The sequence below is a fragment of the Rattus rattus genome, chromosome 3 (genome assembly GCF_011064425.1).
Source record: "Rattus rattus isolate New Zealand chromosome 3, Rrattus_CSIRO_v1, whole genome shotgun sequence".
NCBI lineage: Eukaryota > Metazoa > Chordata > Mammalia > Rodentia > Muridae > Rattus > Rattus rattus.
The window spans coordinates 157,419,301-157,491,389 of record NC_046156.1 but is presented as its reverse complement, the minus strand read 5'-3'; the positions used below and the strand labels follow the sequence as shown (position 1 = coordinate 157,491,389).

Below are 72,089 nucleotides of genomic sequence, written 5' to 3'. Positions count from 1 at the left end.
ATGTTATTCCCTTTCCCGGTCTCCTGTCCATAAGCTCCCATCCCTCCTCCCCCCATCCATCCCCCTACTGCCCTCCCATATTCCCCTGCACTGGGGGTCCAACCTTGGCAGGACCAAGGGCTTTCCCTTCCACTGGTGCCCCAACAAGGCTATTCTCTGTTACGTATGCAGTTGGAGCCCTGGGTCAGTGCATGTATAGTCTTTCAGTAGTGGTTTAGTCCTTGGAAGCTCTGGTTGGTTGGCATTGTTCTTATGGGGTTGCAAGCTCCTTCAACTCTTTCAATCAGAAGGAGTCTTTCTATGGGTACTCAGCTTAGGGGGAGCAGATCGGTGTCCTTAGTATGTCTCCTGTCACATTTTTATCCTTCCTATCATAAATCCTGGACTCGATTTTCACCTTAAACAAACAAATCACAAATTATGGAATCAAGTAGTTTCTAGGTCCTTCCTATGAGACTTATTGTAAAATAGCTTATTTTCTAGAAAATAGTTAAAAAAAAACTGAGAATCCTTTAAACATGTATTTCTCAGAATAAAGTAATGCTCCTATATCTTCAGCTCTCAGGATAATGGCTTTAGAATCAAAATGGAATTATTGGGATGTGCAATTGGCATTATTTTGACTGTAAAGTACTTGCCACACAAGCATGAGGACTTGAATGCAGACCTTCAGCACCCATATGAGAATTGGATATAGCAATCTTTTTTTCAGTTAATATTCAACATTGAGGAGACAGAGACAGGAGGACCCTGGTCAGCCAGTCTAGTTAACTGATTAAGCCCCAGGTTCAATAAAGACCAGACTCAATAAAATACAGAAGAAAATGAGCAATACAGCTGGTATTGGCCTCTGACCTACAAATGCACCCCCCCCCACACACACCATGCATACACAAGCAATCTGCAGTAGCCAGATAGTCCCCAAGATGTTCTTGTCACCACCCCTGAGTACTGGTTTACAATCATGCCACCATGATTGTACTTTTCACGTGTGTCTTTGTACTTGTGTTGCAAGTGCTTTACGACTGATCTATCTTCCCAGCCTCTGTTTTAAAAGAGAGATAATCCTTACAAGCCTGTCTCTTATAATGGTGGCAGAAAAACATTGGCATTGCTAATGTTTGTGGAGAAAGTGGAAATAGTGTTCTGAAACATCATCTTGCTTATGAAAAGTCACTATTTATTTATTTATTTATTTATTTATTTATTTATTTATTTATTTCCTACTTATTTAATTTTGTAATTAAAGAACGCACAGATGAAGGCAATGTGGGACTATAAGCACTAAATCCAGAGGCCATCTTAACTCAAATAGATGTGTTAGTGTTTCGTTTGAGACAAAAGACTCAAGTCATTTAAGATTGTACTTGTGTGGCAAGTGCTTTACTGACTGATCTATCTTCCCAGCCTCTGTTTTAAAAGAGAGACAATCCTTACAAGCCTGTCACTTATAATGGAGGAACCTAATGGTTTTAATAAAATGCACAGTAGACAAGTAGAAGAGATAAAGTCAATTTATTGATCCATTTAAAATGAAGAGAGAAGAAATAGAAAAAAATCACTTAGTTGCAATTATGGAACATTCCTCAAAAAACCAGGTGGCTTTAAGCACAAACACATGCTTAAAGATTATAGTAAGCAAGCTTATGGACTATTTGCATTAAGCGTCAGGAATTAAAATGAATGCTTTTTAGTTCTATGGATTAATTTGCAGGTATACTGTCTTAGTACTGAAATAATTCTGTTTCTTAAAAGTGATTGCTTTACTGGGTGCTGCTGCAGGGAGGCCAGGTCCTAACTGAGGACTCACTCTTTGCTAGGACTCAAAATGAGGCTCTGACTGTTCTGCCCTTCAGGGGCTGGGGTGGACGGTGGTTGCTCAGAACTGGAACCGCAGGCTCTCCCTCGGCACTTGACAGGAGTCCACGGAGCTGTGCCAGCTGTGGGGGTAACACATTAAAAAGGTGAAAAGATGTTAAAGTCCCAGAAAACACTTTGTTTCCAAGTTAATGCATTGTTGCTTAGAAAACCATTGAGGACAGAGGGCAGGAGTCTGTACTCATTTTCCTGTCTTTGCATCAGATCTTTTGTCTAAATGAGGGATACTTGGCTCTGTCAGAACACCAGCTTTCTCTTTGTTAGCTGAGGAGCCTGTGCAAGTGGCCTGTCAGCTCAGTTTTCTTAATTCCACAGAGCATCTCCTTCTTGGGTGGTTGTAAATTCACTGTGTTAACCCATGCTGAAGGCCTGTAGTAGTGCTCAGTGCAAAGTGGCTCTGCTTAGCGCACAGCGGTTAACAGCAGGGCCCAGTGTTGTGAGAAACAGCAGGAAAGGAGCGGTTCCACCAACTAGAAACAGTAACCATGACGGTACTCTGTTAGATATTTAGAAACCTTAGCGGAGAAAACCAAAACAATTTTGTCACTGTGAAGTTGGACAACCCAAGAGATAAGGTGGAAATTCCAAGGAGCGTTCACCGTTTCCGATATTCTCTGCTACCTAACAAGTTTTGGCTTTTCTCATAAAGGACAGCAGGAACTCAAAATCTCATGTTTGTTTTATGCATACAGTAAAAACAGTTATTGCATATACATTATTATTATTATTATTATCATCATCAGTTATTATTATTATCTTTAATTCAGAGAGTCTTCTTAAGAAACAAATCTGATTCAATTGATACCTGCTCTGGGCTTAGACTGATGCTATCCTTGCAGATCACCCAGGTCACACTTTCATGAAGAGGAGGATGGGTCAGGGAGCCAAAGTAGGTCCAGTAATCCAGAGATGAAGGAAGGAGACTGGAAGGGTCAAAATTGGTGAATGGGGCTCGTTTTCCCTGGAAACAAAAGCAGTATGTATCATGGTACAGAATTTACATGCCCCTGGATATGTTATCTAGAGATGTTAGCTGCACTAAATTGATTTTTCTACTATACTTGTTTCATGGCTGGTATGTTTATAAATATTAACAATACAAATGACAGAAAAATACTATATGAATGTTTTGGATATCAATCTTCCTCTTTATTTGGTGAATGGAAAGTAAAAGCTAAAATGTTTCTGTAATTTGTGTTTATGAAAAAGACACCTAATTTTCAATAGGAAACATTTCAATTTGTTTAGAAATGATACTCTGTCCTGTTCTAGAAGCAAACACTTTCACTGAAAGGCTCTCGGTTATACTGGACTCTTACTTATTCCCATGGTTTTTCCTAATTGCTTTGTTACCTAGAAAATGAAGTTATATTTGTTCACTAATTTGTATATGACCAGTTCTACCCAGCTTTTGTATTTATTTCCTTTTTTTAGTTGATTCTTTTAAATTTCCCAAGTAAATGCACTTAATATATCATCTGCACATAATGATTGTCTTTGCTTTCCTAGTACTTAGCTTACTATTTTGTTCTTGTTGAATGCTTAAAATTCTAATTATAATATTAATTGTGACTGTGGAAGAAACCGTACTATTATTTTTCTTGATTACCATAGGACAGCCTCAGCTGGAGAAGCTGATGATATGAATTTTTCTCTTTAATCCGCTAACACAACACATCCACTGAAAGATGTTCTAACACTACACCGTCTGCATGTTTCTAGAGTAAACTCCACTTCAAAAATGTGAAAGTTATCAATATACTGTTGCAAATGGTTTGCTATAATTAGTTTTCATAGTTCTTTTAGCTGTGTTACTAGAAAAGGCTGTGTTGCAAATTTCTTTTCGCAATCTTCACTCGGTTTATGTACCAGGTTTCATTAACTGATGAGTTTTCTGTCTGTCCCCTCATCTGGACAAATTCTTAGTTGATACTGCATAATTGCTCCTTCCTCCTTTTGTTTTTTGTAATTTATTAGTATTTTGCATGTTTACCTGTGTGTGGTTTTGCTTGCCTGTGTGTATATGTACACATTCAGACATGAATGCAGGCATATGTGCAGGTATGTGAGTATGCATATAAAGACCTGAGGTTGGTGGCTGGATTCTTTGATTGTTGTTAATAGTGGTTTAGATGCAGGGTCTATTGCTTGAATCCAGAGCTGTCACCTAAGATTGATATATCTAGGAAGCTGGCTCTAGCAATTCTCTTTCTTCCAAGCTCTGGGATTATGGGTGAGACACCATGAACATCTGGCATGTTACTTGTACTTGCATGGAAAAAAGTCTTTATCTGTGTCCGCAGCCCCACTTGATGGTTTCTCTGAGACTGAATTTTAAACTTTCTTAGAAATTGGACTGGGCAGGGAGTTTTGTTTAATAGATATGTTTTTACTGTCTTTTCAGTTTATTCTTAGAGTTTTGAGCTATTTAGTTTTTCTTTTGGGTCACTTTATAATATTTTTTATGATTGTCACTCATTTTGTCTGACTTCTCAAATTTACTGTTGTACTTTTATAAGTAGTTTGAACTTCAAAAATTTTCTTCCACATCTATACAATATTTTCTAAGCATTGAATATAATTTTCCCTCTTATTAATTAATTAATTAACTAATTAATTAATTATATACCCATCTGGGCATATGTACGTGCATGTATATGTGGAGGTCAGAGGTCAAACTACAGGAGTTAGTTTTTCTTGCTCCTGTGTGAGTTCTAATGGCTCAAGCAATCACCATTACTTGCTGAACCATTTCTCCTACCCCTCTGTTAACATTTTGTATTTGTGCCAGTTTTTCTTTACCAAAGCTGCTTAAATAATTCTCTTTTGCTGATTATTCCATAGAATAAAATTTCAATTTATTGATAAAATAGTATTTTGTATTTATTTGTCATTTTATTTCTTGTGTTTATTTCTGCATTTATCCTCACTACTTCTTCTACTTTCATTTTTATAAATTTTTGATACTCTGGAATAGAGTTTAAAAATATTTTATATTTACAATATATATAAATATCTATAACCGAAAGTTTATAATTTTATGAACTCAGCACAAAACAGATATATTTCCTATAAAGATATAATAGCTTTCCACATTGTGAAAGAAAATGCCAAATGTCCTTAACCTTTGGTCTCGGATTCAACGTTAAAGCAGTGATGCTAAAGACGGGCATTTAAGAAAATCCATTCTGAATTCTGAGTTTAGTCAGAATCACAGTTCTCAACTAGGTCTCTTCCTGCCCATATGTTTGCATTACTAAAGACATCAACATGTTTTTCTTCACGGAACAGAAGGCTTACACTAGAATGTGCTCGGTCTTTAACAGATCTAAAAAGGACCGAGTAATGTCCTTTGCTGAAAGGAAAAGCACCATATAAACAAAGCAAAGCCAACTGCTGCCAGTGCAAGCAGCAGTTCCATGGTACCATGTGGTTGGTGGCGTCTACACTTGTCTTGATGCTTCCTGTTCCCAACAGGCAACTGAATGATTCCTGTGCTTCTGTGTATGTTGTTGTTATTCTCAGAGTTAAATTAGCTGTGTTAGCTTATTTACCTTACTTTTCTTTTTTTTGTTTTTTTTTTTTTTTTTTTTTTTTTTTTTTTTTTTTTTTGGAGCTGGGGACCGAACCCAGGACCTTGCACTTGCCTAGCAAGCGCTCTACCACTGAGCTAAATCCCCAACCCTTTACCTTAGTTTTAACTGAGCCTAGGGCATCCAGTACTTTCTGCAGGTTTGGGTTGGCTGGACCAACCTGGAGAATTAAAGGAAAAAGAAAGCATGAGATAGAGATTGTGATTTATAAACTACTCTTTAGTTAAAATTTAAATTTTCAATTAACATCAATAACTGAAGAGAGGAACATGGGATTTCGTTCTGTTCCTAAAGCAGACATTTTTTTTTTGAGGTACATACCTTTATGGGATCTTGTACTCTGTAATTTTCTCTTCAGGTATAACAAACATAGTAAACTGAAAGCGTGACTACATTTAATGGTGAAGGAGATGAGGAAAGCTATGTAAGACAAACTCTGAATGGATATCAAAACTGTGACTCGAAAGTACATCTTCACTTTTATCTGCTGTTAGTTATACCTAACTCATTTTGATCATAAGCTAAATAAATGTTTGACAAAAGTCACCTCCAAATACTGTAATCCAAAAAGTCATGACACCAGCCAGTCTTATCCAGTCCGATGATGACTTTTATCAGAGCATCTCTTCAATGATAACACAAATTCAAATGATAAATTTCAGGACATTTACCATTTTAAAAATCAAGAGACAGAGGGGTGTATGCACTCATTACTCACCTTCATCAAAACCCCAATGATTGCCAGCCCATCAGCCTTCGAGATGGCTTCAGCAGCACTGGAGTACTTGGCTGAATTCCAGTGAACTAAGTGAAGCTAGAAGAGGGACATGTAAGTAATTGGTTACAAATATTGATGCAAAGGAAAAGATGCACAGGGAGGTACACACAAATGTGTTATATTTGAGGATATGCCTTGGCACAGGTAGATAAAATTCACCTGGACCCTAAGGGTAACTAACTTTAGGATAAAAGGTGAAATCATTTTCTCTTACATGAGATAACTTTGTAAGAAGCTCTTTGCTTACAAACTTGGACATATCCATGTCCTTCCCAGGATCCTTTCAGTCAAATTCTGCTGAAACTCTTGGTGGAATTTTAGGCAGGTACAGTGTGTACCTGAGTGTGTTCCCGATACTGTCTTGATATCTCCAAGGGAGTGTCTGACAGATCCCTGAAGAGTCACATGGCCAGAGAAAGGCTCAGCTTCTCATGCTACATGTGTTATTTTCTCCTCTTAGAAAGGTAACACTACACACCTAAGTGCTTAATCAAAAAGTACCACAGGTATTACAAATCTCATAATTTATACATTTATCAGTCTCCATGCTCAGCAGAATATAACATCTCATTTGTTCATATCTGGGGTTTTTGTATTAGCTACTGACTTCCTGGAATTTCCTCCCTTTGCCTCTTCTGAACTCAAATTCCATGACTCAAATAAATTGATTAACCCATATAAAGTGACTCTCATAACTGAAATCTATTCTTTTCATGCTATTTATCTGATCTCTTATTTCTCTCTACCCCTTTTCTTCCCTTCTTCTTTTCTCCCCCTTCTTTCAAAACCATTTTATTCTTCTACAAAATGTAGATTCTGACTCAGTTACTTTAAAAATAAATATTTAGTATATTATAAAGACTCAATAAATAGTTGATGAATAAAAGACAACAATTAGAGCACTCCTTTTGATAGAGAGCACTCTCCAGCCCTAATTAAAGTGTTGTTTCATTGAAAACTACTCTTTTCACTCGGTGACAATTCTATGTGAGCACCCACACTGCATTGAATCCCATGCTTTCCCCGCTGCAGAAGTGATGATACTGAGCACTTACAATGTAGAAGTTGGCCTAAATGCCTTGTAAGTATTCTCTCAGTAAGTGTACAAGGAGATTAATGCTATAGTACCCAATTCTATAAGTGAGAAGAGTTATATAGCCAATAAGTGGTTTAGCATTGACTCGAGGGAGGAGCCTGCAACTGTCATTCATTACCTGCACTACCTCTTGTACCTTCTGTATCACCCATGTGGGCGTTTGAGCTGAATAGTAAATAACACATTGAACTTTGTGACTAAATATTTCTTGTCATTGGTTTAGATTATGTTTTCATCAACTTAATTGAGTGAATAAAGTCTCTGATTTGGATTCCATGAATACTCACAGGTATCCTTTCTAAAGTATAATATTTTAGGCTTCCATTCCACTTTAGTCCAACTTCAGTTTTGTAAAGGGGAAACTAGGACAGAGTTTTTATTTACTTCTGCAACACTGAAAGGAATTACCTAATCTTAAAAAAATACCACAAAGCAAGTTATATCTGTATTTATTCCCCCAGCGTCTAGTTTTATCACAATAAGCTGCAATATATTTTATAACCTGTTCTGTGAAAAATCTCTCTTGTGTAGTTACTTCCATTGGTACTTCAGATACAAGCATAAATTATTAGTTGAAACATTTTTGATAAAAGAAAAAACAACAAAACTCACAGTGGTATATAATAAGCAGATATTATAATTGTTCATCAGAAAGTCTAGTTAAACAAATTCTGATATTCAAGTTCAAACAAATTAAAATACTAAGCAGTTAATTTTAAAAGACATGGAATGAAATCTTCTGACTTGGAGAATGATGCTATATTGGTAAGTGGTAAAAAAGCAAGCTTCAAAATCATATATTCATTTTATTAAATTAATGCTAACAAAGCCATCTTATCTATATGTAATCATAGTTATGTACACATGTTATGCATTCATATAAATAAGTGAATAGTTTATCATTTTTATCTCCACCAAAGGTGAAACTTTTTAATTTTTCAAAAGATATATACTTATATTACTTACAACATATATATACATACTCTCCCTCTCTCTCCCTCTCTTTCCATATATATATATGTATATATATATGTATATATATTCCTCCATTGCAACCATTAAAGTCTAGCTCTGTGATTAAAATCCAGCACGTTCTGCTATCTGCTATGTTACTCCAGCGTTCTTGTCTGCATATATACATGCTACTGGTAAATTTGGGAAGTTAAGTAAATAGAGCTTGGTGGCATGTCCAGTCAAGTCAGAGTCCTAAAAATGATAGAACAATCTTTGAAGCTGGGAAGATGTCAAAGATTTTCATAAACTCTCCTTTACAAGTTAAGATATTTCTTTCTATAGAAAAATATTCCTCCATTACAATGTATGGTGTGCTGTGTTTGATTTAATGGATTTAGGCATCCATATAAAAACCAGTGTGGTCTCCCCTTTGAAGCATTCTGATAGTAGCTTCTGTAATACCAGAGATGTTCCACAGGCATTCTCATGAACTATATCTCATTATTATATCACACTACCTCTCCAGAATATTTGGTTCCATCCACGGTGTGTTCAGAGCCATGGTCGTTTGAGTTGCCCCAGTGAAAATGGAACTGGGTGAGCCGATAGCTATCAGCAAGAGGGCCACCTTTCAGCACTAGAAGGAAAGAGAGTTACTGTCAAACCTCTGGTTCATCTTTAATATAAACCAAAGCTGCATCGTACTGTGTGAGATGGACGCAAACACAAGTTGGTGCCAAAGTTATGTTTTCATTCTGTTTCCCCACTCCACATCCCTGCTGATGACACTCTTCTATATAGTGTCTTCCTGATTATGGCATAACAATACAGCTCATGGTATATACACAAATCCTAGGAAGGGAACCAAAAAGTTACCTATTTATGTAACCAAAATGACATGTTTCAAACGGAATAAGTTATATGATCAAAGGGCTTTTCTTGGATCTCTATTAATTTACAAGTTTATTCATTCATTAAATTGTACTGTGTGGATAGTAAGTATCAGAGTTTATAGCAATTTCTATTAATTAAATAAATAAACCTCATGGTTTATTATATAATGGTTTATTATACAATTAGTAAAGATATAACAACGTAGCCTGAAAAAAATTTGTTGAGAACCTCTTGGCCAGGGTTGAAGTGATACTGCCTATCATGCAAGGCTACTTTAAAAAATTTTGGTCTGAATGATAGTCCAGCCTGGGGAGCCTGTCCAATCATACGATTGCATATGATAGCAATCCCAGCACTAGATCTAACTTAGTGTTAACGCTCCTAAGGTACCTGACATTTAAAATTAGAAATTTGTAGGAAAGCACTGCAAGAATTGCATTTTATCACTGGAACCCTTAGAGAATAAATGTTTAACAGCTTATTCAATAAATACTGATGGCCATGTGGCAAGGAACATGCCAGGCTCTAGGATATGAGGGGAATCTGTGCATCACCTGTCTCACCATTGCACTCAACTACTCTCACTCTGCTTAGAATATTTGCCCTTTTGGTTTCATGATCATAATGATTTGCTCACTATACTCTTTTGAAGAAATGTTACTTATTCAGATATATGAGCACAAAGATTCTGGAATGGCTGGAATAGGTCAAATGGATTATTAATAAGGGTTAATAAGAATTAAGCTGGGAGCTCTGCAAGGAATCTTCCAAGAAGTCACAACTCCCCCCCCAGATATTACAATTATGAGATGCACAAGTGCATGTGCAAAATAATGGTATGCTGTGGAATTTCTGAAGCCCCTCCTGACTCTTATGCCTACTCTTGGGACTCTTTTCCTCCTATTTGGCTGCCTTGTCCAGCCTTGATATGAGGGCTTTTGCCATGTCTTATTGTATCCAGTTTCATTGTTGTTTCTTAGACACCTGCTCTTTTCTAAAGGGAAATGAAGGGGAAGTAGATCTAGGGGAGAAGGGAGGTGGAGAGGATCTGGGAGGAGTAGAGGGAAGGAAAACTGGTCAGGATGTATTGTATAAGAATATATTTTCACTACATGAGCTTCTTAAATGGATGGAACTAGAAAATATCATCCTGAGTGAGGTAACCCAACCACAAAAGAAGACACATAGTATACACTCACTGATAAGTAGATATTAGTCCAAAAACTTGGAATACCTAAGAATAGATTCATAGATTATATGAAGCTCAAGAAAAAGGATGACCAAAATGTGGATGCTTCATTCCTTCTTAGAAGGGAGAACAAAATACTCACGGGAGGAAAGGCAGGGACAAAGAGTAGATCAGGGACTGAAGAAAAGGTCATCCAGAGACTGTCCCACCTGAGGATCCATCCCATAAGCAGCCACCAAACCCAGTTACTATTGCTGATGCCAAGAAGTCCTTGCTGACAGGAGTCAGATATGGGTGTCTCCTGAGAGGCTCTGCCAGAGCCCTATTGACACAAATGAAGATGACTGCGCCTAACTATTGGATTGAACAAGGGGACCTTCAATGGAGGAGTTAGAGAAAAGACTAAAGGAGCTGAAGGGGTTTGCAGCATTATAGGAAGAACAACAATATTAACCAACCAGACCCCCTAGAGCTCCCAGGGACTAAACCACCAAACAATGAGTATACATGGAGGGATCCATGGTTCCAGCTACCTATGTAGCAGAGGATGACATTGTTAGCATTAACAGGAGGAAAAGCCCTTGGTCCTATAAAGGCTGGTTTCCCCAATGTAGGGTAATGCCAGGGCATTTAGGTTGGAGTGGGTGAGTGGGAGTGGGAACATCTTTATGGAAGCAGGGGGAGGTAGGAGGGGGTATGGGAGAGGGGGGAACGGGATAATATATGAAATGTAAATACATAAAATATCCAAGAAAAATAAAATTAAAGAAAGATTATATTTTCAATAAAAAATAAATTCACTTAGTAGATTCTAAGGAATCACGTATCATAATTGTCTTTGGGCTTACCTGACTGGTTGCTACTGTCATCAAAAACTACATGGAAAGAATGTCCCACGTTAACAATTTCTTTGGCAGTTGCAGGATTGTAGGAGATGCTGACTGGTTTCAGAGAGGAATCGTGTTTGGCTTCGCTGGTTTTAATATCAATAGGAGACTGGTTGTTTCCGTTGGCAATGGGATATAGTTTGCTCCATTGGTCAGGACCTATGAGAACAAACATGTCCATGCAACCACAATTTTACAGCATGCTTCATGTCAAGTATCAGGATTTCAACTAATTGCTGGCTTGTTATATTATGGTTTATTTAGGTTTCTTAAATGGCATTCAACACTTCTAAATGTATCTTTTGTTACTATGTTAATAGATGGTATATTTGGCAATATCAACAATATAGGCCTAATTATGCTCTCTATACAATCATAGTTAGAAATAGTACGTACATACCAAATACATTTTCATGCCCAAAGACCAACTACTAAAAACACATTCAAGAATATTAGAGTGATTAAAAAATGACTCTAGCCATTAACCTGTGACTATACAGTAATGTTAATTGATTAATACATTGTCTATTAGAGAAGAGAATAAACTATTTTGATGTATGTAAAAGAAGCACTCTTACCATTTTTGCTATCATATCCCCAGTCTGCACTTGCCATATTCTCCTATTTAGTTTTTGATTCCTGTAAAGAGAAATGATATTTGGAATAACCAACTGCACTTGTTTCTGCAGCAGAGATCTTAAGTGACACCATGGGTTTTTATAGGAGCTTGTGTTCCTGTAATAGTTCACTGTTTCATCATCTCTGCTTATCAGAAAGTATGCATATAAAATAAAATGGTATTATAAAAATGTCTATTGGGGTAGGTCAGTTCAAATTGTTTTATTTTATTGTAATATAAAAATGAAATATCGAAATCATAGATGATATACTGGTCTTTTTCTCCTATGCTTGCGGAAGACATGAGTGAATATTGACTGAAGCTTATCAAATTTCCTAGAACAAAAGTACTAAACAATGTCAGCAACAATAATTTAATAATGAGATGAATCAGCATGGTTAGGGATTGAACTGAAAGAGTATCATGATGTTAATTTAGACTCAAGAAATAGAACCAGCAATTAATTATCTGTAAGATAATGTTATTCATAATGATAAATTTATAGATGACTTCCAAATGACATGCCAGTGTGAAGTTTTCTTCCAATGTAAACTCTTAGGACAATAATAGCTAGTCAGGTTAGAAATAGTTCTTTTATTTTTGAGAAATAATGAAATTCATAATTGGGGAAGATTATATTAAAATCAAAGTTGAATATGGTGGAATATTTTCCACCTAGAATAAAAATATCCTTTTTGTTATTCTCTGTAATTTATGCAGCACTTCCATATCACTTAATTTTACTGTCACACTTAAAAATCCTTTAAATTAAGAATAATCATTTCATAGCCAAGGCAAGTTGAAGGAATTCATCACAACTAGCAAGACATCAACAGATTGTGATCAAGAGTAACCAGTACTCTTTGCCTCCATTGCCATACTGCAGCACGAATACATTGTGAACTATTTCTTATTAATGGGAAAAGTTTAGCACTCTTGAAAGTTCTTGCTAATGTCAATTAGGCCATTCTCGAGGAAGAATTATATAATTCTGCATTGCTTTTCTAAAGATTGCAGGTCAGGATCTCAGCCTCTAGCTCTATTGCCCGCCTCACTACACTGTCGCATGTCACTCTGGGTGAAGTATGGACGCATCTTCTCTAACGCTACCTCTGCATCCATAATGCCCAGCAGCTCAGTCCAGTGTTCACTAAGGTGAAAACTCGCCTTGCTCACTTACTCACACACACACCGTTGAGTCGTGAGAAGTTGCACAACACTTTCCAGGGAGGTAAAAGATGCTGACCAGGAAGTGTCAGAATTGGGACAAGTCTTTCTTTTCAAAAGTCTCTAAACAATATTCTCTGGAAATGACACCAGAACCATAAGTTTCTCACATAGCAAGTGTCGTCCTTCCTTTCACTGCAGAGCTGACCTACTACAACCCATGAAGAAATATGGGTTAAGAGACATGCTTAGCTAGGCCTGCCAGTTATGCTATTGTTCGTTAATGGTGATGACTGTGTCCAGCCTCATAAGCAAAGTAGCCAGCAGCTCATGAATATCTAGAACATGAAGTGGCCACAGTTCCCATCCTCTAACACCAGGAGGTACAGCTTGCAAGGGAACTTATTTTCCTTTAAATTTTATTTTTTTAATCTGATGGACAATGCCATGTATTTCACAGGCAGCATATTTTAGAGTACATGTGCTTTAGAAAACAGTTAAATTCAGTTAATGATCACATTACCTAGAGTTGTTTTGTAACTTAATGTTCACTTTTCATTTTAAGAACACAATCTATCACCATTAGCCACAATTACCTTGCTCTAAGATTCCTATCTAGGTGTAATGAATATATTTTCATCATCTCTTTAAACATTAAACTGAACTACTATATTAATCAATGATTTTGTAAAGTAACAGCAGTCATGCATTATTACATGCTGACTCAGTGTACGAATGACTTAACATTTATATGGCATGGTAATTCATTTAAAATTTTAGGGACAAAACTTTTGTGGCTCTACCTTCATGACCCTTTATTTTATTATGTACTCAGGGAATGATCAAGTATTTCTACAAGGAAAGAACCAAAGAAAGAGAGAGAAAGGGAATTGTAAAATTTAATGAGGGTTCAACCCTAACACTACTCCCACTTAACCTTTATCGTTATTTTCTTCTCATAAACTGACTCTCTCACTCTCATGTCCAAGCTAAAAGCAAGATATTTAACTTTTGATCCATTGGACTTTGATCCCTGGATCTCTTCCACCATGCTCACCAAGGGTTATACCATCTGCATTGCCTTTGCATTCTAAGAAAATATTCAACCTACATAGCCTTTGCTCTTCTAGACAGTTTATTTCCTGAAACCATCAATGGACATATAGAAGAAAGATTTTTGCTTTTCCTTGTAGACTGTTTTGAAGGAAACCAAATGCTTCTGAATCTTGATTATAAATGAACTGGATTGATGGAACAAACTTGGACTCATTAGAAAGGCAAAGCAGAATTACATGAATAATTTTCCTGGAGAATTGCCTAATTGATAAGTAAGAACTTTTGGGCTGGAGAGATGGCTCAGTGATTATACTGCTCTTCCAGAAGTCCTGAGTTCAATTCTCAGCAACCACATAGTGGCTGTGCTGGGATCTGATGCATTCTTCTGGTGTGCTTGAAGATAGCAACAGTGTACACACATATATAAAATAAATGAGTCTTTAAAAGATGGTAAGAACTTTCAAGAGCACTACAATTTTCCCATTAGTAAGAACTACTTGACTACATATGCTGCAGGGTAACAGTGCAGGCTAGAAGGAATACATTTTACTGAATGCTTTCAATGTTTTAGGGACTTGAAAATGATGATCTCATTCAATCTTTGCAGATGAGACCCTAGGCATTAGACAATTATCAACTCTTGGTTTTATTTACTCTTTAGCGTTGAGGATTGACCTCTGAATGAATTTGTGGTGAGCTCTTTTATCAAGTTGCAATCTTCTGCTTTCTTTTCCTTCTCTTGCTTTTAATTTTCCTATAAGGCTCAATAAGTTACCCAGGATATTTTGAACTGTGTAACTCAGTCAGGCCTTAAACTTGAGGCATTCTCCTTAGATACCTGAGTAGCTGAATTGATAGGCCTGTGCCCTGAGGTCTGCCTCATTCAAGAAGCAGGGTAAGCATTGAATTAATTTATGTTTATGCCCACAGTCCAGGTCTGTTTTGTCTTTTTGATTATGCAACAGCACCATCTTTACCAGATGCACCTACGATATTTACTTTAAACATTATTGAATGATTTTACTCTGTTAGGTTTATTAAAATAACTATCGAATTCATTCTTCACAGCAGAATTAACTAGAGTTAGTTTACACTAATTAACTTAAGGAAAACATGTTTTAACAGCTGAAAACATTTTTTTAAAAAAGCAATATCTTTTAATGTTAGACAGATGCTAGACCTGTATATTAGATAATTTTTAAATGATAATAAAGTGATTTTTAGAAGTTTTTAATCTTAATTTTGTAGTTCTATAGTAGAAAACCTTGGGCATTTATTATGATGTTTTAAAAGTAAACCACAGAATGTACAGTTAATTAAGCTGTAATGAATGTTAAGTTTAAATTTGCAATTAAAAGCAATTCCTTGGTATAGAAGGAAAAGGATGAAGACTATCAGGCCTAGGTATGGCAGTTATATGACAAATGCCATTGGAAAGAAAACTGCACACTCAATAGGCCCTAAGTCCAGAAGACAATTGCTTTTCTAGAGTATAGAATTCAACAAGGTTGCATGACTTTATGGAGATTGAAATTGTACTAGATCATTATATGCTGCTATAATAAAATAATTTTTGAAACTTAAGTTCCAAAATCAACAGTGTTTACCAAGGCTTGTGGTTCTGGAGGTTCCAGTCTAAGCCAGACTGTCTCATTGCATTTGATCTGATGAGACGTGTTATGGTTAGCGTGTAAGGTAAACAAATATCTCACAGAAGAGCCAGGAAGCAAAGGAACAGAGGTCCAGTGGTATCCCCCATCCTCTTCATGTTGTGCCTCTAGTGAATGGAGAGTGGTCATAAGGATTTAACTACCTCTCAACAAGTGCCATGCTGAGTATCAAACTTGATACATGACTTTTGGGATGTTCAATATCCAAACTATCAAAAATGAGTTTTCCCAAAATGGGGCATACATTGACAAAATCAAGGGCTATCGACTTCACACTGCTTCCTAAATTTCCTGTCTTTCCATAAGTGGTATTTTTGGTATTGTTGTGACAAGATCAGCCCTATTTTGAGTGAAGAATCAAGCCAGAGAACATAGTAATACTTGCCAGAACATTTATGTATTAAAATAGATAGAAATTTTAATAAATCAATTTAAATGGGTTATCTGAACTTTACACATACAACTTCCACTCTGTTGGTCTTCCTGTGTATATATTGTAGGTGTGTTGCTAACCTTATTCTTCTAATGTCTATCTTTTGGCAGTTTGCTACTCTTGTGGACCTGCATCCCAGAGTCAGGGCTTTTGTAGCTCAATGTCACCCTTTCACATTTGACTTCCAAATCTTTCACAGTGCCTCTTCTTGCCCAGCCACTTCGTTATACCATTCTATCTTGTTTGTAGTATTTCTTGCATGAGAAATTACTTTGGCTACACTCTGAAATTAGCAGATTTACTTTACAATATCAGATTTTGAAGTAAGATTGGCTTAGGGTTAGTGCTATTCAGCTCATATCTGAGCAAATTCTCCAAAAATTTGCAACACTCCAAAGCTGTACCTCCTTCTGCTTCTATGCCCTGTGGATTAAGGAGCCCAGTCTGCACCACAGTTACTTGTTCAGTGTTGGCAACAGTCTCCCCAAGAACACCTCTTCAAGAGCAGGGCCTTGATCAATTAGTTTCTTTTAACCACTGTGTTCTCTCCCTTTATCATCTGGAAAATAATGGTACTCCATGTTGGTAGCAAAAACAACTGAATGGTCCTTTTAAACCTCAGATATTTTATTTTCATAAGCAGTGTGATGGGCAAGCTGCTCAGCAGGTTGTGTGATCTAACCCAAGGGTGTGTGGGGAGCGGATGTGTGAGCATGTGAATGAGCTTTGCTGGAGGTGAACTCCTGACCACATTTGGACTAAGGAGAAAGAACCTTCTCCTCACACTCCTATTAATGGAAGGATGAAATGACCAACTGCCCCTGTCATTCATTTCTGGGAGTGTGAGAACTTTGATCCTCAGAAGTGTCAAATATTTTGACACTTTGTGTGTCAACATTTAACTCCCCTATTATAGTTTGGATTTTTATTATATATATAAAACTTAAAAAACTATTATTTTTAAGACTTCAATTGTTGTGATTAAAGACAATTTTTAGCACACATACACACACATATATATCTTAGAACATAGTATATTTGAGGGTTAAGTTTTAAATTTAGGAGGGAATATTTAAAAAATTGTAGTCAGCTCAGTTCAACACAAAAAAACACTTTAATCTACAGCTTTTAATTACAAGAATGTGTAGTATCTTGTAATTTGGGATTATGGAAACTTTCAATTTGAATATGTTAGTTACTGTCATCACTTAAAATAACCAGCAGGAAAGCCCTTCTGAGAATATGGATTTTTAAACATTTAAAGTAATAACCAGCAATTTCTCCTTTGTTGACTGGAACACTCTCACATTTATCCTTAAGGCTGTGAAGTAGCATTTGTATCTTAGATTCTATAACTAATTAAGGAATTAATGTACCCTCTAGCAAGGTGATACCATTAAGCAATATTTTTCATAACAAAATAAAATACAAGCAATGCTTCATAAGACATAAAATATATTTAAACCACTGAGGAACGCCTTGAAGAGAGTTTGATTTAAACTCCCAGGCAAATAGACTATTACATAAAGCAAGAGAGTTGTAGTGATTGCATGTGGCCTCAAATCCAAACAATCCAAACAATTGCACAACAGATCTGCTTACCACAGCTTAAACTAAACACCACAAGCTAATCTAAAAGGAGATAAGTTTTCAAGTGTAAATATCGAAGAAGGTGAAGGACATTTATATCAGTGATTTTGTCATAACATCTTTCATGTACCTCTTTGGGTTTTCTGTCTAATATCATCTTGAGATTAAAAGAAAAAGTTTTACTACCTTCCAATACCACTATTAGCTCCTAAACTCTTTTATCCAAGCTTAGTAGATTCTTAAAATACATTTGCAATTAAATATGTTCTCCTTTACATCCTATGTTTCTTAATGTATAATTTACAGAAGACCTGTCTTAGATTTACCTGATGGTGATTTTTAAAAAAGGATCATGTATAAGTCTTATTCTTCCTCACTTCTGCGGAATAACAGTAGCTGGAGTGAGTGTATACATATACTTCTGTAGTTTAAATAAAATTTTCCTATATAGGCTGACAGTGCTCCCATGGACTACCTAACAAAACCCAACACCATCTATTAAAGCTCTCCTTTAAGTGGTTGATGGAGTGCTACGAGACTCTGAAAACATAGGCTATTGATGGTGCCCTTATTGTCCGTCAGAGGGAAAGATAAATCCCTATTGCTGAAGATGTCATGCACTTTAGGTATAGCCTCAGGCGCCCCTGCACTGGATCTGACCTGAAAGCCCCTCCCTAAGGAATATCATTTATGGTACCAGAAAGTTCTGGGCAAGCTTCCAAGAGAGGAACCCACCCAGTGATGGTGCCTATAAACCACAGCAACAACTAACAGGGCATAAAAACTCTGAGGGTGAAGTAGTGGCACATGTACCTCGTTGGTAACCAACAGTTCTCTAATTGGACTTAAAAGAACCCTAGACAAAACTGCAGGTAGCTCAGGAATGTCGAGAGCTGGAGAAACTATCTCCCTCGGGGAAAAGCACACTAATCAGTTATTCAATACCAAACGTTCAGGTCCTGAAAATAAACATACAATAACATTATACAGATTGAGCAGGTTATGTTTCTATCACACACACACACACACACACACACACACACACACAAATTGAAAGAAAAAGAGGCCATGAGTTTGAAAGAGAGTAAGGGAAGAATGCACAGTGGGGTTTGAGAGGAAAGGGAGGGGGAAATGACTTAAGTACAATCTGAAAAGGTATTTTAAAGATGAACGCAATGTGACAAGCTACTGAAAGCTACTTTGAGTCACGATAGCTTTACTTGTATTGCCTTACTTGTAATATTTAAGTATTCTGAGTGGTGAAAGAACTGTTCTTAATATTTTAATTCCAAAATGAATAATTTCAAAGATGAGGGGCTTGCTCTACTTGTCCAAAGTCGGTTATACACCTAAGAATTAGTACCTCATCTTCAAGCCATGACAAGAATTCTTTTCACTACCATGAGTTTCTGACAAAGTTACCTAACAATAGCCTTTCTCCAAATGCATTTCTTTTACTATCACCAAAGAGTTAATTTGAACAAGGTGTCAGTACCTCAGAATTGTTTCTGTAAACTCCTGTAAATTCACAGAGTTAATACAGACCCTCTTGTCTCTTGGTGCTTAGTGTCTTTCGTGGTGCTGTCTGTGAATATGGGTCACCCCGTCCCCTACAGGAGCATACACCATGAGTCTTAACACTCCCAGTGTAACCAGTGAGCTGAGCTATTGCCTACTCCAGTACCCAGCTTCTCTTGGTGCTCACAGGTCCTATTCTTTTATGCAGAAAGCCAGCAACTCATGCTTTACCTCACCAGATCTCAGTGTAGTTAGTAAGGACATTTTCCTACAATTACACAAACATTTTCTGTATTTTTTTTTCAGGTCTAGGAGGAAATGACAGATATGTTTCCTTCTCTTTTTGGACAGGAAGAGAAAACATTACATTTATATTTGAGTCACTGAAAAGGTGTCAGGAAGGATTTCTGTTCTCTTAGCTGAGGGCAAAGTTAGCAAGGTTTAAGTGGATGTCCTTTCAGACCCTGTCTTTCTTAGGTAAAGGTTTACTCAAAAGAATTAATTTAGTTAAAAATGGGAAGGTCCAGGGACAGGCCCAAAGTGGGATCCAGCTCAAGGGGAGGCCCAAAGACCTGTCACCATTACTGAAGCTATGGGGCGTTCAAAAAGAGGAACCTACCATGACTACTTCCCCCAAAACCCAACAAGCAGCTGAAAGAGTCAGATGCAGATATGTGCACCCAACCAAAGAGCAGAAGCTGCTGACCCCTCTGGGTGAATGAGAGAAAAACTGGCGGAAGCTAAGGAGGAGGGCAACACCGTAGGAGGACCAGCAGTTCAATTAACCTGGATGCTTGAGATCTCTTAGACATTGGATCACCAACCGGGCAGCATACACCAGCTGAGATGAGGCCTCTAACACATATACAGCAGAGAACTCCTGGGTCTGAGTTCACTCAAAGAAGATGCACCTAATCCTCAAGAGACTAGAGGCCCCAGAAAGTATAGGGGTCTGGTGGGGTGGGTGGGGATATCTTTGTGGAGACAGGGGGATGGGGGTTGCGGGGAGGAGGTATGAGATGTGGAAACCTGGGGCGGGTGGTGGACCAGGAGGGGAATAAAATCTGAAGTGTAAAAATAAATAAATAAATAAATAAATAAATAAATAAATAAATAGGCATTTCTTGTTTTGAACTCCCCGTTTTTCTTTCTAAATTTTTTTGCAAGCTGTTCCAGGCAAAGGAGTGGCCCCTACGTATATGGAGTATACACTGAACTCCAAGACAAACTTAAATAGTGGCTTAGGTGAATGAAAGCATTTTAAGTTTTCTTATATGTGTGAATCCTCTAGACAGAAAGCAGGACACATTTCTTTCTATGGTTTCCATGGTTATTGCTATTTTAAAATGGAATAACATGATCTGATTTGACCACGCCAGCAAGAGCTCTCAACCGTGGCTTGGACAGACTGGGTTTCTGAACTTCAGGGTTCCGGGAAAGGTATCAAAGGGCACGATCCCTGCTGTATGCCCTGGGGACAGTATCTGGCCTATTCCAGTGTTCCTTAATGTACCGTGCTTTGATATTGCGGTAATATCATTAAGATTGTTCCCAAGTTTGCCTTTAATGAGTTGGTAAACTTCCACAGAGCTTTTGTGCAACCTCCCAAGGATTACAGACCCATGGGTTGGGACTGGCCAGTGCCTTCACTTTCTATCATCACCCAGGAGGTGCTGGAACCAATCGGGTGAGAAAGGACTCCAGGAAAAACACCTCTCCTGTTCATATCAATGATGTTTTTCAAACAGACAACCATGGAACGTAAAAGAGTTCTAAAGCCTCCAGGGCTAAGAACCATGTTCCAGTTAGAGTGAACCTTATAACTATGGACCTCTTGGGACACAAATGGCTGGCCTTATATAGTTGGATGATTTGATCTGGGCAGATAAATTCCTGGCTATGTTTTTGATGCCTCCAGTTGGTTAATCCCCAGGGGAGCTGGATAGCCAGGGCTCACATGGACATTCTTACAATGAGGCCTTTTGTTGCTTCGGTGCTGGGCTCTGAGAATTCTCATAAATTCCTCTGCAGGATAAGATTTTACTATGTGGTTGCTCACACAGCTGGCACCAGCTGTTGCTGCTTATTATTTTATCTTAATTTCTGTTTTAAGAATTTTCTTTGTCGTTCTCATTCAGTTGCTGACTGCTGGCCCTATCAGAAGGGGCCAGTGGTTTCTTCCAAGGCAGCACAAACTAGTTATATGAAGCCACGTCTGGGTATAGGCTGACTGAAACGTTTATTTTGGCTAATTTTGTATTAGTCACTGCAAGATAATCACAACATTTTAAAACTCTGGATGATAGCTATAAAATGATGCAGACTACAAAAAAAAAATGGTTTTGAAAGAATCATTGTAACTTCAAAGCCAGAGTCAAACAACATACTTCTGCTGAAATATTCCAGGGCTCAAAATGGAAATGTAGAGTAGCAAGGAAAAAAGGTGACTTACTGTTTAGCAGTAGCTAGACATTGAATTTGAAGGAAAGGGGAATAGAGTGTCTTTTATTAGATCAAATACTGACAGCAGCATTCTGGCATGATGGACGTGCCTTCTGCATGAGATGACTATGACATCTTCTCAAAGTACAGCCCTGGGGGCTGAGTGCCAATCATAATAGATGTGACCTTTCAGTACTGTGGCTACTGGCATGGCTCTGGCGTAATCCTAGATCATCCATTTTTCCATTTGGATGTCTCTGAGACGGACAGGGCAGGTGTGCAGCCCGAAGTAACTGATTTATAGTTAGCTTTCTGTCTCTTTCCTACTTGTCTCTTCCAAAGCAAGCTTGAAAATCCACTTCTTTTCCCTGCTTCTGTGGAGAACTTGGAGGCAAGACTAGTGATGTTCCTGGTGTGTGTGTGTGATAAGCTGATGTAACTGAGCAGTTAGCAACATTGTTAAAATGCTACAAGATTAAACTGCAGCTTTTTCCTAGAAAAATGAGAACTGCAGTGTATAGACAAGCTATGTCCGCAGTGCTATACATAGTAGCATGACTGGGGGCGGGTGGAGTGCTGTCTCGAGCACTGACACTTTTATGTGTTAAAAATACCTATAGGTAGATTTTGTAATTCAGTAATATATTGTCACAGATACTACCAGGTCACCTATCTGCAGAAATGAACCTAAATCACTGAGCCCAAGGCCTAGGACTGGCTGGAGAAAGCTTGTTCAGAACTCAGTGACCTTCCCATAGCTTCATGGGGGTAAAAACTTGGATATTATTGAATATGGAGAGGGAGAGAATCAGATTTGCTGTACCGAGTGTTGCAAGGAGGAAAAGTGCTTAAAACCTGTCCGGGGGCACACTTCAGATACAGACCTGTCTCCCTGGAAACTGGATTTAAATTAGCTTGAGCATTGTTTTGTCTTGGACCACCAGAGCTTTCTGGATCTTAGTCCTGGTTCTTCAGCCTTTGTTTGGTGTATGTCACAGGATTTACTGCTGTCTATCGCAGGATTCAAGCTCTCCACCTGCCTGTCTCCTGTTTGCTAGATCAATCCAGTTCTCAGGCTAGGAACTCTTTGTGATCTAAGACTTGTTGCCTACTATAGTTGAGTTCAGGCAGCCTAAGTGACAGTTTGGACTAGAGGCTGAGATTATGCCTAGGAAGAAAACTGTGCACAGGGATCCAAGCCACAGGGGAAAAGGAACAAGCCAACTTGTGCTAGGTACAGAGGGCATGTTGAGCTCTCCAGTGGTCAAAAACTCAGGGGAAAACATCTGCACAAAACAGAAGAGAAGGGAAAATAAGTACGTGTGCCATTAATCAGATGCTGTGCTTCCGATGTGGTGGTTTGTCTGGGCAGCATTTGAATCTTCAGTTTCTCACACATGGTGAAAAAATTACCCAGACACATTTGAATTTATGGCTTTAATTTTTAAATAAGCACAATAGGTATATGGTTCTATATCTAAAGAATATAAAATAAAGGGGTGTACAGGAAAAAGGAATAAAATAAAAACATTTTTTTCCTGTCTTCTGTCACATAGAATCAAAACTCTGTCAGTATTACGTCATACTTTTTAGATCTTTTTAATGCACACAGATAGGGACAATGCATGTACTAAATATTATTTTCTGATGAATGCAAATAATGCTGTATCTTTCAGAATTTGACATTTCCTCGTAACTTTTTGTTTGTTTGTTTGCTGGGTTTCTAGAATTTGAACTTTGATAGTACGTTTTTCTATAAAATCTCACTTTATAGTTTATTTAGCCATTTATAGATTAGCCATTTAGAGTGTCTCTAGATACTGTTCACTAAGTTAAAGCTAATAGCAAATTACACTGGCCTCTGAGAGGAAGTGAAATAGATTCTGGTGATGTAGATGGCTTAGAGAGGTGACTTTTGCTTCCTGCTCTCTCCCCAACAGTTGCTTAGATTATACTAATGATGTAAACAGGGAGGTAAGAATGTCATATGGGTTTTTGTTCTGTAGGAAACAATATCTAGGGAAAGTGGTACAGAGAGCTCTTTCTCTTTCCAATGAGAAGGCTGGATGGGAGCTTATCTTCTGCAGCTCCACCCCCCAGAACATTCCCTTGTAGTGGAGAGATCCATTCTAATTTCCAAAAAAGGTGCTAAGATGGAAACTTGTTGAGACAATCTTCTGTCCTTTGGAATTCTTTAAAAGCTTCTACTTCCTTCACCATGCACAGAGTAAATGAAAGCCGGTAGGAAGGGGTAGTTTTAAGTCCTTAAGAAAAGATCCAGTCTTCTATGAGCAGAGATACTGGAGAAACCCTTCTGGAGACAACAAAGCAGAGAGTTTGTTTCCAGTCATTCTGATTCAGAGATTGAGAGAAGCAGGGAGCCAAGGGCACCACCAAGTCATCACGGAGTGGTACTGCTTCTCTGAGTAACATAAAGAGTGGAAGTGGCTGCTCTGAGTAGAAGGCACGCGGTGAAGCATGGCACACCTATCCTCAGATTTGCAGCCCTGAACATACTGAAGATACGTGTGAACACGGAGAACAACTACTAGGTAAGTCAATGGAAGAAAAACTTTAAAGGCTAGTTTGCAGATGACCGAACACATTTTATGTGACTACTCCTTTACAGAGGTTTAAATTTCTTTACTTCAAAAAGATACACATGAGGCTGCAGAAATGGCTTCTGAGTTAAGAGCTCTTGCTGCTCCTGCAGGGGACCCAAATTCACTTTTCTGCACTCGTGTCCCGTGCTTCCTAACTGCCTATAACCCCTGTTCCAGGGAATCTGATTCTCCCTTCTGGCCCCTAAGGGAGATGCATTCATGTCCACATACCCACCCACCACCAAACCCACATACATATAATTCAAACTTAACAAATCATTAAAAATACATAATCTGGGGTGGCGGGTTGGGTGAGGAGTAAAGTACTTAGGGTACTTGCTGCTGTACCCTATGACTCCACATGGTAGAAGAGAAACTTGTCCTTTGACCTTCAGTTTTGTACACATACATACACACACACACACACACACACACACAAAGTGCAATTTTAAAACAAAAATTTAAAGTACACATTTTCAATTTTAAGCAATAGTAAAATATATTATTTTTTACGGTAGTTTGAAACTAAACATATAGTTTGAACCTAATCATTTTTTTATCCATGACAAATTGTGATAAATTTCACTTTCTATGTTTTGAAGAATCTAAAGTGTCTGCATGCTGTGGTTTCTAGGCTCTCTGTGGCACCCAGTGTTTCTAGCATTTGCCACAGTTCCCATTACAGCGTGTGGACCGACTACAGTGACCCTCACTTCTAGGATTGGAAATGGCATATGTGACATTACACTTTAGGACTGTAGAGCTGAGACTTGTTTCCATAAAAAGGGACATGTGCGTTTTTCATTACAATTGGAAACTTTCAGATTTAAACCACATTGAACTTTATCATACTTCACTAGAAAGAATAAATATTCAACTCTTCCAGAGTTAGTCCCCCGAATGTGTTGCCCTATGGAGAAGCTCCCCTTATACCCTAGTTGTGCAACTAGAAACAAACCTTTTCACCGGATTGGACCTAGACTTCTTTACTTGGGGGTATGGGTAATGGTGTATAAAGGGCCTGGTGAGCATTCCTTTGGATGCTGACCAACTAGTTTTTCTGGAGATGTTCAAGAACTGTGTAGACTCAGCCCTGTCTTTATGGCTATTGCCCTTTATTGTGCACTTAAAGGAGAGAACAAGAGCAGTTTGCTACATACAATGGCAACTTCGCTGAATAGCAAGTACTAAATGAGGCTGGCAACCATAAGGGCAGAACAAACAGGCCATTCATAGACAAGAACCTGGAAGGAGGCAGGGCTGGTGGCTGGGACCTAGCAAAGGAGATGTTTCTCCTGCCTGTAAGTCTCCTTTTCTATAACACCATGTGGCTGGCTCATTTCTGTCATTCATTTTAGGTCTAGGAACAGTTCTTCAAGAAAATGTATTGATCTCTCTATTTCTCCTTTTCTTTTTCAGTTATTAAGGAATAACCTATCACCTCATTTGGTTCCTCCTATCATCTTGTGATTGTGAAAATAATCTTGCTTTGTGCTTTTCTTCTCTGGAAAAGAAGGTCAGCTAAAGTCTTATCTATTTTATTCACTTATTTGGTGGAAAATACACAGAAAGAGCCATAGAAAGAAGGAAGCAAGGAACATTTACACAATGAGGTATTGTCTTGCAGGGACCCCCTAGAATGCTGTTTCCTGGGATCCTGTATACTGACTACTTCTAATTTTGGCCTGGAGTTAGCTAATGGGACATCAGCAAACTGTGCAAGTGCAGGTTTGGTAAGCACTTGCTTAGAACAAAGTTGAGGCATATGAGGAAACCTGGTTTAGTTTCAGCTTTTCTCAGTAATGAAGTATTTCTGGAAGACCAAGGACCAAGCGTCTTAGCTGTGTAAGTAAAACTCAGAACCCTCCTTTCCTTTCAGTACTTCTAACTAAATTTAGCTATAAGACTAAATTTATCTAGACTAAGTCCATTAAAAACAATGGAGTGAATCTCTTACCCCATAGAGCTATGGCCAATAAAAGAATAAGACTTAAGATTCAGGTGATGTACTATTGTAGTAAAACTAGAAAAAAGGTAAGGGAAAGAAAAGGGGGCATAATAAGGTCAAAGAAGAGAATAGGAGTCTTGTACATGCAAAGTCATTTCTTCTTATGAGCTATAAGAAATTATTAACAGATTTAAATTGAAAATTATTAGGATCAAAAAAGCCAGTTGGGAAGCTATTTCAGTCATCTACTGATACTGAACCAATGCAATATGGGAGAAGATCACAGCACCATGTGCCCAGATGAGGATCTTTTGGACTTCAGAGAAGCTCTTTTCTATTTCTTTTCTAGAAAAGTTCTATCAGGAGTCCAAGCCCCCCATTAGAACTTTTAATGACTTCTGAGGTTTGAACTAATGTTTGTACATGTTAGGCAAGTGATTTACCACTGAGATACATCTACAGCCTTTGAGTATTCATTTAGAAAGCTGATCAGATCACATACTTGGGAAATTATAAGGACAGGTAGAATAGCAAATCCCACCAAATGCAAGAGGAGGAAGCATATCCATCTTACCATGGGAAGAGACTGACTTGTCACCTAGGACCCTACATATAAACTCTGAATTTCATAGTCACACAGTTCAACAATTTGTATCATCCCTGTCCTTTCCAGATCAGGAAAATGAAGTAAAGATGATCATTGGAGCTGTGTTCAGGGATTCACAAAAGAAAAGGTAGTAAATTGATTTAGCCTGCCTATTTAGGGAACAGGGTATGAACAATATAAGAGACTGGACAAATCTAGATTTAAAATATGTGAGAATATTGATGATCCAGAACAGACACGACATGAAAACCCATAGTAGAGTTTTAAAAAGTAACTTTGTGGAAAGAAATGGATATTCCTGGAAAGTGCCCCTCACCTTAGCCACTTCTCCATATTCTACCTCAAGAAATGTGACCTTCTGTGACAATAATGACCAAATATACCTTTGAAGAATGACACCTCTTTAGTCTTTTTTCCATATATACTGTTTCTCAATCATACCTTACAGGAAAGAATCTTTTTTAAAATTTTTTTTCGAATATGGCATTTTTATTGGATATTTTATGTGTTACATGTCAAATGTTATCCCCTTTCCCAGTTTCCCCTCTAGAACCCCTATCTCCTATCCCCCCTTCCCTTCCTTCTATGAGGGTGCTCCCCCTTCCACTCCCACCTCATCTACTTTGGCATTCCACTACAGTGGGGCATTGAGCCTTCACAGGACCAAGGGCTTCTCCTTCTATTGATGCCAGACAATGCCATCCTCTGCTACATATGCATTTGGAGTCAAGGGTCCCTCCATCTATATTTTTTGGTTGGCAGTTTAGTCCCTGGGAGTTCTGGAGGCAGGGGTGGGTGGAGTGGGATGTCTGGTTGGTTGATATTGTTGTTCCAGGAAAGAATCTTTAAAAAGTAATTTTATTGTAGTTTATGGACCAATTCATGGAGAGATGTTTTAAGTATCAACCAGTGGTAGAGTGGAGAAATGTGTTATGGCATTGTTGTATTATGGTGTATAAACAGAATAACATGCATCAACATAGAAAATCCACAGAATATAATTAGGTAAAGAAAGTTACCTGGAAAAAATGCATATTTTTATAGTTTCAAAACTGCTAGCAACAAACAACATACAGGTCCTTTTTGTATAGAAGTTACAAAAACAACACAGTTGAGGAGAGTAACCACCAAGAACAGGCAACACTGACTGCTACATATGATAAATGAAAAGAAAATGGAAAGTTCTCAGAGATTTTACCTTAGCCAAGAATAACACATTCTAGCTATGGTAGTTATTTGTGACAACTGACAGAAAGCCCACTTCAAAGATGAAGATTTCAAAAGGCTAACAGGAATGTCAGCAGAGGGAACATGTCCAGAGTTGTTTCTGAGCACATGAACATTAAAGAATTTCTAGAACCATCAGGGTTAAGTTCTGTGGGGGCAGGGTATGAGGAGAATATGGTCTGCAGGTTGATTCTATGAATTAGTGACTTCATTTGGTAGACGAGGCCTAGGGAAATTCAAGTAACATTTAAAAATAAAACAACCTAGGTCAGCTAAGCGGTAAATAAACATGAGATTCTATGAGATGCCAATGATCATAGCAGGACCTTTCTTAGTTTTCCTAGTGGAGAAGATTTTTGAAAAATAAGATGTTGAGCCCCAGTTTAAAGAGAGATTGTCATGGAATGAGAAGAGAAGCCAGAAGGGAAGCTGGAGAAAGAGTCTGGCTTTATTAAAGTTATCTTATTTCGTTATGTGCATAAGATCCTGACAGAAGCAGATGCAATGTGGTGTCACACACTGTGGCAGCCTGATGTGATGTGAGCTCCTATCAGAGGTACATAGTCTTCCACTTGAACTCCATGGGGTTCCAGAAAGATAACAGATATGAGATTTTTGGGTCACACATATATTTTGAAAACAGCCCTATCTGGCTGAAACCTGTTTGCTGGTGCTGAGCATGATATACTAATGAGTAGAGTACATTCCTTGGAGGAATACGGAGAATGAGTCCTGATGTTTCATGCAGATTGTGTTTTCTGATTGTAACATTTGATGGAAAGAAATAAAACAAACAAAAATTGCAAAGGTACAGGAAGAACCACTTGAGTTCTAATAAGTCCTTGTTGATCTTTCACAGTTTCCTAAATCCTTCCAGAAAGGTAAAAGATTTGAGATTTTTATCCTTTTACTTCCTTTAGCCCTACTTGACATATTTACTAACTCTATTTAATAAAAAAATCAAGCTCAGATAGACCTTATTTATAAGATGGTAAAATAATAATCATACATTAATATGCAATAAACGCTACTTGCCTTTATCAATCTACAAGGTAATTGAAATTGTTCTGGTCATTCAGTATTAAAACTAAAAGGAATAAAAGTAGAAGATAGCCAAGTTGGCACACCCAAGTTTACAATGCAAGGCTTACCTTCCATCCTCCCTTTTCCTCTTGGTTTTGCCTTTGTAAATTGCATGCATATCTTTCTTGTTTCTTGAAAAAAAAAACCTCATAATTTGTTTTGAATGTTTCCTTTCACAAAAACTTCTATATTTAAAAGCCAGCAAGTTTAATGGCTTAAATCTATCTCCTTTCTCATTTTCCTCTGTCACTACCATGTTCCTACTGAAGATATAACAAACTCTAGGAAGATGTTCAGTAAGATTACGTGTCATGAAAGAGATCATGAGCCTTCAGAAGAGGCATTTGTTTGTCTAAAAGCAATGTAAAATTCCTAACAGAGAAGTGATGTACAAGGGAAGCATGGCTGCATGTAGAGGAGGATGCTAGTAACCACAGTGAGCTTGATCCAAGGGGAGGAGGGTCTGAACTTCTGAGCTTTGTCCACGGAGCCACGATTATGACAGGGAATGGTTCTTGCTCATGGTTGGTGATGTCCAATGACCCCTCTGAAGGAAAGGTTGCAAATTTTGGGAATAAGAGAAACTAGAGATCATCAAATAATGAGCTCAAAATCAAAGCTAATAATGGAGAACTAAGTAAAATGTCCACATCTGAAAGACTGCAGGAGGGATGAAACAGTGGGATTTCCTCCCATTTAGATTCCACTGCATTCTCTCTTCTGTAAACCAGGCTGCAAGTGCTGCTTCTCCAGCTAGTATGGCCCTTAAACTTGTCCGGTTATACAGTGACCACTCCCTGAGCAGGAAATCTAATGCTGTGTGGGCAAAAGTTCATGGCAAATCATAGAGCAGCAGGGAAGTGAGAGATTCCTAAAATTTCGGTGGCATTAAAAGAACACAAAATCCTTCTCCTGACATTTCTGGAAATCACAAGTCTGAAATGCATCTTAACAGGCTCAGTCCCATATGCTGGCAAGCTGTATTCTTTCTAAAGGCCCTAGACAGGACTGTTTCTTCCAGCTTCTAGAAGCTGTCTGCATGTCTCAGCTACAAATCAGCAGCATCAGATCTTTTCTCCCTCTGCTCCTTACCTTCTTGAAAAGACTCTTCTTACCCTGGGTCCTTGATTTATTCATACTGTTAAGTTCTCTTTCTAGTCCCAGGAAACATGTGCAAAGGTTTTAGAGATGCCCCCTTCACTCCATGGACATCTTTGAGGGCTACTAGGCAGCAGAGGACACTTGCTCAAGGATTCATAAAACTGTGGTAGAGTCTAGGGATAGAAATAGCTATGGTATCCTAAAGAAAATAGGCCAGTGAGGGAACAAGAGTTGAAGATGTTTGCATGGTATATTTAGGCTATGACATTCAAAGAAATTAGTTGAATTTTGAGCTGAAAAAGATGCAGATATTTTACTGTAAAAACGTGGAGATAAGGCCAAGGACTTGATTCAGCAACATTATGTCCTTCGCAGGTGCAGGGTCCTGGATTCAACCCTGGCAATCAACCACTTGAATACCTAAGTAATTAAATGAAATGTGCATGTAATCATGGGAGGGGCAACAAGAAGAGGATGTGGTAACTGACATAAAACAATGAACTAACACTTTCACTACTACCATAAATACTATTTTTCTGGTATTTCCAACTGATTGTAGTTGGTATAACATGTCTCCATTTGTCCATCAGATATTTTTAGCAACTAATATGTCATAATATTTGAGGAAAATATCAGTGTTAATGTCAGAGTCAGATACATCAGAAATAACAAAGATGAACTGAAAATGTTCATTTTGCCATTATGATCACCAATAAAACCATTTGTGTGGACTATCCACCTTAATCCCCCCCTATGATATGATAGCACAGAGGTGAGTCAGTTTGATTTTGATACTAGATTTATTTTATAGCAGCTATTAGGGCTTAAGAGTTTTGCTTAATCACCAGGATGTCTACTTTGTGGCAAATCCATCACTACAGTTTGAGGAGAGAACAAAAGGAACACTCTGTCCCCAACACTTATTTCAGGCAGGCCAGAGATTCACTAATAATGAGAAAACTCTAGTTTTCAAACTTAATTTGACCATAAACATTCTTTCATTCTAAACTTTGGGATATCATGAGCCTGAGAAGAGCAGAGTAAATATCACTGTTACACAGCTGATGAGCAATGCCGGTCACTGTAAAAAGTACAGAAACATGTCCATAGGCCATCTGTAAAAATGGTTTTAACATCTACTCAGCCCTTCTGTGTGAAGGTCAGCATGACGGGAGTGACTTGTGACTCAACCCACCTTCTCCAATGGGACATGGAATGGTTTCCTTCTGCCTTTGATGTCTTCATGAACAGGACTGACAGGTGGAGAGCCAGGTCCAGATCCATAGTTTTGGAGTTCCCTCTGACTTTCTTCTTTTTGTTAGGCTCCCAAGCATGAAGACTGATAATTTTACCTTTATGTACCTTCTGGTTCTTATTCTCTCTCTCTTCCTTTCCCCTTTTTCCGTTGTTGGTATTGGCACTTAACTGCTGACATAAATACAACCTAACTGGACACATAACCCAGTATTTGACATTGGCACTTACTGATGCACACTCAACTTGACTGGCCATGCTACCCTAGCCTTTGTTCTTTGTGATCTAGCTCAAGTCCTATTGAGAATACTCAACCTGAAACCCAATGCAAATTTCCTCATTAGCAGTCCATGAACCTTCTTCAGCTTCTCACAGCCTTGCGAAAATGGTGAACAGTAGTCCTGGCAAGCACCTTAAGTCCATTTTAGAATGCATTGGAGTTACTGTCTGTGATTGATTTTTCAGTAAAACAGGACTTCTTGTTATTTGTAAATCTAGTCAGCATGTTCTCTGTACCTTCAGACATTGATATTTATTTTACTTTACTAAACCAAGGAAAACATGAGAACCTCTTCCATAGCAAGTGCTCTATTATCTATGTAGTAATTCCAAGATCCTCCATGGATGTCTGAAAACACATGGACAGCATCAAAAGCTAGAAACACTGTTTCCTTTCTCTTTTATGTGCAGTTATGATAACATTTCTAGTTTATTCACTAGGTGTGATGTTAGCAAAAATAAAATACTAGGTTGTCATAGCATTGTATGAATTTCAATTGCACTGTCCTCATTAATTTTCCTTTTTGAGGCTATGTGCATGATGCAATATTAACATGATGTATTGATACGTAAGCTTAGGTTACTATGTGAGAGTCACTCGAGGACAAGCCATGTAATTCCAAGAAGTGAATTTGATACCAAAAAGTCTACTAAGTGACTAATTGGTAGACTGTGTGCACAGCATAGATATACATAGCATAGGCTGAGTCTCATTTCAGAGACAATGAAGTAGTAATGAGCAAGAGATTTTTGTTGCTTTTGAATTTGTTTTCAGCACTGAGGATAATGTGCAATTTAAAACTTACGAACTATTCATTTCTGGAAATTTCCATTTAATACTTTTGGACTGCAATTTGCTACAGGTAATTGAAGTGAGCTCTAAGAGGGAAAGTAGTCATGAGGGAGCCATACACTATTGCTTAATGAAGGCATTCATGAAATTTATGCTGTCCCAATTGAAAGATAATTCTGCCTTGCCATTTAATTTGGTTATCATCTTTTTACACTTTTCATGTACATGCTTCTCTGTCCTCCTCTACGCTGTAAGCTTTTAAAAATTAGAGAGTAAATCTTACCACTCTTAAGTATCTTCCATTATTCTTCATTTATACTCTGTGCTAGTGTGAATGAATTATTTGACTTTGTTCATTTATTTCATAGGAAATTAGTGAAAGTATGAACACATCATTTGAGCCCACTGAAGAATAAGATTTGCCTGGATCTAGAATAATGAATTATCCAGGTGAATAAGATGATATTTGGACACAATAAGCCAAGAGAAATCTCATCTCTAGAAACCAGCATCTTAGTACACCATTTTCAAGAAAGAGCATCTCATGACCTCAGTCTAATCTTAGTAGCAGAAAACTGAAACCTCCTCACTGGAGGATAAATAAGTTTCAATTTTTAATAGATGACAGACTGTCACAGAGATGAGGATATCAAATTTTCCCAAGTACTAGGCACACTCTCAAGAGCCAGCAAAAAAGGCATGTGGAGAGAGGTGCTGTCTCTGGGGCTAGCGCTTGGTTTCCAGTCAAGGTGTTGGTGGCAACAGCTGCTCATGTCTTTGAAAGCACCCCTTGCTCTCCCTCGTCAGACAAGAGATGAATGTGTCAAATTCCACCAACTAAAAGCCCTCAAATGATTTTGGGAGGTTGGTATTAAGCTGGATATGGAATCAGAAGAGGACTCAACCGTCCTATGGAGTTGCTGATGAATGGTATAGACCAGGGTGGTGAGAGAGGTCATTGTTGATCTATAAATGGACCAAAAAATGTTATATCAAATTACAACATTGAATTGAGAGAATATTTCATCTTTTATGATAAGATCCTTAGAGGGTGTTAGATTTTAAAACATTAAGAAGAAATGTAGGCACACGAATCAGGAAGGAGCTAGTTTGGGCTCACGTAAGAGGTGATGAGAGGTGAGATTACATAATGCTGAAATTTTGCCTGACCCGATAAACCTCTGTGTCTTAAGAAAGAGAACCCTGTCTGGCTGTGACTAGCCTCCTTAATATTATTATAGGAAAAGGAATTTCTCACATTGCAGGCTGGGGAAGCCAAATATGGTCTTCCTGCAGCAGCATTCTGCACGACTTTAAACAGGGCTTTTGCTGCCAAAGAAAGTTTCAGAGAATTGGGAGATGATTTTGTTTACTTTGTGTTTTAGACAAGTTGGTAGAAAGTTGATCTACCTCTAATACTATTTTAAAGTCATCACTTAACTTTTAGTATTATCTTATTAGTTTGTTTCTAAGCAGGGGGTAAAGAAACGAGACCATACAGTTGAATAATAAATTAAGATATTAGGAAAGATGGCAGTGCGGTTGTGCTCCCATGAGCACTCTTGTAGTCAGTGTTCCACAAGAAAGATTCAGTAGAATAAGGTAAGCAAACCTCCATGATACAGTTTTGAATCCAAACGGGTATGCACCTCCTTGCTTTAGATTCAGGCAAAAGACAGAGGCTCCTGAATGAGTGGAGGGCTGATCTGCTAGTTAGGGAGAAACTCAAAGTCCCAGATCCTGGTGTGGGTCCAAATACGTAAACCAAGGTTATCCTTCAAGCCTGAGGAAAAATCCATCTCTCAGTTCTGGTGGAAACACTAGCAGCCCTCGAGAGAAACTGCAGCCATGAGCTGAAGTGTTGTTTGTCTACACTGCTGAGAACTGGAAATGCTTACTACACCTTTCCTTGCCAGTAACATTAGGACATCAGTTTCAGTACACAGACTTGGGGAAGCCTTTTGACTCTTAGGTAAGTTTTTCAACGACAACTAGGGAAGAAATGGTGGTCTGTGTGACCAGTGGTCCAGGAAATGCCAACTGAAACTATAAAACACACCAGAGATGGGGAAAACAGAAACTTGATAGGACCCCCATGCATCATTTTTTACAGCCCATTTAAAACTTTAAAAATATGTAGCAGAGGATGGCCTTGTTAGGCACCGATGGCAAGAGAAGCCCTTCGACCTGCCAAGGCTCGACCCCATCCCCCCATCTTTCCATCTCCCCACCTTCCCACCCCCCTAACCCCCACCCCCACCCCCACCCCCCACCCTCCCCGTGCAATGGAGTGTCAAGGCGGGGGCGAGATGGGGTGTGTAGGTGGGTGGGAGAACACCTCATAGAAGAAGGGGGAGGTGGAATGGGATGGGGTTTATAGACGGGAAGCCAGGAAAGGGGATGACATTTGAAATGTAAATAAAGAAAAAATCCAATTAGAAAATTGGAGATAAATATGTCATAATGCTAATTGAAGAACAAGCATTCAAAAATCTAACAGGGGATAGATGAAATAATTCAACTCTGCTTCTGACATTTTAAATGTAAAAGGTTAGTTTCTGAGTAATAGGATATAATGATCCTAAATTTGTGTATAAAGTTTTTCTTCATATATAAGATTATGCACTCAGGGAAAAGACCGTCCACAGATAGACACAGTCAAGTACCATAACCCTGAAAAGCCCATTATTAGAAAGGAGGAAAGACTACCAAATTTTACTTTATCTACATCTGAGTTGTTTGAAAATATTTGAAATATTTATATGTTTTCTCAAAAGTCATATTTAATAACATATGAGAAAAACAGTTTTTACAGGATATTTTAATCTACTGATGTCAGTTCAGCTGTCATGCTAGTTTTTGAATACCACTTTGTTATCTGATAAAACTGAAAAATCTACTCAGACAAACACATGGAGAAGAAATGTTATTTTATTCTTTCTTCATGATGACGATACCCTTGTGAGATTAAAAAAAAGTATTTGTTTGGATAAACATTTGAGGTTTGAAGAAACCAAAGGATTAGTCTCCCTAAACATTCAAGCTAAGTGATTGGAGAATGAAACGTCAGGGTAATCTCTGAGAAATGACACTCTTTACCATGTGCCATTGAGCCACAGGCTCGGGACATCAGTGTGAATTAGAATGACCTGGAATGCTGTGAAAAGCTACTGCCCCACTTCCTTGTCACCTTTAGGGACTTGGTGAATAGGTCTGAGTGAAAGCTGGAAATATGTACTCATACCTAGTGTCCAGTAAAGTTGGTGGTACTGACCTGAGGACAATATTCAGAACCATTGCTTTAAAAACATTTTATCCCCTTTGTCAGAAATATCTGAGTTTCCAGAAGCAAGCCTCAATGACAAGCAGGTCTCTATTGTTAGTATGGCCCCAAAGCCAAGTGTTTGAAACATGAGGCTCCAGAAATGTCAGTCAGTATCATGCACTTATCCACACGCCATCTCATTTGGAAACCAAACCAGACCCTGTTTTGTGTACTGGTATCATTCCCTGGAGTAAGCTTCAGAGAAAGGCTCTTTAGGTCATAAGGTGTCTGCAGGAAGGTTAGAAAAGTTTTTCTTTTAGTTTGGGTTTGATGCTGTTGCTTAGTGACATTTCAGGAGACTTAAGAATATTTCCAAGCAAAGTAGCCTCCTCTCTCCCATGGCCTCAAATCCTAGTCTTTGGGCGCTTCCCATTTCATTATATTGTATATCATAATTGCACGACCATAATAGATATCCTTTCAAAGTGTATGTTTACTCTGGGAAAGCGATTACTTTAGGGGAAGCAGAGGTCAGAATTATAGTTTGTTGACAGATCTGAGAAAATGAGGTTTTGCCCTCCTCACTCCTTGCTCTTATCAGATTTCATCTTGCTTGCTATGTTCTCTTCTCCCAATTTACTGTTCTTAATGCTGTCCCTTGGCTATTCTACTTTGCACAGTACTCAGCTTGTCTGGTATCTTTCTGACTTTTCCCCCAAAACTGAATTTGAATATTTAACCATCTTGATACAAATTCAAAGAAAATTCTCAAAAGAAACAGCTTAAAAAGATAATTTTTTTCTGGTTTAATCTGTTTTATATGGAGATTTAAAACTCAAACACCTTTATGTAAGGGATTGCGTTTCCAGCAATCAACTATTAGATTCAGTTGCAGTTCAGGGAGACAGTCTTGCAGTGGTTTGTTGCCTAGCATCTCTCACATTACAGTACATCAGCTTAAGATGCTGTGAGAGTTGTGCTTGCAAGGATGTGAGCAATGTTCTACTTTGAAAGACTCCAAGCAATCCCTTCCTAAGAGGGAGTGAATGTGACCCTGCACAGTAAAAGACTCCTCTTTATCTTGTTGCCCCAACAGTTGGACTCATGATAGTCTATTTCATACAGACTAGAAGTAATATTTAATTATGTTTAAGAAGCTCTTTGGTTCTAGCTCTGTAAGTAAAGAATGGGGTTAAAATTTAACATATAGCCAAATGAAATATGGCTAAGTTAGGATCTGGGGCTTTGAGGCTAGATCAGAGGTAGGACTCTAGCACACCAGTTCTTGTAAAGAAATAACCTTTTTTAAATTAGGCCTAGAAGTCACAGAGTGGGGTGGATGATGAACTAGCCACCTGGTTAGCTAGACTGTTTTATAAAACCAGCTATCTTACAATCTATAATTTATAAGTCCATCAGGTTTTCTATTTCTTATAGCATGTTTCTCATAGAAATATAAAATATGTTTATTTATACTGATCTCCTTGCCTTTCAAAAATCTAAAACCATCTTAGCTTTGGCAATAGGAATCCACTTCATAAGAAGTAGATTTGCTCAGACTGCATTAGGTATCTCAGGATAAAAATGGTAGCAACCATGACCACTGGGGGACAGTAATTCAGGAAAGTCACATTGAGCCTCTAGACTCAAAGATATCTTTAGCAGGACTAAAACAATTTTCTGGGCAGTGCTCTGTTTTAGTCACCTCTGGGGAGGACTGCTGAAGGCAGGAAGCAAAACATTTCGCCTCACTTCTAAGAGCACAGGACTCAGTACAAACTGCCCAGTTTATTCCTCTGGCTTGAGGCTAGGACAGGAGAGATTTTTACTTATATAGACTAAATAGAAAGTAACCCCCACTTTCTGAAAATACCAATTACTGTCAATATTTATGACAATTGGGTTGGTGGGCTCAGTAGAGAGTAGTTGTCACTGATTCTTGATAATCTGAGTCTGATTTCTGGAGCCCTCATGGTGGAAGGAGAGAACCAACTCTTACAAGCTGTCCTCTGACCACTACTTGTATTCCAGGCATAAATGCACCCCTTACCACATACACAAAAAAAGTCATGTGATAACATATTTTAAAATGTTTGACACTCTGTACTATTACTATGTGAGTATACCCTGTCATTCATGGTTTGCTTCCTTTTTTTCTTAGTCAATACTTGTTTTTATTGATTTCTCATAAATTATTTTAACCTGACCTACATGGAAGACACATAATTTCAAATTTTTTTAATCAGATAAAAACACAAATGTATACAATAAAAGGACTTCAGGGGGAATGGGGAATCACTATCCCTGAACTCAAGCAGTATTACAGAGCAATAGTGATAAAAAACTGCATGGTATTGGTACAGAGACAGACAGATAGACCAATGGAACAGAATTGAAGACCCAGAAATGAACCCACACACCTATGGGCACTTGATTTTTTGACAAAGGAGCCAAAACCATCCAATGGAAAAAGATAGCATTTTCAGCAAATGGTGCTGGTTCAACTGGAGGTCAACATGTAGAAGAATGCAGATCGATCCATGCTTATCACCTTGTACAAAGCTTAAGTCCAAGTGGATCAAGGACCTCCACATCAAACCAGATACACTCAAACTAATAGAAGAAAAACTAGGGCAGCATCTCGAACACATGGGCACTGGAAAAATTTCCTGAATAAAACACCAATGGCTTATGCTCTAAGATCAAGAATCGACAAATGGGATCTCATAAAACTGCAAAGCTTCTGTAAGGCAAAGGACACTGTGGTTAGGACAAAACGGCAACCAACAGATTGGGAAAAGATCTTTACCAACCCTACAACAGATAGAGGCCTTATATCCAAAATATACAAAGAACTCAAGAAGTTAGACCGAGGGAGACAAATAACCCTATTAAAAATGGGGTTCAGAGCTAAACAAAGAATTCACAGCTGAGGAATGCGAATGGCTGAGAAACACCTAAAGAAATGTTCAACATCTTTAGTCATAAGGGAAATGCAAATCAAAACAACCCTGAGATTTCACCTCACACCAGTGAGAATGGCTAAGATCAAAACTAAGGTGACAGCAGATGCTGGCGAGGATGCAGAGAAAGAGAACACTCCTCCATTGTTGGTGGGATTGCAGACTGGTACAACCATTCTGGAAATCAGTCTGGAGGTTCCTCAGAAAATTGGACATTGAACTGCCTGAGGATCAGCTATACTTCTCTTGGGCATATACCCAAAAGATGCCCCAACATATAAAAAAGACACGTGCTCCACTATGTTCATCGCAGCCTTATTTATAATAGCCAGAAGCTGGAAAGAACCCAGATGCCCTTCAACAGAGGAATGGATACAGAAAATGTGGTACATCTACACAATGGAATATTACTCAGCTATCAGAAACAATGACTTTATGAAATTCGTAGGCAAATGGATGGAACTGGAAAATATCATCCTGAGTGAGGTAACCCAATCACAGAAAAACACACATGGTATGCACTCATTTATAAGTGGCTATTAGCCCAAATGCTTGAATTACCCTAGATGCCTAGAACACATGAAACTCAAGACAGATGATCAAAATGTGAATGCTTCACTCCTTCTTTAAAAGGGGAACAAGAATACCCTTGGCAGGGAATAGAGAAGCAAAGATTAAAACAGAGACAGAAGGAACACCCATTCAGAGCCTGCCCCACACGTGGCCCATACATATACAGCCACCCAATTAGACAAGATGGATGAAGCAAAGAAGTGCAGGCTGACAGGAGCCGGATGTAGATCTCTCCTGAGAGACACAGCCAGAATACAGCAAATACAGAGGCGAATGCCAGCAGCAAACTACTGAACTGAGAACAGGACTCCCGTTGAAGGAATCAGAGAAAGAACTGGAAAGCTTGAAGGGGCTCGAGACGCCATATGAACAACAATGCCAACCAACCAGAGCTTCCAGGGTCTAAGCCACTACCTAAAAGACTATACATGGACTGACCCTGGACTCTGACCTCATAGGTAGCAATGAATATCCTAGTAAGAGCACCAGTGGAAGGGGGAAGCCCTGGGTCCTGCTAAGACTGAACCTCCAGTGAACGTGATTGTTGGGGGAGGCGGCAATGGGGGAAGGATGGGGAGGAACACCCATAAAGAGGGGGGAGGGGGGGTTGGGGGATTTTTGGCCTGTAGACCAGGAAAGGGAATAACAATCGAAATGTAAATAAGAAATACTCAAGTTAATAAAAAAAATAGCTTTACACAAATTCTAAATTAAAAACAAACATATGTATATGCAAAAAAAAAAAGTTGAAAAGCTACAATAAACCAGGGCCTGTAGAAAGAAAAAAAAAAAAAAAAAAAGAAAATGAGCTTCAAGAAGTTGAGCATTGTAGGTGTAAATACCATATCAATGGATAGGGAAATTTACTAACAGTTGAAATACAAAACAATTGGATATTTTTTATTAGACTTCTTTTTTTTACATTTCAAATGTTATTCCCTTTCCCAGCTTCTCATCCATAAGTCCCCTACCCTATCTCCCATCCCCCTTCTTCTATGAGGGTGTTCCCTCTCTCCAACCACCACCCTTTTCTGCCTTGACATTCCCCAAAACTGTGGGGGGAGTGTTCCAATATCCAATAAAAAATTCCATTTTAAATGTTTATAAATATATATAATTTAATATCTAATACCAGCAAAATAAACTATAAAATAATTTAAATAAAAAAACACAAACGTATACATGATATATAAAATGTTGTCGTCCTCATTTAGGTAAATAGCTGTTAAATTTATGTTCTAGGTACTCTAGGAACTTTTAATTTGAGGTCATAATTCTATCATTTTTGCATGCCTGGATCAAGACCCAAGTAGAAAGAATGCAATTTTTAGACAATGAAGGGTTTCATGACATATGGACAACTAGCATCCTAAGTGTTAAAATTCTATGGCAGTGTTCAGATAGGTTCCACCCAATGCAAATATTTTCTAGAGACTTTTCCATGGAGATACTGTAATTTATAACTTTATGAGAAAAATAAAGTCATTTTCTGAGCACACTCGAAGCTGCTTCAGGAAATGAGAACAATAAAGATTTTATCAGAGGATTTCATTGTATTTAGTGGATCACGAAACAGAAAGACTCTGATGGTGACCTTCAGTTCATCTTCAGTAAGGGATGCCTCAGGAATTACTATGGTCACAAGAATGTGCCCCAGGTTTTACAGATTATTTTACATACAACGGCAGTCATAAAATACTGTATGTTAGGCCATGAAGTGTTATAGATAAAGTTATGCAAGAGAGAGTTATAAAAACAAGTAAGAGAGAAAGGCCTGCCTGTCCAAGTGTGGATTAACAGCATTACATGAATTCTTTCAGAACCTTCAAGAGAATCCTGGAGACAAGTCTCCCATTCTCCTTGCTTTATAAGAACACGGGGTGTAAATTTGATCAACTATTTTTACCCCAGTAGAATTTCATCCCCTATTTGAATCCATTGAATACACATGAGTGTTTTAGGTGGTGACTTCTAAAAATACATCTGTCAACAATTAGATAGATATTATAAGACCACAAACTAAAGCTTCCTGGAAGATAGCAGGCATTGGCTATGATGTGGAAGAACAGAAAACCATGTTCATTCTGGCAGAGATATAAAATGAAACAGCCATGGTGTAAATTGGAAGGCAATTCCTCACAAAATTTTAACGAAGATTATCACTTTGCAGTTACCATTCTACTTTTCGAAATATACCTAACGGAACAGAGAGCTTAGTCTTAAAGAGATATTCATGTAGACACATCCACAGCAGGGGAACAACTCAGTGATTTTTGCCAGATACACAGGCAAGTGAAGGGTGGTCTCTCTATACAGAAGGCCTTTGAGAGAAGGAAATGCACCTCAGCATGTGCTTAGCAAAATAAGCCAGATCCCAGTGAACAAACACTGACATTGGTCACATGGGGACCTAGAATAACCACATTCACAGAGAGAGGAAGGAGAGAGCTGTCACTGAAGTCTGGAGAAACAAAGAGCTGGGAGTGGTTTAGTGGGTAGAAAATTTCTGGTTGGCAAAGTGAGGGCTCTTCGGAACAATAGTGGCAAGTGTCACACAGTAACACAGTAATCTGTGTCAACGTACATCATGACACAGATATGTATGCCTAGCTAGATGTGTTTCACTTAGCAAATTCCGTTACATCACAGAAGTATTTAAATTAAAAATAAAAATTAGTCTCTGTGTACCATATATAGATCCTATTAACGCTAGATAAATAATATTCTCAACCTAGCCTCTGCCATTAGGATCCCAGTAATCCCTGTAGCCCCTGGAATTCCGTCTGACTCAGGAAATACAGATGTTTGTAGGCAAACTAGACAACATTGACTATCTGTGGGTATATTTTTCAAATTTTATATAAGCATATATCAGTATAAATATATCTGTAGTACTATGGGAGTAGACAGACAGAGTTAAAAATACTTGAGCTTAAACATTGTATTTCAGAATAACAGCTCTCTGGGGAAGTCTATTTGCTTTTGATACTCTATACTCTAGTGTTCAGCCTGAGATAGTCATGAAGCATTGAAGTAGGGCAAGGAGAATCAGTATCTAGACAGAGAGGAACAGGGGCATCTGTGCTGAGGAGGCTGAAGAGTCAAGGACTCCTCTAGCTCATGATGGCCTTCACTGCATGATCTTGTTTTATGTTTCTATTAGCACTTTCAGAACATTAACACCACCTCCTCTGCATCCCAGCACAGGTAATTCTATGTCTGGCCCACCTGCCCTTCTTTCCTTCCTTCCTTCCTTCCTTCCTTCCTTCCTTCCTTCCTTCCTTCCTTCCTTCCTCCCTCCCTCCCTTTCTCCTTCTGTCCTCTTTCCTTTGTATTTTCTCTTCATTGTTTCCTTTCCTTGCTAATTTGTTTCTTCTCAAGAGAATGTTTACAACAAATGTTCTAAACAAATAGAAAAATTAAAACAAATGTTGGCAGAAGTGGAATGAAAACAAAACAGTGTGCTAGAGAAATGACTTAAAAGCTGAGATCACTTGTTTTGGTAGAGGACCCAGGTTTGATTACCAGCACCAAGTTGGCTCACAACTGTCTATAATTCAGTTCTAGATGATCACATGCATCAGGCATATATGCATACATACAGGCAAATCCCTCACATATATAAAATAAATAAATTTAATCTAAAAAAGATCAAAGTATTTCCTTGGAAATCTCATATGCTCTAAACGAGCTCTATGCTCTGACTGACAGAGAAGAAAGAATGCTCAGGCAAGATGGCGGGTGCAAGACTGATCCTAAGATCCCCTCCACAATGTTCAATATAGGATGATAGGAGAAATTTAGTTGCTGTGCAGTGAACTTGAACTTGATGTACATTTACATAATGCTGTAAAACAAAGCATTCAGTGGATAGTGCTTATTATGCAGGAAATGGTCAATAAAATAATAATATGATTGCTATTATACCAGATTGAAAGTTATAAAAAGCTTACAGGGTCCAATAATAAAAAAGAGAAACTTTAACTTTAAAGAACATTTATATAGAATTTCATTGATCGGATCAGAATGTGAGTAAAAATTGGGTAATGGTCTGCAAAATGTGGAAAGCTGTTATTTGAGGACAGTGTGCCACATGTCACCTTTTGTCTCAGGCCAGTCACTCTGGACATCCATTGTCTCAACTAGGTCTTGATCCTCTCTAAGATGTTTTATTGACACTTCACCCTTGGCCCTGATTCTCAGTACAGTAACTTCACTGTATGATCAAAGTCCCTTTGTTTAAGTGACTTTGCAATCCTAGAAGATGGGATAGATACTTAAAGGAATGTTAAACCCATAAAGTTTGTGTTTGTATTAAGTTCAAAAATGTAATGTTTATGATCATTGAAGTAAGCCATCAAGGTTTCTGAAAGGACTGGAAATGCACAACAGAACCTAAGATGTTAAAAAAATCAGATGAATGAAAGTAAGTATGACAGTTCAGCAGGTTAAGGCACTTGCCACCAAGCCTGATGACCTGAGTTTGGTCTGTGGGAGGACGCTCATGATAGAACACCTGCAAGTTGTCTCTGACTTATATATGTGTGCCACGACATGCTCTACTTCTCATATAAACATTACACAAAGAAGAATACTTTTTGAAAATAACTTAGATGCATTAACCATATGGTTTTAATTTTTAAGGAGCCATATTGTTTCTTGTCTCTACATAGTGCTAGAAGGAATGAGAGATTAGGATAATGAACATACTGATTTGTTTTCTTTTGACTTTTTAAGAAAAGTCCTCATTGTATATTTTAGGTAAGCTTTGAACTTGAATGCCTCCTGAATTTCAGCCTCCTGAATGGGAGGATCATAAAAGTGCCCCATCACATGGGAATTGGTCTATTTTTAGCAGCACTGCTTTAATTACCAACACCCTTTTGCCAATTTCAAGTTTGTGAAAGACTACCTTGAAAAACACCTGGGATGCTTGAGAAATTCAGACAGACTAAGTTTTTAGTTGATATAGTTTATGGCATTTAAATAAACTTAAAAGTCAATTAGTTACATAGTTTAGAAGAATGGATGTAGAATTAACCAAGAAATGTGTGCAGCTAATAAATTCTATCCTCTCCCCATTTCAATACTTATAATGACTTATTTGTTAAACATAAAGGTTTGGAAAATGAGTCAAAGTTTGTAACTTTCAGGTGGAACTCTGTTTTATAAGATCTCTTTGATAGATAGGTGCAAAAAAATGTCTGTCTAGGTGAAAAACAGAAGAACTCTGTGTTACTTACAGCTTCAGAGAAGGTTGCTGGCCAGGTTACCCAGTGGCTCTCTCCTGAGGATGGCTACAGCAATATGGAGCAGTAGGAAGCAGCTTATATACAACAGGAAGGGTGGTGGTAACTATGGACCCAGATGGACTGATTAATAATTATCTTGGTGGGCTGTGAGGCCCAAGAACTGCCCCAAGTTGTCAGTTGCCTGGAATCAGAATGATTAGGGTAGGTCCATAGTGGATGCCCGAACATGAGAACCTGATAAAAGAAGCAGTTGGGGTGTGGACTTAATCAACTGTTTTTAAAATGGAAACTGTCCAGTCACTGCCACTGTCTCAAAAACCACTTCATGACAGTACAGAAAAAGAAAATATATATATATACAGCCTTATGTGATTATTGAGTTTGTAAATCTAAATATCAAATTCAATTACTTGGGGGATAGTTGAGTGTTTTGACTGGAAGGCAGTACTAGCGAATATGGAAAGAGTTTCTAGCATGGAGCAAAGACAGTAAATTTTCTCACTATTGAACAGATGAGTGCAAAGACATTCTAATATGGCAGGAAAAGAAAAAGACTAAGTAGAAACATGAAGTGTCCAAGGCTTGACTCGAGTTGGTTTTAGCATTTGCTTGACTTTGCAGGCTAATAAGTCAAATGAGACTTTACCAACATCTTGCTTAAACAACAGGTTTTTGCTTAGAATTACAGAGAATGATAAAGGTAATAGTTTGGCCCAAACTTTGTCAGAGTAGACCCTTGATTGGTGGTGGTGTTGAGCCACAAACAAGAAGAATTAATATTCTGTATACCAGCTGAACTAGCTAGTAGAGAACTCATGACAAACTTGTTGACTCTGAAATTTTTGACCTTCACGAAGCAGGCCTAGAATGTGTCAACATTTAGATATGGGAGATACTGGAGTTTAGGGAACATGTGCATTAGCACTGGTGGATTTCAATGTTGCATTAGAGCAATGGCTCCTGTGGCCATTCTGGCATGTGCCCCAGCAACAGTGAGAAGCAATGTTTTAGGTATGGAGCATGGGTGACAGCTGGACAGGTAAAGGAGAATTGATTGCTATTATATTTATGGGAAGGCAAGAGACAACAGAGTATGTTCATGTGCCTTTAGGTTTGAGGGCACTGGAAGGATAACAAAGGGGAATGCATAATCTTGCTATGGAGTCACAGCAAGGTGTGCTATTATCTTTGGGTTGGAAGATTATATCTCACTGTAGAAAAAAAGTGGGTATGAGGGATGAAAATGGATGAACCAAAGCTTCTGTGATTCCTGACAGTGTTCTTCTGTTGGAGGAAATATGAGGGCCACTTGTCATAATAGGGCTCCCAGGATACAGGGTGGTTGTGTTTTGAAAGAAGTGTTAATTTATTAACATACTGTTTCTCTAGTATAGTTATCATCTTGGTCGATGTGTGATATGTGACATATAGGATAATAATAGATGTAACAACTGCATAGGAAATAACTTCATTCATATGTGTATATATTTTGGATATCTGTGTTTATGGCAATAAATTTGGATTTTATTGTCTGTGTAGGCTTTTAGAACGCAAAAGGGCAAGGTGCTTTTAAGAAAGACTGTGAAAGGCATAGGATATATAACAATGAGAAAGGCAGTGAAGGATAAAGAGGCTAATTTGAACTGTTAAAAGCCACAAGGCCTGCTCTGTGACAGCAGGAAAACACACCATTTGCAGCCTTTGGTATGCATACCCATCAGGTCTAGGAAGGAGCTGCTATTAACAGGAGTCTGTGTCTTAGAAACATTGGATGTGGTCCTATTGAGGCTTAACCTTACTGTGCTATACAGTCAAATTGTGATCACAGAGAGCTTCTTAGATCCTATACAGGATCACAGGACAGACCTAATTTGTTGGACAAATTGCAATGTCTGGAAACTTACCTGTTGGTGGCTCCCACCTTTTAAATAAAACAGGACTCAATAATCTAATGGATCACTGACAGCTTAGGTCCTGTAATAGTAGTGGTGAGGCTTGCCAAAGTCTTGTAGAGTTTATATTCTTGATAGCTGGAAACATGACAAATTCATCCCTAAAGGTTAGTCTTTGGCCTGGATGTGTTGTACTAGCAATGCCTTTCTACACAGAAACTATGTGTAATACATTTTTGTGGCATATGATGTTACATCAGTCATTATGTAGAAGCAGAACCACTTGAAGAATCCAAAAGCAGTATTTTTATTCTAGAAATTTGATTTGTCTTCTCAGTCATAGGTTTGTGGATACCCAGGTATAGTTAACAATTTTAAGTAGACCAGATGGCAGAGCCTGTCTGATACTGTTTTAGTTTCAGTCATGAGTAGCTGAACCTAAATGTCATCAACATTTCAAGGCTTTTGAGAGTGAGTAATAAGAGTTTAGGGTACACTCAAGACTTCAGATCACACAGTGTGTGAGCATGGTCAGTAGGATGTTAGGATGTTTGCCTGTTAAAATATCTCTGGTTGAGGTCAGAACTCTTGCATCAGCATACAGGTGATTGATTCCATCAGTGACTATGTCCTTTTAACTCAAGTGTTGATGGCTGGTGATAGCTAAATGCAGTGGCCACATTTTTATGTCTTGTTGAAATAAGGGCTTATTTGGAAAATTTGAGCCTCCAAATCTCCTAAAAATGAAAGCATCCAGACCAAGAATAGAACCAAGGCCCAGCATGGTGCTGTACGTTTACATCATGTAACATTTTATTGTTTGGTACTTTTTTTCTTCTGATGGGAATTTTCACCAAGGAAAGGTTACCTAGTCTTACAATAATGTACAGTAGTGATTCTTTTGTTTGTTTTAAATTTGAAAATGGGTCTTTCTATGTAGCTTAAGTGGCCTCAGACTCAGAAAAATTCTCTTGCCCTATTTTCACAAGTTCAGGTACTACAGGCATGAGCCACCATGCTAGGCTTCCACCATTTTTCACTGGATTTGTTTGTCTTCCTCTTTGATAGTCTACATTTTGTGAAAAACTCCCTGGAGCAGTACCTACTGTTTCATTGAGGGAGTTAAATGGGGAAGTCAAATTAATCATCCACCCCTTACAACATGAATAATAAGGAATTTGGAGGATTGAAGGAAACTTAGGCTCAAATGAATCCAATAGCAAGTAGGTACAGTCTAGTCTTTAAGGCTGTATATTATCATTGGGTTAACTTGATCATTGATGGACTCCTGTGATGGTTAACCTTGGGTAAGTGTCAACTTGATTAGATATGGAATCAATAAGGCATGTCTATGGAGTTGTCTGTAAGAATATTTCCTAGAGCTTCCTTATTTCCAGATAGTTTTTGTAGTATTGGAAGCTTCTATATAAGGTACTATAGGTTCTATATAAGGTGCTGTGGGGAAGTCACCAACTTTCCATGAACTCTGTAAACTATAATAATGACTGATGTCACAAGATAGACTCCTGGGTGCAGTAGTAGCATAACTGTTATGGGGCATATGTGACTGCTTTCTGATTCATTTTAAGGCCCACTGAACTAAAGGAAATACATACACAGTACCGTAAGTCTGGCCAATAACCCATGTGTGGGGTATTCACAGACCACAGAACATACAACTACCATTCTGCCAAATGAAAAACAGCATCAAGCTAATCTCTAAATTATATCTACCCCATAGATTAGTGCATCTCTCAGATGTCATCAGAGAAGCTTCTTTGTACAGTGAACAGTGCTTTCTGCAGAAACAATTGATCAGTGTATAAAATCAAGTGGAATGCTTAGCTACAAATGAGACTTCTATGATACCTCTCAAAGCTCAGAGAACATCAAAGGAGGTAGGGTGGAAAGATTGGGGAGGACTAGAGCAAAATAGTGTCATTTGGACATGGCAGTACACAGCATGCATGAATTCACAGAACTGTGACTGCCCACATAAGACCTGTACAAGATCAAGTCAACCACCATTCCAGCGTGAAGAAGGAAAGTGTTTGTCAGCTTCCACCCCTAACTAAAGACCTATGGACAGTTTATGGCTTCTGGTGGAGGGAGTGTCAGTTTATTTTACGAGTGACCCTTGCTTGGTTTACTGCGGTCCAAAGAATAGCCTCATACTTAAGAGTGGATGGACAACACATATTGTTCTCAGTGGGTACAGAAAACAAAGATACAAAGTTGAGAGTTGGTAAGTGGGTATGGATGGATTTGAGAAGAGCTAAGGGGAGGAGTGGGCAGTGAATGTGATCAAATTACATTGTATATAATTTTTGAAGAATTGGCAAAACAATTAAATTAAAATAAATTTTAAAATAGAATGTTTTCTGGAAGGATTGACTAAGCGGCAAAGGTCTTCCCCTAGAGTGAGCGTCAGTTTCACTGATGACTGAGGGAAAAGTTCTTTTTTCCTTTTTGCCTTTGCTCCTGGAAGTGAGTGCATCTGCTCTGAGGCTGCCTCTGTTACCATCTGTTTTGACATTGGATTCAAGCTTCTTTGTGGACGGAAGACCAGTGGCTCTCCAGGAATCCTTCAGAACCAGATTGGGAATGTTGAGATATCCAGCCTCGGGGACCGAGCAGCTCGCGGGCTCAGATCAATGTCTGGTTTAGAGTTAGGGCACTGAGGCCTCTCTCTGCATAGATGGTCTTTGGTGATTTGTTCATGTTTAAGAGAATAACACAGTGCAATGTTAGCACTAAGGAAAAGTCAATCAGTTTGTGATATTGAGCACAGTATTTTTTGGCCACAACGACAATGTTTAAATATCTGCAAATGAGGACATGTCCATTAATATAATGGAGAAGGGAAACTGAGACTAGCAAACCCAGTGATTAGAACAGAATAAAGCATGCTTTGACATTTGAAGAATATTGAGCACAGCTACTTTGATGAGAACACCAGGGTTTAACATCAGGGTTTGAATGGCTGTCATCAGTAAGGAGTCTTCCTTTATTTGCATTGGTCTTACAGATACTTGAACTATCAATAGGAGAAATTGGAGTGCTTCTTCTTTTTAAATAAATCATGTCAGGAAGAATGCTATTCTTCTGTTTCTTCATTTAACTGGTGCTATTGGAGTTTCAACTATCTTAACTTATACAGATAAATAAATGGGGATCTTCTGGCAAGGTCCATTCACAATGCTATAGGTATTTATTAATTCAGGATGGTTTTACGATAGCATTCATTTTTCTTGGAAAATTAAAGATGTAAAAATTGGAAACTAAATATTACTGTTGCAAAAATACACCAATTAGCACAATAAGGATATATATGTAAAACATATGACTCACTTAAAGACATCTATGAACAGAAGACATACATAATCAGATCACAGTGGATAGTTGTACAGGGGCAGAACATAGGACTTGGACATAGAGTTTTAAAAAATAATATAAAGAGAGGAAAATTAAAAATAGTCTTTTGTGAGAATTTTAATCATTTTCCCTAAACTGAAAGATATAAGGAATATGAACTTTTCAACCAGAAGAAACTACATAAATAAAGGCTTAAAACTATCTACTTCTCATTCCCAAGGAATTCTGATTAAAAGGCAAATGCAATGTAATACACTCACTAATCCAGTGATGGATGCAAGCAGCACCTTCATGACTTCGATGTCACAGCAGGAAAGTGCCTAGTTAGGGAAGCTCTTGTCAGCAAATTCTTGTCAGCAAATTCTTTGGACCAATACCAGGTAACTAGGGAAGAGGGTGAGTAAGAGCAAAGATGGTCCTAGACAAAGAACACAGATGCATGGAGACACAGTGAGTGGGAGGGGAATGATTTGAAATCTTGCAAGCACACCAGAGATATTGTTTCCCATGTGTTTGTTCTTCCGTTATTTATCAGGCAACTTCTCTGAACCCAGGGCTTACAAGTACAAACTGAATTTCAGGACATTGGCACTTTGCCTGAGATCACAGAAATAGAACTGGCTAGATATAGTATTCAAGGCCAGACTTCACCAAGACCCTGCTCTTTGCCTTTCTTTTCTCCTTCCCTGAGTGCTGCTGAGGGGTTCTGAAGTTAGATAGAATACTGGACCAGATGGCATACATGTTTGGGGATTGTGTTCCCTGAATGACATCACCAGAGTACTTTGAACTTGCATATAATGCTTTGATGGGCTCTGATATTCTTTGGATGGCTCAGTCATGACACCTGTCTGCAGTTTAAAGACAGAGCAGTTGCTCTGATACGTTTCTGAAATGGCTGAGCACTGAATAAGCTTCAAACACACACAGGGAATGTTTTAAAGGCCCATTCCCGTAAATTCCAGGTTTAGGCGGGTGAAGGTCACTGGAAAGGACATGGACAAGGCTAAGTGAGCTTAATCTGAGTAATAGCTTAATCAGAACCACGTGCTCTAGTTGGGGGTAGTGAGTAGGCATAGGTTGAGCATAAACAGGAACAGAAAAAGTCTAATCCAAGGCAATAGGAATGAAAACATTGTTCCAAAATGATGTAAGTTATATGCAGTGAGAAACTACACTATAGATCATCTTGTCACCAAATGTAAGAGGACTCTTACTCGTGACGGTGTGTATTCAAATTAGTTTCTCCAAACTTTTCATTGGGTTTACAAGAACTAGGGATAAAAATTTTAATTCATTAATAGCTTGGATTCAATCATATTAATTCAAGTTCTTTTTTCTTCTAAAGACCTCTATTCGTGGAATGGTGTTCTCATTCTCTATATGGCTTTTAACCAGTGATCAAAAGACAGGGAGAGTCACAGATTATCAAATACAGAGTCTACATGTTTGTAACCTCTTTGTTTGCCTATTAGTTTAATTTAGACATGATAAAATCTTTGGGAGATAATTTATCATGCATTAAGATTGCCATGCTGCAGGCATGGATAAATATGGAAAAGGGTAGACTCTCTGATGAGATATCCTGAAATTAAGATGTCATCAAAGCTGAGCAGATTCCAGAATAAGGAAAAACAAGTTTTTAAAGATAGAGATATACTTTCTGTATCTCAGTATGAAAGGAGAAGTGAAAGGCAAGTGCCCTAAATCATAATTGTAAAGACTCCTGTCTGTAGAAGTACAATCAATCTTGCTGGTGGCTGCAGTGATCCTGCTCCAGAATGCAGATGAAACTCTGATCTCAGATTTTAATTGACCATTTGGAACTCTCAGGGAGGACCAGTGACACTGGGGTCTAAAATCCCTTATCAGCAATGATGCTATTTCTCAGCAAGGATGAGTGACTCCACCTGCAACTGAAGTCTAGTGTAACACTGCTACTTAATATCCAGTATCATGTCACCATCACTGGCGTTCTCTGACCACCTTGCCTTTGGAGATGAGAGCATGTTTTTATATAACATCATAATTGCTCCCGACAAAAGAAAAACTGGTGAAAGTGATTTAGATCTATCAGCAGATAAATGACAAATTAAAATTATCTCAAGTAAACATTGTAGGGAAACATATGTATATGTAATTTTACATCATTAGCTGACCTATGCACTGTTCATTGATTACGTGTTGACAAGTATTACTGGAAGGGAGGTCATTTGATAGAATGACACATTCCACCTGAACCAGCTGTGGCTTGGTCCATTGACAAAGATGGAAGATTCACTTTCCTTATCGGTAAAGCAATGGTTATGAAAAGCAACTGGCCAGAGTGCTTCTGAGGTTTAAGTAAGGTAATGCACTAACAAAATAACAGGCTGGGATCTGGAAGTCTCTTAGTCAACTATAGCTATGCTTATTTTTATTAATCTAATAAGTTAACATGGTTATAGACATAACTTTTGTCTATGAAGTTGTTTTGTGTAAAATGTTTATTTGGAAATGATATTTTTCTACATATAATTATAACTTTGAGACTAGAGTTAATTCATATAGAGTTCAAAGAATTATTAATTTCAAATTTGTGTTTTAGGGGTTTTCACACATTTTTTCTTCATATTCTACAAAAACCTTCTGAAATCTAACATAACACATATTAACAAGATATTGTGTACTTTTAATTTAACTATGTGAATTATAATTTTAACCACAACCATAATGCATGTAAAGAGCACTCTGTAGCACATTTAATTTCCTATTTTGTGTTTTTAGGCTGTGTGTTAGTGTGTATTTATGCACATTTTCATGCTCTTTCTTCCTTTTTTCCTTTCTTCCTTGTTTGTGAATTTTGCATTGTGTCTTATTGTTTCATTTTTACTTCCCTGTTTGTTTTTTTTTGAGAAAGGGAAAAGGTGTGGTGTTGGAAGGCTTGGAAGCTGCGTAGGTCTGGGACGATCAGATTATATTGTATGAGAAAAATCTTTATTTCCAATAAAAAGTGAATAAAAATTAAAAACTATCTTAATATAATCTAGAAGAATATAAACGCTGATTTCAAGAAATAAATTATCCAATTATAAAACATAAAGCAAATGTAAGACATTAATATGCAGCACTAAACAATCTCTTAGCACACAAAGCTATCCAGTCAACATAAGTGATACTTAGCATCCATTTAAATTGCAAAGTAAGACAGACAACTCATATAGAATACACTTGTAATTGTGAAGTATGAAAGACACAAGACGACATTTGTACAAATTTGGATGAGATTACTTCTTATGATATTGTAAGTTCTCTGTGAATTAATTCATAAGCATAATTTCAAATTTCAAAAAGATTGTGCACAGGAGAAAAGAGAATGATGAACCAGAGGCCTCCACAGAATGCTGAAAATGGAAGGTACTACAAATCTTTAGAAATTCTCTGAGGTTACCGTATGGTATTAGTATAGGCAAACCAGATCATGTGAAGAAATAGAACTTTCTGTCAAGAAATAGAGTCAAACACATTGGGAGACTTACTACTAATAACAGGGACACATTTTAAATTTATGAGAAAAGATGGACTTTAAATTGCCTGGAAGACAAAACCCACTAAAGAAAGGATATGGTCAGATCAGTATTTTCTCTCCTCACATTAAAAAAAAAAAGTACAATGGTTCAGATCTTTGGAAAGAAAAGATTGAAGAAAGGGAAAAAAGAGAGGGAGGGAAGGAGTAAGTGAGTGAGGAACAAAAAGAGGAAAGGAGGGGAGAGGAAAGGCAAGAAAGAAAGGGAGGGAGAGAAGAAGGGAGAAAGGGAGGGAGGTGGGATACTAGGATGAACGAATCTCTTTATGAGTCTTTGTCCACAGCAGCGAGCCTATACACAAGTGTAAGCCGTTTCCTCTCACCTGCAGTATTTTTTTCATTCTCTGTTACACCATAAAATAAGGGGGCTGATGGGACTGGTAGCCCATTCACATTCTAGCCAGTCAGCATCCCAAGCAGTAAGTAGACACTGAGGAGGTCACTACCATAGATGTTTTCTTGCTTGTGAACCAAAATGTTGAATCTACAGTATCCCTTTCTGTGCTCAAGAACAGAAGCAAGAGACCCAATTTTCATACACAAAATAGGGAGTAGAGAGAGTCACCAAAGGGGAATGCTTGAACCCAGTAAAGCCTTTGGATTTGCAACTGTTCAGCTCTGACTGGATGTCAGAGGTTGTAATAGTTGTCAATAAACTTTGCTTTTACTTTGCTATGAGATCGTTTCATGTCTTTTAATTCTTTAATTGATTGAGAAAAAGAACTCACCACCTAGCAGGAATCAAAAGGAAGAGAGGGTGGAAAGAAAGGAAGAAACAATCATTTTAAAAATGTATGGATTATTTTACTATGTAAACTTAGCAAAACTTCCCACTTCTTTCAAAATCAACAGGAAATGAAAGATTTAAAATTTGACTATGTAACAAGCTCTCCAAGATGGAGAATTAGCCTCTCCCAAGGATGAGCCTACTGTACTGCATAGTGACCCAATATAATGTGTTCAAGCTATAAAAATGGGCTCAGCAGGTTATATATATATATATACATATATATACATATATACATATATATACATATATATACATATATATATACATATATATACATATATACACACACATACACATTGTGTGTATATGTATATAATACATATTTGTGTCTCTATATATTCATATATGTATATATATTCACAGAAAAATATCAATTTGATAGTGAAGTTGGTAATGGAAGAGATAGGGAGAGAAGAGAAAAAGGAAAGTAATGCAATTATATTTTAATTAAAATATGTAGTTTTTAAAAGTTCTCAAAATAACAACACCTTAAGTGAAGTGTCTTTTAAAAATGTCAATTTGAAGAAAATATAGTGATTTGGATAGGAACGATAGGGCCAATTTTCATTTACTTTCTGTCTTGGCAGCCTTGTCATGGGTGTTTTATGAAACACATGGTGCATCATCTGAGGTCAGGTCAGTTACATAGCAGCATGGATTTCACTAGATGACTTTGCTTTCTGAAGGTACAAGAAGAGCTGCCAGTAAGGTCTCTAACAGGCAGTCTCAAGCTCATCTTGTGATTCTTTCTCATCTGCCAACTTTCTGAGAAACCATTGGTCAGTCTCCTCATTGAGATTCTCCTCAAAGAATCTTTCATGTTAAAAAAAGGAAGACACATGAATCTAGGAACTCAATTAATAAAGTAAACAAACATTTAAGTTATGAGACGATATATAATACATTACAACAACTTCATAGCACTTTTAGACATAAAATTAAATATAAATGTGATTTTATACTGTACTTTAGTGAGCACACATAAAAATGTATGTTCAAGTGAGCTTTATTCTTTGACTTTAAATTGAATTTATACTTCTCATGAAATGTAAGAGTGGTATTTTCTTGGCTGAAGAGTGCCTCAGGGGTAGAGCATTGTTTAGCATGCATTAGGTTGTGGGTTTGATCTACAGCATTACAAAACAAAAATTGAGACAAAACAAGGGACTAGGGAAGTGAGATGACTGACCAGAGAAGAGTGCTTGCTGCTTTTGCAGAGAATCTGAGTTCAGTTCCTGGCGCATATGTGAGGCATCTCATACTCCAGCTCCAAAAATTTGAAACTCTTCTCTGGCCTCCACAGGCATGTGCACATCTGTGAATATGTTCATGCAAACACAGATATACACATTTATAGAATTGAAGTATAGAATGTAAAATAATTGGAGGGGAAAACCCTCAAATAATTCTATTTTACATCAGAGAAAACCACATTTTCTCATTTACTATATTATAATCATGAAGATAGTATGGAAGTAATGTAATGTAACCTTGTGTTGATGAATAATAAAATTTGTATCTTTAGGTTGAATTCCTTAATCTCTCAGTTTCTTGTAGAATATTGAGATAGTTCCCTTTTAGTTTATTGGGAAGTAAAGTTGTAATGTTTTTCAGAATAAACTCATCTTGACACTGTATTTAATTTGGAACAAAAGCAACTATTGAAGAACTTTAAAAAATGATAGTTCATGTTCATATTCCTCATTTTTTTGATTGAATAAAACCTTCATTGTGCTCATTCTGGGTAGTTGCTAAAAGGGTTTTTGTATTTTTCTTGTTTTCAGAATACCCAGTTCCCACTGAGTGTTTTGTAGAAGAATAACAGAAGACAAAATGTATTAGTTGTTTGACCAGCTTTCTGTCATTATAGCAAAGTATAGAAACTTTCTTTTCTATTTTTTTATTAGATATTTTTATTTACGTTTCAAATGTTATCCCCTTTCCTGGTTTCCCATCCATAAACCCCCTATCCCATCCCTCCTCCCACTTCTGGCAGCCCATATACAAACACCAAACTCAGATACTATTGCAGATACCAAAAAGTGCTTTCTGACAGGAGCCTGTTACAACTGTCTCCTGAGAGGCTCTGCCAGAGCCTTATTGATACGGATGTTGATGCTAGCAGCCAAGCATTGGACTGAGCACAGGGACCACAATGAACCAGTTAGAGAAAGGACTGATGGAGCTGAAGGGGTTTGCACCCCATAGGAAGAACAGCAATATCAACCAACCATACCTGGCAGAGCTCTCAGGGACTAAACCACCAACCAAAGAGTATACCCTTGGCTCCAGCCACATATTTGGCAGAGGATGGCTTTTTCTCTTATCAATAGGATGAGAAGCCCTTGGTCCTGTGAAGGCTCAAATTCCCCAGTGTAGGGGAATGCCAGGGCAGTGAGGTAGGAGTGGATGGTTGGGAGGGGAAGCATCCTCCTATAAGCAGGGGGAGGGAGGATTAGAGAGGGATTTTCCAGAGGGGAAATTGGGAAAGGAGATAACATTTGAAATGTAAATACATAAAATATCCAATAAAGAAAGAATGCCACTGCTATCAGTATCCTAGGGATTAGAGGAATCAAACTTAAGAAAATGAGGAGGAAGAGGAAGAGGGAGAAGAAGAAGGAGGAGAAGGAGAAAGAGAAAGAGGAGGAACGGAGAAGAGGAGGAAGAAGACGATGAGGAAGAGGAAGAGGAGAAAGAATGAAGAGGAGGAAGAGAAAGAAGAGGAGGAAAAGGAAAAAGGGAAAAGAATAACAAGAATGACAAGAAAAGAAGGAAAAGGAAGAGTCTGAAGCAGGAGGAGAAGGAAGAAAAAGGAAAAGAAGAAGGGGAAAAAGAGGAAGAAGCAGAAGCAGAAGCAGAAGCTTTCTACCTTGGAAAGATTTCAGAAACACTATAGCTATGATCCAGAGCTTATTCACGTCGTTAAACAATGGCACTGAGAGAATAAAAAGGATGGGGTGAGAACATGTCAACATAGAAGGTTGTCCATCAATGACCAGCAGAGCTTGCTCTTCTTTCTGCCTGGTATAATAGAAGCTTAGTGTAAGAAAATGTCTTTTCAGATCCCTTTGTAATTAGCTATTGAAGGATTATCAGAATAGATACTTTGTATAAGCATTATAATAACACAGGAATTATGCCACTCTATACCATTATAGAGTACTATGCAAGAAAATAGATTTCTGTGTGGTGCTAATAGTTTTGAATGTTATATGTAACATTCAAATGTAACAACCATGGGATTTGTGGATATATTAGCCTAATTTGTATATTAGAAGTTTTAAACAGAAATACTTGCTAATTCTAAATGTTATGCACTGAATTAATGTGTATTTTGACTTCAAAGGGGATGAACTTTTATTAATGATAATTGTGATTTATTAGGAAAAGAAAATATAAAAACATAAACAACTAAACATGAGCAATGTAAATCAATTTAATATAGTTTGTTTACTTATTAATCAAACTTTAAAAGTTCTGGTAACACTCCAGGCTTAACCTTAGATACATACTAGCCTGGCTTAAAAAAATTCCAAAAAAGAATTCAACACCCCTTCATGACAAAAGTCCCAGAAAGATCAGGAATTCAAGGTCCATATCTAAATATAGTAAAAGCAATATACAGCAAACCAGTAGCTAACATCAAACTAAATGGAGAGAAACTGGAAGCAATTCCACTAAAACCAGGGACTAGACAAGGCTGCCCACTCTCTCCCTACTTATTCAATATAGTACTCGAAGTCCTTGCCAGAGCAATCAGACAGTGAAGGGATACAAATTGTAAGGGAAGAAATCAAAATATCACTATTTGCAGATGATATGATAGTGTACTTAAGTGACTGGAAAAGTTCCACCAGAGAACTACCTAACCTGATAAACAAGTTCAGCAAAGTGTCAGGGTATAAAATTAACTCAAAAAATCAGTAGCCTTCCTCTACAAAAAGGATAAACAAGCTGAGAAAAAAATTAGGGAAATGACACCCTTCACAGTAGTCCTAAATAATACAAAATATCTTGGTGTGACTTTAACCAAGCAAGTGAAAGATCTGTATGACAAGAACTTCAAGTCGCTGAAGAAAGAAATTGAGAAATATCCAGAAGATGGAAAGATCTTCCATGCTCATGGATTGGCAGGATTAATATAGTAAAAATGGCCATTTTGCCAAAAGCAATCTACAGATTCAATGCAATCCCCATCAAAATTCCTACTCAATTCTTTATAGAGATAGAAAGAGCAATTTGTAAATTCATTTGGAATAACAAAAATCCCAGGATAGTGAAAACTATGCTCAACAATAAAAGGACTTCTTCGGGAATCACCATCCCTGACTTCACGCGGTATTACAGAGCAATAGTCATAAAAACTGTATGGTATTGGTACAGAGACAGGCAGGTAGATCAGTGGAACAGAATTGAAGACCCGGAAATGAACCCACACACCTACAGTCACTTGATCTTTGACAAAGGAGGTAAAACCACCCAATGGAAGAAGGATAGCATTTACAACAAATGGTGCTGGTCAACTGGAGGTCAGCATGTAGAAGAATGCAAATTTTAATTCATTCTTATCATCACGTACAAAGTTTAAGTCCAAGTGGATCAAGGACCTCCACATCAAATAAGATACACTCAAACTAATAGAAGAAAAAGTGGAGAAGAGTCTCGAACACATGGGCACTGGGGAAAATTTCCTGAACAAAACTCCAATGGCTCATGCTCTAAGATCAAGACTCTACAAATGGGACCTCATAAAACTGCAAAGCTTTTGTAAAGCAAAAGACACTGTCATTAGGACAAAACAGTAACCAACATATTGGGAAAAGATCTTTACCAATCCTAATCTGATAGAGGGCTAATATCCAAAATGTACAAAGAACTCAAGAAGTTAGACCCCAGAGAGCCAAATAACCCTATTAAAACATGGGGTAGAGAGCTAAACAAAACATTCTCAGCTGAGGATTATCGAATGGCCAAAAAGCACCTAAAGAAATGTTCAACATCCTTAGTTAACAGGGAAATGCAAATCAAAACAACCCTAAGATTCCACCTCACACCAGTCAGAATGACTAAGATCAAAAACTCTTGTGACAGCAGATGCTGGCGAGGATGTGGAGAAAGAGGAACACTCCTGCATTGTTGGTGGGATTGCAAACTGTTACAACCACACTGGAAATCAGTCTGGGGGTTCCTCAGAACATTGGACATTGAACTGCCTGAGGATCCAGCTATACCTCTCTTGGGAATATACCCAAAAGATGCTCCAACATACAACAAAGTCACATGGTCCATTATGTTCATAGCAGTCTTACTTAAAATAGCCAGAAGCTGGAAAGAACCCAGATGCCCTTCAACAGAGGAATGGGTTTAAAAAATGTGGTACATCTACACAATGGAGTACTACTGAGCTATCAAAAACAATGACTTCCCAAAATTCATAGGCAAATGGAATGAACTAGAAAATATCATCCTGAGTGAGGTTACTCAATCACAGAAAAACACATTTGGTAGGAACTCATTTAGCCCAAAAGCTCAGATTCCCCACGATGCAATCCACAGACCACAGGAAGCTCAAGAAGAAGGATGACCAAAATGTGGATGTTCCCACTCTTTCTTAAAAGGGGAAAAATATCCATAGGAGGGGATATGGAAGCAAAGTTTAGAACAGCGAGTCAAGGCGTGGCCACTCAGAGCCTGATCCACATGTGGCCCATTTATATACAGCTGCCAAATCTAGGTAAGATTGACGAAACTAGAAAATGCATTTTGAAAGGGACTGGATATAGATCTCTCCTGAGAGACACATCCAGAGCATGTCCAATACAGAGGTTAATGTTAGCAGCAAACCACCGAACTGAGAATAGGGCCCCCTTGGGGGGAATTAGAGGAAGTATTGAAAGACTTGAAGGAGCTTGCAACCCCATAAAAATAACAATGCCAACCAACCAGAGCTTCCAGGGACTAAACCACTACTGCATATGTAGCAGAGAATAAATAGCCTTGTTGGGGCACCAGTGAAGGGGAAACCCTTGATTGTACCAAGGTTAGACCCCCAGTGCAGTGAAATATGGGGGTGGGACAATAAGGGGGATGTATAGGGAGAATACCTGTATAGGGGAGGCAGGGGGAGGGGAGGAATGAGGGCTTATGGACAGGAAACCAGGAAGGGGAATTACGTTTGAAATGTAAATAAAGAAATATATCTAATAAAAAATTTTAAAAGCATGATAATCTATCATGAGAGTGCCAAGAAATTTGCTGATATGACAGAATTTTCAATTTTAATTTTTACTTTCATTTTTGCAACAAGAGGGAGTCTAGGATCAATGGTGGTGTTTCTGGACTGTGAGCGAATGAGCACATGAAAATATGGAATCTTATAAGGTTGGATGAAACTGCCAAGACAGAAGACATTGAAGAGCATTCTGGCTACAGAGACAGGATATCTTGTGTGTAAGCAATAGATACCAATGCCAGGTGACTTGAGTGGAAAAAGTGATTATTTTAAAAGCTATTATGTCACTTACTGTTGCAGTAATGCTCAAAGTACCAGGAATTACCAGAAATTCCTTTTTCCAGAAAGGAAATAGTGAAGGAAAAGCAGAAAGGAGAAGATGAAGCAAGGTGAGAATATCTGATAGCCTTATTAGTGCTTTCGAGATATAGATATATAAATTTGTGCCTACGGAATGAAGATGGATTTGAAGCTGACCAGTAAACAATTTAGGCAAAGGGTAGTTCAGAGTATGTTCTGAGGAGTCAGAGCTAGGTACAAGTATCTTCCTTGAAGCTTTGAGAAGAAAATGCTTAACAGAGATTTGAGTGAACCAGAAGAGCAGGTGAGTGGATGGAAACCAAAGGGTAAGAGTGGTAGAGAAAGTGGGAAAGAAGTCAAGATTGCACAGAAAGCAGCTGGAACTCAGCCAGAACAAAGCTGGGCACTTACTGGGTTATGCAATGACTAGATATTTGCTGACCTTAGAGAACACAGAGTCAGGGGTGCAAAAGTCAGTGTGTAGAAGAGTAAACCACAAGGGAGCAACTTAAGTTAGTAGAATTGACCCATGTTTCTGGGGGAGAAGTTACAGAGAAAGAGGAAATCTCAAGGTAGTTTCAATTTGTATCTCTCAGATGGCTAGGTATTTTGAGCACTTTCAAAAGCATGTATTGGCTTTTTCTGTTTCTTTTGACAACTATCTGTTCAGTTTATTAGCTCATTTATTGATTGGAAAGTTCTATGACTTAGTGAATATGTGACAAAAGATGAATGAATCATTATTCATTGCTCAGAGAGATGTAAACAGATGTGAGACACCAGTATAAAAATTGGTAAGGAGAGTCTTTGAAAATTAAAAATAAAAGTACCATATAACCCTGCTTTACCATTCCTTGATATGTAGTCAAAGCTTCTAAGTCTTTCCTTGAAGATACTTGCATATCTATATTCATTGCTATTCTCTTCACAAAAGCTATGAAGTAATTAGCCTGGTTATCTACTCAGAAATACAAATATTTCCTGCTTTCACTCATATGTGAAATATATATATATATATGTGTGTGTGTGTCTATGTTTGTGATATATGTATAAACTAAAAGAGAGATCATGAAAAGGAAAAAATAGATTTTAAGGAAAAGACGGTTTGGGAGAGAGAATATAAGAATATATGTGTCATGAAAGTTGAACAGTGGCTACTGAGGGAAGGAAGGAAACCACAAGGAGGAGAAGGAGGAGAAGGAGGAGAGTCAATTAAAAAAAGTGTGTATAAAAATGCTACAATAACATCCATGAGGTTGCCTGTGGATTGATAGTTAAGAAGCAAAAAATATTTAAGGGAAAAGGAAGGAGAGAGAAGAAAGGAGTTGAGGAAAGTGAGAACAGTGTAACAGAAAGATTTTTGTGTTGGATTTTTCTTTGTTTACCTGCTGAGAAGAAATAGGTGAAGGGGGATTTTTTTTTTTTATTAACTTGAGTATTTCTTATATACATTTTGAGTGTTATTCCCTTTCCTGGTTTCCGGCAAACATCCCCCTCCCCCTCCCCTTCTTTATGGGTGTTCCCCTCCCCATCCTCCCCCATTGCCACCCTCCCCCCAACAATCTAGTTCACTGGGGGTTCAGTCTTAGCAGGACCCAGGGCTTCCCCTTCCACTGGTGCTCTTACTAGGATATTCATTGCTACCTATGAGGTCAGAGTCCAGGGTCAGTCCATGTATAGTCTTTAGGTAGTGGCTTAGTCCCTGGAAGCTCTGGTTGCTTGGCATTGTTGTACATATGGGGTCTCGAGCCCCTTCAAGCTCTTCCAGTTCTTTCTCTGATTCCTTCAACGGGGGTCCTATTCTCAGTTCAGTGGTTTGCTGCTGGCATTCGCCTCTGTATTTGCTGTATTCTGGCTGTGTCTCTCAGGAGCGATCTACACTTCTGCACTTCTTTGCTTCATCCATCTTATCTAGTTTGGTGGCTATATATGTATGGGCCACATGTGGGGCAGGCTCTGAATGGGTGTTCCTTCTGTGTCTGTTTTAATCTTTGCCTCTCTATTCCCTGCCAAGGGTATTCTTGTTCCCCTTTTAAAGAAGGAGTGAAGCATTCACATTTTGATCATCTGTCTTGAGTTTCATTTGTTCTATGCATCTAGGGTAATTCAAGCATTTGGGCTAATAGCCACTTATCAATGAGTGCATGCCATGTGTGTTTTTCTGTGATTGGGTTACCTCACTCAGGATGATATTTTCCAGTTCCAACCATTTGCCTATGAATTTCATAAAGGCATTGTTTTTGATAGCTGAGTAATATTCCATTGTGTAGATATACCACATTTTCTGTATCCATTCCTCTGTTGAAGGGCATCTGGGTTCTTTCCAGCTTCTGGCTATTATAAATAAGGCTGCGATGAACATAGTGGAGCTCGTGTCTTTGTAATATGTTGGGGCATCTTTTGGGTATATGCCCAAGAGAGGTATAGCTGGATCCTCAGGCAGTTCAATGTCCAATTTTCTGAGGAAACTCCAGACTGATTTCCAGAATGGTTGTTCCAGTCTGCAATCCCACCAACAATGGAGGAGTGTTCTTCTTTCTCTGCATGTGAAGGGGGATTGCTAAAGAAAAGCTGTATATTGTGCTTGTTAAACATTTTTCTCTCTGCTTTCAGGATAAAAGAAGACACTGCAAGAAGAAAGTAACTGAATGAGGTGTCAAATAATTGAAATGCTTCAAGCCTGTCAACTGCTTTTCCTTGGGACAGCAGATGAGGGTGGTGAAGTTACTGGAATAAGGAAAAGACTGTGAGAAACAAGGTGAAGAAGTAAGAAAGGCAGTAGTGGAAGATTTCTGTAGACTAAGAAGAACTGAATTATTCCCCCTTTACAAATACTTTATTGACCAATCATTATGCATATCTGTAGAGAAAGAACTGAATTTTATCTTTCATTAAAGAAACAGGGATGTTTAGAAATATAAACTTTTGATCTCAACCAACTGGAAGAGACTTTGGCCATTTCTATGAACACTAAAGATACTCTGATTATGGGCTTGGGGAGTTAGCTCAGTGGTTGAGCGGTTGCCTAGCAAGCACCAGGCTCTGGGTTCGGTCCTCAGCTCTGGAAAAAAATGTAAACAAATAAAATAACCAATAAAAATATATAAAATATAAAGTTGACCATTCGTGTAAACATTTAAAAAAAGATACTTTGATCATATGACCCAGATAATCATATTTTATATTTAACAAAATGATTTGAAAACTACATTTCCACTAAAATTATGGACTTTGGAGTTTATGTATATGGTTTTTTGTTTTAATCCCAGGTGTGAGAATATGGGGCTGCTTCAAAGCAGCTGACTATGATTTACCTCATGCTCTAGCAGAGGAACAGCTTCACCAGTAGGAAATAGTTTCTGCAGTTGTGTGACATTTAGAATTCTGGGAATATTTTTAGAAGATATATAAATGCTAGCGCTCTGATGGGTGGCATAGATGATTGTTGGTCACTCAGGAAGGTTGTTTGTGGTTAGTAGTGGGCTCAAAGAAGAAACAATAAGAAATAAATTAGATTCATGGATCTCCATCTCCCGCTTTATCCTCTATCCTTTCTCTCCAATCTAGTGATAGGGAGTGAAACCAGGAGGATAAAGGGTGGGAAAAGGAGAAACCACAAAGTAGCAAAGACAGCTACAGGAGTTTATATTGTAGTTACCAGAACTTAGAGACAGGTCCTTGTCCAATGTCTTCATGGTCTTTCATAGCATTTCAGTCTGTTTAGCAGAGAGGTAACCAGTTTTGCCAGCCGACCATGTCTACAAGGCAGAAATGATTGTAGTGTTTCCTAAGAGGATTATGATGGTAAATATTATTTGTGACTCACCCTGCCTAACTGCTGATCCAGTTGCTAATTGGGAATAGAAGACTGTGTGTCAGGAATGAGAAATGGTTGGGAAATTATATAGAACCTCAAGTCTTATAAATGGGAATGAGAATTGTACACTAGTAGATAATGAAAGGCATGGAAGTAGAAGGCAGAAAAACAATAGAACTGGATTCTCACTTCAGGAAAATAACCCTGCTAGTGATAAAGTACATGGAGTTGAATTATCCAACTCTTTCCTTGTAAACAAATACCTGGGATGGAAACCTGCATAGTTATCTATGTATTTATATCCTATCTCATTCCAGAGAAGATATGACTCTTACATCTCTCTCATAGTTGCTATTAAAATTATATTTATTTATTCCATCTTTGCTGCTAGAAAGAATTTGAAACAGCTCTTTTGAATTCTGCCCAGAGGCCATCTTGGAAGCATGTCATGGCCTGCCTTAACTGAGCTAGCCATAAATGAAGCTCCAGAGCTCCCAGCCAGGAATATTCCTGGAGGCAAAGTAAACAGAGGTGAATTAAGCTGTTTAACAACACATGTAAGCACTTTATTTAGAACTCTGATTCCATCATGGTTGAAGTTTGGAAAGAATATTTACCATTCCGGTTGTCTTAGAAAACATTGCAGTAACTTCTGCTATACAAGAACCAAAAGAAGCTGGGAAAACTGGTCATCTGTCTGTGGAGCAATGCGGAGATCACCAGACATGCCCTTAGAAACTGGAAAGGGGCTGTCAGTGAAGACTGTGCTCTGCCTAGTGTTAAAGTGGGGCAAACTTGAACAGGTCCCATTGCTTTCATGCCCCTCCATCTACAAATGAAATCCAAACAAAACTAAGGGAGACCTCTGGGCTTTGCATGGGACAGTTTTCCTCAATCTTAATGAGGTTTATATATTTAATTACTTTTTTATTATCATCTTTTAACCAAGAGGAAATTTATCTTTATGTCAATTGTAGTTAAATTGGGGTTAAGAATCTTGACCCTACAATCATCATTTACCTTCCACAGGTTACTAAATTTGGTCAAAGTAAATCTCTGCTAAGCACGGAGTCTGCAGAGAGGAGCAGTGTGTATGTGGGAGTTGTTCATAGATAAATACCATAGTTCTTATAAAGAGCTGCTGTATAACCAGGAACAAAGTTCTGTGGAGCCTCAGAACAGCAACAGCCTTACTTTTTCTTGATTTCTAACCTTATCTCAAAGACCTGCTCTCACTACTTACTCTAATGCCATTTCTTGAGGCTCACTTAACCACAGACTGCCATTGTGTACACAGAATGGTTCACTTCTTATGTATTCCAAATATAGCCAGTGGCCATTCAATATAATCCTGAAAGTCAATACTGCATGGTACATCTATATTAATTCGATGATTTCCTCATTTACAAAGATGATGCCAAAGCGACTGTTATAAAAGCCACCATGTGCTGCCCAGCTACATTATATGCCTAGAATCTTAGGTACTTTTTAACAATATATCTCTCAATAGCTCTGACTAGGAAGATAAATTATATGATCATTGTATTAATACAAATACAGATCTCATATAAGCAATGAACTGGTATTTTTCCTCTGTGAATTTTTCTGTGAGTGCCAATTCATCCACAGACTTTCCTAGACTCTGTTTTCTTTTGATCAGAGATATGAAGTTTTGAGATGTCTGGCTTAGGTTATGACTGGTGTGTGTGGTTGAGCAACACTTCTCGGAACAGAACTGAATACTCTGTGCAGAGATCATGACTATGGGGACCCATCAGTGTCTGGCACCCATAAGAACGAAGATGGCTTTTAGAGGAGCTTCTTAACTGAAATTTTAGCAGAGGCTAGAAGAGACATTTCTTAGGACACTGCACTAGAGATGAGATTCAGATTCCAGTCTTGAATTTTCACTGCTCTGTTAGTGTAAATTACTTGGTGGGTTTGTCGTGCTTTCCAAATATGCTGACAGCACTTGCCATACTCCCTAAAAATGATTGTATAAGGCAATATGGAGCAAGATTTTCTGTCTTTCATACTGGGGGTGCGTGGGGGTGGTTTTGTAGCTAACTGGACTCGATTACTTTAAAAATCACATGTGACCCAATATTCTTTGGTTAGCAAGATTTCACAGTTTAGATTTCTATAATAACTGATATTTGGTATGAATTTAGTTTGACTTCCCCTATGATATGAACTACTGGAAAGATAACCAACAGGAAGTAGAGCCACATAGGTCAGGTTTGATCCTATCTGTTCCAGTCTAAGGCTGTGTGGTCTACAGTAGCTTATTTTCTCACCTTCCTTTGTATCATCTGCTGAGGGAATGTGAGGACTTATATTCTGCTGTCCTGAGAGACAGGACCAGGCTCTAGAAGCTGACTTAATGCCCCTATCTTTCTTTCACCATATCTCTTGAGAGTTTGCCTCTCCAAAACTTTGAAACATGCCCATTCTATACCTTAAGGACTAATTCTGATCAAAGGTATTGTCTCTCACTTCCATAAAATTATCCATGATAAAAATAATCTTTGTCTACAAATAACCTCAGGTAATATAAAAGTTCTTAAATAGTGTCATGGGTTGTTCTATAACCTTCAGTTTGGAGATTTTATTTTTTTTAATTCTAATAAAACTATCACCTAAGAGAACAAAAACAATTCTGGTAGGCTGTTTCCTATTTGTAGATATAAAGTAATGAATTTTGCAACTGTCAGTCAAATACATTTTTAAACTAGATGGAATTACTTAAAACATGTGAAAAGACAAGTCACCCTTATGGTATTAAATCGTTGACCACATAGTACCTTGTCACAGAATGAGATGTGCCACATTAGAGAGATTAAGATTGGTGAAATTAGAGGGCTTGTTCAAAAGGGAACATTTTCCATATATTAATATGATCATGCTAGAAGTCAAAGGCCTTTTCAAAATGTCATGTCTCTTGGTGGGAGAACACATCTTCCACAGTAAGCACATGGAAAGATATTTGATGAGGACTGGAAAGGGGACAAGAATGTGTGGAGGTGTGAGAGGTGGAAGAATGGCACACAGGAGACAGCAGCCATTTGACCCAGCAGAAAAGCAGGTGCTGTCTATTACAAGAAGCTTTGAAGTAGAAATCTATGATGATACAATTTCCATGGGTGAACTTTATCAGGAAAACACCTCTACTTGTTTGTGCAAATAACTCTTAGTGGGAAACAAATCATCACAAACATTGTGAAGTTGTGCCTCACATTTGCCTTCCTTATCATCTTTTCTTTATTCTTTAAAGCACTAATCACATTTATTGGGCTTCAAAATGTATTATCTTCCTTTAAAGTGTCTATATATCTGTGCAGTAGAATATAAGCTTCTTGAGATCAGCGATTTTTTTTTTTGGTCACTTTTACATTCATGACGTTATTTCTAGAGTAAATGGATGAATGAATGCCAAAGAATATCAGCTCTCTGGGGATGCAAAAACAGGATTGTCCTTAAAAAAATAAATAATACATGTTCATTCTATTTTATAAATGACGTTATCAGTTCATGTGCATAACTGTGAAATAAAAAGAACTCCATAACCTAGGAAGTGCCATTGGCTTTTGTTTGTTTGTTTGGTTGGTTGGTTGGTTGCCTTGATTTCCTCATTTCTCCCCTCTCTAAATATTATTGTTATGGCATTTCCATCTCTATTTGGCAATATTAAAATGACAATGAGCATGTTTCAGTATATGAGTTAAGTCTCTGAAAGGGAGTCTACATAGAAGAACACACATTTGGAACAAGGTCAAATAGAAAAGAAAAGATAAGGAGAGCTGAGGGTCTCTTGGATTCTCATAGGCAGTTCCTGTCTGGGTCCCACCTTTTCTTTCTAAAAGGACAGAAGAATAAGGAACTGGCTACAAACTTAGTAAAAATAATTGGAGCCTTATGGCTAATATCCACTTATAAGTTAATGCATATTCTGCATGTCCTTTTTTGGACTGAGTTACCTCACTCAACATGATATTCTCAAAATCCACCCATGTGCCTGCAAAATTCATGATGTTTTTGCTTTTCATAGCATGGATAGTATTCCACTGTGTAGATGTATTACATTTTCTGTATCCATTCTTCTTTTGAAGGACATCTATGTTGTTTCCAGTTTCTGGCTATTATGAATAAAGCTGCTATGAACATAGTTGAGCAAGTGTCTTTCTGGAATGTTGGAGCATATTTTAGGTATAACTGAGTATTGAAATAGAACCATTCCCATTTTTCTCAGAAACTACTAAATTGATTTCCAAAGTAGTTGTATATGTTTGCACTCCCACCTGCAATGAAGAGGTGTTTCCCTTTGCTCCAAGCCTTCTCCAGCATGTATTATCACTTGAACTTTTGATCTTAGCTGTTCTAACAGATGTTTAATCAAAACGACAAGCCACAAAAATTGTTTTGTAAAGGTAAATGAAAACATCAGCTGAAATAAAGTCACTTCTACCCACTACACCTGGGATAAGCATGAAAACATATTCCAAGAACAATTCTGTGTTTTGAAGAAACTGATGTCACAATACTCTTAAAAAAAAAAACAAACAAAAAACTGACATTTAATTTTTAACTAATTAATTAATTTTTACACTCCAGATTTTATTCCCCTCCTGGTCCACCCCCAACCCTAACAGTTTTACATGACATACCACCTCCCCTCCCCACCCCCCTGTGTCTCCACAAGGATGTACCCACCCCACAAGACCTCTAAACTTCCTGGGGCCTCCAGTCTCTTGAGGGTTAGGTGCAACTTCTCTGACTGAACATCGACCCGGGAGTCCTCTGCTGTACAAGTGTTGGAGGCCTCATCTCAGCTGGTGTATTCTGCCTGGTTGGTCTACCAGTGTCTGAGAGATCTTGGGTATCCAGGTTAATTGAGACTTCTGGTCCTACTATAGGATTGCTCCAACTTTTCCATAATTCAGCTAGAATGGTCAGCAGCTTCGGTTCATTGGTTGGGTGCACATATCTGCATCTGACTCAGCTGCTTGTTGGGTCTTTTGTAGGGCAGTCATGATAGGTCCTTTTTTGTGAGCGTCCCATAGCCTCAGTAATGGTGTCTGGTCTTCGGGCCTCCCCTGGAGCTGGATCCACTTTGTGCCTGTCTCTGGACTTTCTTTCCTCAGGCTCTTCTCCATTTCTCTCCCTGCATTTTTTTCAGACTAAAAGAAATCTAGGTCAGAACTTTGACTGTGGGATAGCAACCCCATCCCTCACTTGATGCCCTGTCTTTCCGCTAGAGGTAGGCTCTACAAGTTACCTCTCCCCATTGTAGGCCATTTCATCTAGGGTCCTCCCCTTTGAGTCCTGAGAGTCTCTCACTTCCCAGGTCTCTGGGACATTCTAGAGGGTCTTCCCAACCTCCTTCTTCTCGAGGTTGCCTATTTCCATTCTTTTTGCTGGCCCTTAGGGCTTCAGTCCTTTCCACCACCCAATACTAGATCATGTTCCTTTCCCCACCCCCACCCCACCCCTATCCCCTTTCCTTTCCCTGTCCCTCCCTCCCTCCTGCCTTGTGGTTGCTTTCTTTCCCCTCTCAATTGGAATTGAAGCATCCTCAACTTGTTGATCTTTTTGAGTTCTGTGAACTGTATCTTGGGAATTATGTACGGTTTTTTTTTTTTTTTACTAATGTCCTCATACCATGCATGTACTTTTGGGTCTGAGCTACCTTAACTCAGGATGATATTTTCTAGTTCCACTCACTTGCCTGAAAAACTCAGGAGTTTTGTAGCTCGCCCAAGACTCTTGTCCAGTTTATTTTTATTTTTATTTTTTTGAGTTTCCTCACAAGCTCTCAGAATTCCCCTTGCATGACTTTATTCTTAAATTGTGTTCCAACAATTATCTGCTTCTATATCATTGAAAGGTCCTATGTTTTTCTGAATATTGGAGATACAGAGGTCAGAGTGAGTGAAGTGTTTGTGGCATTAGCCCAAATATACATATATTAGCGTATATGTATATATATATTCTTCTTTAGATGTGTATATTTATACATATATTGTATTGTATTTATATAATATATTTATATATACATATTATATGTATACACATAATTTTATATATATATACACACACACACGCACACATATTTCTCAGAGGTTAAATAAGCTAAACTGAAACTATTGTATGTTACAGTAAAGTCCAGGCTGTTCCAGTAGGTCATATTCCAAATGCAACATGCCTTCAATGAGAGTGTGGTAAAATAGTGGTGGTATAACTAAGGATAGTCACAGAGTTAAGTAACTGTATGCCTGGAGCCTGAACTCACACTGATACCTATCTTTAGCATCTACACAGAGTTCTCATCTTGGCTGGATGCTAGTCAATATTCTTATTGGCAACATAAATAAAGACACGACCACATTTGTCATTGACACAAAGCTGGAAGAGACCATTAATAGGCTCACAGAGAAAGATGAGGATTCACAGAAATCCATCAGACTGGAACTATGGGTTGAAGTTAATACAAGGCTCAAGAAGAAGTGGATTAACAAGAATTCACATGAAAAAGACTTGGATATTTTAATTGACGGCCAGTGTTCAATGTGATCCAAAGGTGTGAGCCAAAAGAGCTAAAAGACTCTTATCCTGTATTAGGAGAAATACAGTATCCAGGAAAGAAACGCAAGTGCATTTGTAGTCTAAGCTACTGTCAGATCCTGTAGTGTTTTGTTGTGCAGGCAATCGTTTATAAACAGAGTGCAGTAGTTTGAATGAAAATGGCCCCCATACAAAACAACCCTGAGATTTCACCTCACACCAATGAGAATGGCTAAGATCAAAAACTCAGGTGACAGCAAATGCTGGCGAGGATGTGGAGAAAGAGGAACACTCCCCCATTGTTGGTGGAATTGCAGACTGGTAAAACCATTCTGGAAATCAGTCTGGAGGTTTCTCAGAAAATTGGACATTGAACTACCTGAGGACTCAGCTATACCTCTCTTGGGCATATACCCACAAGATGCCCCAACATATAACAAAGACACGTGCTCCACTATGTTCATCGCAGCCTAATTTATAATAGCTAGAAGCTGGAAAGAACCCAGATGCCCTTCAACAGAGGAATGGATACAGAAAATGTGGTACATCTACACAATGGAATATTACTCAGCTATCAAAACAATGACTTTATGAAATTCATAGGCAAATGGAGGGAACTGGAAAATATCATCCTGAGTGAGGTAACCCAATCACAGAAAAACACACATGGTATGCACTCATTGATAAGTGGATATTAGCCCAAATGTTTGAATTACCCTAGATGCACAGAACACATGAAACTGGAGACGGATGATCAAAATGCAAATGCTTCACTCCTTTAAAAGGGGAACAAGAATACCCTTGGCAGGGAATAGGGAGGCAAAGATTAAAACAGAGGCAGA

General features: G+C 38.1%; 1 protein-coding gene and 1 long non-coding RNA gene across 2 annotated transcripts; one reads left to right on the top strand and one right to left on the bottom strand.

Annotated features, from left to right (window-relative positions):
• Nucleotides 1-1,498: 1,498 nt before the first annotated feature.
• On the bottom strand, nt 1,499-11,975 carry Ca1 (carbonic anhydrase 1). The gene is made up of 7 exons (XM_032898704.1): nt 11,848-11,975; nt 11,231-11,428; nt 8,818-8,936; nt 6,190-6,285; nt 5,569-5,631; nt 2,684-2,839; nt 1,499-1,940 (listed from the first exon to the last, which is right to left on the bottom strand). The coding sequence occupies exons 1-7, from the start codon at nt 11,882-11,884 to the stop codon at nt 1,824-1,826; spliced, it is 786 nt and encodes a 261-aa protein (XP_032754595.1). The 5' UTR covers nt 11,885-11,975; the 3' UTR covers nt 1,499-1,823.
• A 13,566-nt stretch (nt 11,976-25,541) lies between these two features.
• On the top strand, nt 25,542-63,898 carry LOC116897080. The gene is made up of 4 exons (XR_004387395.1): nt 25,542-25,668; nt 25,787-25,883; nt 60,645-60,787; nt 63,483-63,898. It is a non-coding gene; the product is annotated as an uncharacterized LOC116897080 (long non-coding RNA).
• The last annotated feature ends 8,191 nt before the right edge of the window (nt 63,899-72,089 follow it).

Excerpts from the sequence above, each read along its gene's own strand:
- Ca1 (XM_032898704.1), bottom strand. The coding sequence starts at position 11,884 with ATGGCAAGTGCAGACTGGGGATATGATAGCAAAAATG. Across the intron at positions 8,937-11,230 it reads TGACAGTAGCAACCAGTCAG|TGCTGAAAGGTGGCCCTCTT; the intron begins GTAAGCCCAAAG and ends CTTTCCTTCTAG. Across the intron at positions 6,286-8,817 it reads GAACCAAATATTCTGGAGAG|CTTCACTTAGTTCACTGGAA; the intron begins GTAGTGTGATAT and ends TCCCTCTTCTAG.